This window comes from Pelecanus crispus, chromosome 7 (assembly GCF_030463565.1).
Source record: "Pelecanus crispus isolate bPelCri1 chromosome 7, bPelCri1.pri, whole genome shotgun sequence".
Lineage (NCBI taxonomy): Eukaryota > Metazoa > Chordata > Aves > Pelecaniformes > Pelecanidae > Pelecanus > Pelecanus crispus.
In genome coordinates this window covers 27927027-27999115 of record NC_134649.1, presented here as the reverse complement: position 1 = coordinate 27999115, position 72089 = coordinate 27927027, and positions in this window count along the sequence as shown.

Genomic DNA, 72089 nt, shown 5'->3' with positions numbered 1-72089 from the left:
ATTTTTAATTCTGCAAGTGAATGTCCTGACTTCCCCCACCTTTTTTTAAAGACATAAAATAGAATGTCTTTAGATGTAAAGTCCTGACAATCCCCAAAACAAGCTGCAGGGTATTATGGTGAACCCACAGCCAATATTTTGGACCTTGTTATCATTCATCAATGGTAACACTCCTTGAGAATCAAGGTATCTGCTTAATTGTAATGGTCTAATGAATGTGGAACACATTCAGATTCAAGTATGTAATTTTAAAGTTTCAGTCCTGTTTAGAGCTCTTTTACAAGCTCTACAAGTTTGACTCAGCCACATTTTCAAAGAGGTAGGTTTAAAAAATACCCTGGAGGTAACAATACTAAATTAATAAGTTAAAAGTAAAGTATCTGATAATTACATTAAATTCTCTACATTATCCGAATCTTTCATGTGCATAATGAGTATTGCAATAATGAGCCAATAAGGGTCTCACTGTCAAGTAAAGAATAGGAGACTACTAAGAAAGCCGGAACAACTACATGGACTTCTCCCCAAAACAGATGTTGCCCCCAAAAACTGACAGGCAGCTGGCTCACAGCTTTGCCAATACGAATGACCATTTAGTATGCATTTTGATTGAAAACACTGGAAACTACCTATAAATAATTTTTTGCAAGTCTCAAACCTAATATATGAGTCTTAAACCATATTGGAGATAATGTGACATTTCCTGAACAATTCTATTACTGAACTTATCCAAGGTAGAAGATCCTTTATTTAAAATACAACTGGCATGCTAAATAGAACCAATAGAAAACACACTTTTAAAAAAATCTGTTTCTATTTAATGCTTTTAAAAGAGTTAAGCTTTTTAAATGAAGTATTTTCTTAGAATACAGACATCAAGACAGAAAGAATACATTGTACACATACCTGATGCTTCTTGAACTTTCACCTTCAGACCTGTAAAGTAATACACAAATAGTTAGGACATAATTACTGTTAGCATTTATAAGCCAGACAGCCTAAAAATGGTAGACCTTCTCACGCATTCTCTCCTTTTGTATTTCAGTTAGTTTTTCTAAGGCTTCTTGTACTTCCCCTACTAATGAGACATTTAAAAAAGAAACCAGTCTACTTAAGTTTAGAATAAATCTACTAGAAGTTAAAAAACAGTTAACAGTTTAAGTCAATAATTGCAATACTAAAACATACGCTGACAGTCTCTGAACCCTCAAAAAAGACCTTCTGTAAACATGCAATAACAAAGATTTATGTTCCATATTTGCAAGTGAAAAGCACTGGCCTCTGACATTATTCTAGAAGCAGATTAGCTTGTACATTTATTTTTAGCCTTTCTTCACTCTTTAGTTGAAAAGGTCATAGGCAAATACATTTAGGAATCTAATCCTCAGGCTTATTAATCTAAAACTTAATCTAACCCCAGACCTCTAAGGGCTAAGGCTTGCAAATAAAAGTAATTTAAAATACATAAACACTCACACTTGCCTGAATTTCATAATTGTACAAGAATGAGGAATAAGATATACTAAGTTACAGAGCTCTTAAAGGGTATATTTTTCTCAAGGTGAGATAATTTTGTCAAAACTAAATCAAAGCCTTTCCCCCCCTCCCCCAACATTTTTTAAGTAAACAAATTTAATGTCATTCATACCGAAAAGGTTTCCTCCCCTGAAGAAAAACAGAAACATAATACTCCCAGCATTTCATGAACAAACACAAAATCCAGAAGAAAACATACAATGATTTGTCTAATTCTTTTCCTTCCTCACTCCGAAACAATCCAGACTCAGTGCTACAGAAACCTTAAATACATCAGTATGCTCTGCAAAACCAGGAACCAAACATACAAAGCAAAGCAGGAGATATCAGAACAAAACAAAGCCTCAAAACACCCTTTCTGTGTCATAATCTTACCAGGGACCCAAACAAAAAGGTGATCAATATGAACTTGCAAACTCTAGCACTTAAGTGATGATAAGCTAGCACCAAAGTTGCCTCATCAAAATCAATGACAAGGGTATTTCTTTAGGAACTAAAGAATCTTCCCTAGTTTGACTAAAAAAAAAAAGACCAATTTCTTATTAGAATGACTTCCAATGACAACTTGCATATTATGCTAGAGGCAGTAAAAAAGGTATGGCTAGTAAAAGTTTCATAAATCTAATGCCAGAAAACAAACAGTACTAATATCTAATTTTCCTAATCTATTGTAGAAACAGGTACCAAAAATTGACATTTTTTCTCCCCCCTTCCTTACATGCTCTAACATTACCTTTATTATCTTCAAGCTCAAATAAGCGTGGATGATTTTAAAAGCACAAGCTGAGAGGAAGAAGGAAAAAGGAACTTAGTCTCTTGTCCCACGAGATACTTGGGCAGTGGGAAGGGTGCTGTAATTCAGCAGACTGAGTGTAGGGTACAGAAAGGTGGCCAGGTATACCTACAAGTAGGAGTACCAGTTGATATTCTTGACAGCTAACTTCATAGAATACTTTAAAACAGAAGAGAAATTAGCACAGTGGAAAATTCTGTTGCACAGAGCAAAGTGAATCAACTTCTGCCTGGAAAGAAGAATACACTAAGCAGCTGTACTGCACAATCTCTCAATCTGGAACACCCAGCAGACATGAAAACTCACAAGGTTTGCTGTAGAACTTAACTGTGTTTCAAAAACACTTTTCTGAAATTGTTGCAATTGTCTTTTTACTTGAGGTGATGAAGAATCTTCACTGCCCTTCATTTAAGGAAGGACGATTTTCATTTAACAGTCTCTCTCACCACTATGAAAACTTACTGTAGCACTTTGTGTACCCAGTGCAGTATCTACCCATACAAAGAACACTCTTGACCTTTGTAAGAGCTCTGAGAATTTGGGTGTTACTGCCATCATTATCTGTTATCACAAGATTTATTTTACTGCATATTAAAAAGATTTTATAAAACAACATAGAATGGAAAAACAATCCCACAAACCCACAGCCAGAAGAGCTCTTAAATAAATATTTAAGAGATAACACTTTGTCAGTCCTTGTTAATCGAGACAGGATCTGATATCAGATGCCTTTACTTCCAGCTGTGTTACTTTATTTTATTCGAAACATTTTAATATATAAGCATGCGCAAGACTTCAGAAGTGGCCTGCGCTTCCTCCTGGCACCCTGTCCTAATAACACCAGCAGTCTGACATCCATCTTCACACATACCTTCTAACACATACAAGACAGACCAGAACTGAGGTGAGGAAAGGACTGGCACAGGGCTAAATTCTAGCATCAGGTTGGAGCTTCATGAATTCAAAGCTGACACAGTGTTAATCCATGAGTCTCTTGTGCTTCCCTTCTCACTTTTTAAAGCCTGTCTGGTCACTTTAAGTTGTTAGGCTTTTAGATACACTTACATATTCTGATAGACAAAAGGTAACTTTAAAGCAGCTTTTTCTACATGATTACCTTATCCCTGAAAGTTACGTGAACACAAGGGAAGGAAATGAACTCACCTATGCATCCCCATGAATCATGAAAAAAATGAAAAAAAAACCCAATGAATCAAGTGTTTAACTGACACCTTTCCACACTCAGTTTTCAGCAAATTACATCTTGCAGAACATAAGCCTTACAATTGAAAAAGATGTTACATGTAATTGCTCGTACTATCAAGTTTTCAAATATAGTGGAGACAGCTGGATTTTTAATGCCTTAATTTTCTTCCTTTCCTCTTGACTACAGTAACAAAACCATCTGAACCATCTAAACAGGGAAAATGTCTTTGAGTGCCCAAAGCATTCTGGGGTCACTAGAAGCAGCAACCAGCCATCCTAGACCACCTTTCCATCAACTCACTATTCCTCTCACTAAAACTCAAGAAATATTTCAAATAAGGCAAGGAAAAGTTGCAAGGTAAATGCTGGGCCTCTGCAAGGTGCTCTTTGCTGACTTATGCCCAGCTGCACCAAGGCTGGAACCAACTGCTCTCCCAGGCAGAATGCCTTCCAACTCAGTGCAGCTAACAAGGGGGGAAGATGGACCATCATCCCTTCTTTATTTTTAGGATCCTCAAACATAAAAAAGCTTCTTAATTTTGCAACTGCTAAATTTGCATTTTCAAGGCTAAGATTTACTCAAGTAAATTTCAAAGGGTTATTCAGAGATGGTCAATTTTACTTGGGGAATGAGTAATTGGTTTCCAAGGCTGAATGAACACACTGCTGAAAAAAAAACCCAAAACCACCTAGTTGTAGTTTAAATTAAAGCATTAGGTTTTCTTTAAGCATTCTTTAAAAGGCAGGGTTTTGAATCAATATTTAATTTTTCTGCTTACACTGTAACCACGTGCTGGGCTCTGTATTAGTTTTTTCTTTTTGATCCAGGCAAAAGAAATGATACTGTCACTGCTGAAACAAGGAGAAAGGTGGAAAAAAATTCAGGCAATATATTGCACTATTTCTTTTAAGGTAGAAAAAGCTACAATATATATCACATATTCTATGCTACAGCACTTTATTTTAAACAGAATATATTCCATTTCTATATTTAATTTATATCAGTGATGTGATAAATGTCATGCAGCTTTCTCCAAGATTTCTCCTCTTATCTCTAGCTGGTTTCCAATATTTCATTTTTAGTAGAACTATGTATTAGCCCGCATGCCCCACTGAAGTACAAGTTTGTCTTCTTCCTGACCTCAGGAACTGCATTCTCAGTAGGAAATATGGCAAAACACATACTCTTTAAGATTGTTACAGTCAATAGAAGCAGAAATTACTTTGCTAATAGCAGTATTTACTGTAATTCCATTGCAAGCAGAGGCCAGGAGGAACAGGTACCTTCATAACAAACCTTGAACCAAAAACCAAAGGCAAAGAAAAACAAAAACCCCAGTATTTAAGACTTACAGGGGGCAGCAAACCAAAGTGACTATTAAAATCCTGAATGATATTTGTTTAAGTTTAAATTAAGAACTACCACAACCCTCCATCTGTCAGTCCACATCTGTGAAAACTGAAGATTTCAGAAAACATCTCCATTCATGTCACCAAAATGACTTATTGTCTTTTGCTTTGCATACCCAAGAGGCAGTCACCACTATCCTCCTATAAATACACCAAGCAGAAAAGTTACAAAGTATCTTGGCTTCCAGTTGCTGAGTTGGTTGGCAATTTTTCAGAAAAACGTTCTTGGTGGGATGTTGTCAGCTCAAAAATTGAAAGCCATTTACAGAAATATCACGATTTTGAAGAAATCTTTAAGAAAAGCACAAGACAGAAGAGCCACTCAAATTGGGAATGTGAGAGGTTCCCATTCCCAGTCAGCAAGTCTCTTGTTCATGTAGGTGAGAGTAGGGTCTTAAATCTCAGAAGCAGCGCAGCTTCAGAGGCAGAGCTCATTCAATGGCTTTTCCTCACTCAAAGGATTTTAGCAAGTCTTTGGCTCACCCCACCAGGTAACAGTCAATTCTCTCCATTATTCCCCCCTCCTAAAGTAATAATAAACAAACTGAAAGTCTTATGTCATCTGATTTGTTGTTTACACTTAAAGCTATACTTAGAAGTGAAGCAGCACAATGTAAAGCTGCTTCCAAAAGCAGCTTCCAGACCAGCTTTCAGTCTGACTCATTAAAGCAATCATTTTCAAAATAAAATATTGTTCATAACCATTAAGGTACATTATATAGACTGATGTACACAACCACCTGGGCAACAAGTTCAAGCTTAGCAGAGACTTTATTTGGGCAATGAGTAGAGTTATGGCAACGTTCTATAAAAATAGATTATACAGAAAGTAGAAACAACAGTTTTAAAACTCTATTTGTCTAAGATTCATGTTCAGGATGCAAAATTTTGCTTTACATGGCAGGGTGGAAAAACACCCAAAAGCAGAACTGAAATCTTACTGTGTAACCCCACAAGTGGACAGGACTTTAATATAGTTTCACAGCCCCACACCCACTCTTCCATTACTTACATCACGAGTAGGCATTAGCATGTTTCAGTATAAGTTTCTATGAGTACATGTTTTAAGCAGCAATTCAAAAAGAGGTAGATGTTGCCAGGAAACTTCCAGCCCCATCTAAAGGCTGTTATTGCTCTCTAGGATTTTTATTTTAGTCTTCCGTATCTGAATTATGTAACGTGTCCCTATGGATCATGACAGATGTGCAAAACTCTTATTCCAGGAGTCTGAGAAGGGTGGCCTTGCTTGCTGCACATATAGTCATATCAGATACCTAAAACCTCACTGAGCTCAGAGGCAAGCATGCTTGCTGACATGCCCTTGCCCTCCTGCTAAGTAGGTCGAGGTCAGCATCAGTGCATTGCCAGCAATGCACAAAACAATATGTCCAGTAATGCAGACGTATGGAATGGAGATTTTCCTTTCCAAAAATTGGTTAGTTTACAAAACTTTGTATATTAGACAGGGACAGAAAAATTCTACTGGGCCGAAGACTCTTAAAAGAAGTGATAAAATATTTAGTATAGTAATACCTGTCCAGTCAGTAGCATTTTAACAAGGTAAGTTTCAGGATGAAAAAAATCATTCATTTCACCACTAATTATAGCCCTTTCAGCAGGATTCTGTTATTACGCATAACAGAATGAAGGAATGAGCACTCAGTGCAAAAACATGCTCTTGGGCCTGCCCATCACAGTGGTAATAGAAAGAATAAATCAATTACAGAAGTAATTACTGCATTTCATTTTGATTTAATACTGAGATAAAAAACTATCTTGCACAGTAGGCAAACCACTGTTTTCATGGATTATTCGAGAACAGTAATATCCTAATAGTCCTTTTGTTCTTTTCCAAATAATATGAGAGAGTTTAATGGCCACATTGAATATAGCACTTCCATTTGATCCAGCACCCTACTGGACAGGATCTCTAACAGCTTTCTACAGAACAAGAAGTTTATTTCGGAAGGTTACATTTGACAAGTCACACATGATGCTCATTAGGGTTAGGAACAGACAAGATGCTGCTAGTAACAATCAATCTTTGGAAGGAGATGTGTGAAGTGAGAATAAACGTAAGCTCAAAGAAGTCAAAAGAAAAAACAGTGTAAACTGAGCTTCCCTATTGCAATGCCAGTCAAGGTTTTTTCACTACTTCACTCTTCAGAGTTATGCTTATTAATTCAAGTCACCTGCCCACTGAAAACAGGAAAGACCATACAGAAGTTTTTCCTTGAAAAGAAGCGTGATAACAGAGACCCACATGTTACTGATGTGATATTTTAACTTTTTTTTTTTAAACTTAAACTGCTAAAAGTGTTCCAGTATCACAAACCAGAACAAGTGTTCACCTAATAGAATAGAAAGATGTTAAGTTTGATTTTACTGAACATAAAGCATCTGACTAGCGATATTCAGCAAACTTAAGGACTGGAATATAACAAACAGCCTTCAAACCTGGCACCACATCTTTGCCATCATTACTTCACCTCCCAAATAACGACTAGCCATATTGCCAGGGAAATCTCTTAATACAAAACAACAGAAATTGTAATAGCATCTCTGCAACCATCTCTTCCACCCTAAAGCCTATAGGAATTGATCAGGAGATGGATAGCAGTAATTATCACTATCCAAAAACCAGCACAAAGTCTGCAATACCATCATGAGTAGCAATGCTCTGAAACCACTAATATCACAGCTGCTTCAATACCACAGAAATGATGGGACCAGTAATCCTTGTAATGTTTTTATTGCATACATTTGGAAATACAACACTATCTCAACAGCAGTAGTCTGCACAGCACCCCTTGTTTCAGACGTCTCTGCCTATTGCAGTAGCTCCTTGAAGCATATAGAGAGCTTACAGTGAGAGAGTTGTACCTCTTACAAGGAGGACCATGTCCATTGGGGAGTTCAGATAGGGAAATACATGAAGATAATCCAGAAATTCTTGCACACTCCAACTTCCTCAAGCCCACAAACCCAAACCGGTCATTCTAAAGAAGCAGCTGAAGTCACCGATTCAAAACTGACTCAGACCTGTAATGACAGGAATCAGCATTTATTCATCTCTGCCCTGCAGTCTGTGTGAAAGGAAATACTAGTTTGCATGCTCACCCTGTTCACAAGAGGCTATCAGCCACCAGCTCCCAGATAGTTCACGTGCTCTGGAAGTTCTAGGGAGGCTGTGTACTAACCAGCCTGGATCACACCTGACTGGCAAGGAAACTATCACCTCAAGCAGTTTGGATGGGGTCTGTAATTAAGAGACTCCCCCAGCCTAGCCCGCCAAGTCAGTTTGAAAGATGGCACAGGGTCAACATTTATGAGATATTTTACTTTTTTCAATTATAGGAGGACTAAGACCTGTAACACTTCCCCTCAAGCATTCTGGATAGTCTTTATAATTGCTGCCCAAAATCCTTCAGACTAATACTGCTACCCCATTAACAAACATGTCTGATAAATCCTTTTAAGTGAAAGTAAAATGGGTGCACTACAGTAAAATGCAAGTCATTCACACAGTGGGTAGGTCTGAAGTCTGGCTCCCTCCATTTTTTGATAGTGGGATCACACAGCCTTCAAGGCAGGAAACACTCCCCGGTATGCTGTACTAGGACTAGCAGTCGCTTAGGTCCAGTTCTTCCACCGGAAAGTGAAAAACTGCATATGTGCGTGTCTTTCCAATGCAGTTAGTGAAAAATGTCATCATGGAACCCCCTAGAAAAGGCACACCTCACAGGTTCAGTGAAAGTCTTGGGAAAAACATTTGCCGCTAAGCCAGAAGATGCTCTTACCTAAAAGATGGGTGTGAGTGTTCCAGAGATATGTGTAACCCTGAAGCATTTTTTAACATACAAGTTTTGGTGTGTATAACCAAAAATAAAAATGAGTGCACTTCTCACATATTCTGCAGCAACACTATAATTAAAAGATCACTTGTTTCACTTTTCTATTCTTGCTCTTAACCAAAACTCAATACTTGGTAGAAGCAATTTTCCAAAATGCCCTTTCCAATTTCTAGTACCAGAAATCTGTATTTTCCACCATATCATCTGCATTATAATAAACAGACAGTCTCTAGTAAGGATGAATTCTTCTCTTACTCCATGTCAGATATGACTCTTGAATTCCTCTGTGCTAACAGCAGTAGGTGAATAATGCAGAACTGTACCTCTAATTACTAAACATCAGTTGTACTGGCTTAGAGTTATACCAGTCCAGTACTTATAGCAGGATAGTTTATTCTGTTACAGAAAAGAAACAACACAGAGGTATCAGTAAAAGCTGACATCCCCATATTGTTTGATGGAACTATAGCTCAGAAGTTTATAAATGCATTTATATTGGCACTTTAATTAGTGCCAGTTTATGTTTTACTTATGATATTACTAGATGTACAGCTTTATTTGTATTGTCTCTAGCAAGTGAGCAGCTCTTTTCCAATATAGTGCATTGGTATCTTATATTATTACAGCACTCCTACTGTCAAAAGTGACGAGACACATTTTCATCAACTTAATTAAACCAAACCCATCACAGAATGCATAGCCTTCCAAGAAATTCCACATGAGTTATAATAGTACCAACCTCATGCTAAGGCCTCAGGACTCTTGGTCACTTCAAGACACCAGGAAAAAAAAAAAAGTATTCTTTGATAGTATTCCCTGTTTTTAAATACTGGTTTCACATTACAATGAATGTATAGAAAGCTTTCTGTTTCATTATTCTTAATCCTTCATACACTTCAGTTTACTGTGCACCTTCCATTGCTCATACATACTGTGTATTCATATCCTCAAAAAAAGCTAAATACAATTTGACTGCAGAAAACCAGGAAGAGTTTAGATGTGATTTTCCATTACCAAAAGTGAAAAAGGAGTTTCAGTTGAAGTCCCAAACAGTATAAAGCTTAAAACTCATGAGAACTATATACAAACTAAATTTGGGCTAGTACTTAGACTAATGGATCTCACTGCAGATCATGCATGAAAGTACACCATCTCCCACACAAAATGGCATCATGAAGATAAGTTAATACAAGGGTAAACATATGAATCACTAGCTGCAAGATCCAGTGCAAGTTATATAAGAAGCATTTTTAGGTACCACTCTGAAATTAAAAAAAGAAAAGAAAAAAATGACAGCAGGTGCCCAATTCCCATTGTATACCAACAAAGTAGGTAATTGTCACTTATGCTGCTGGAACTGTTCCTCTATGACCAACCCAGGGTACTTACTTGTAAAACACAGAATTACTGGGTTATGGCAGTTTTCCCTAGGTACACTGATATAAAACAGTGCAATGAATTGTACTGTGCTAGCGAGGAAGGAGGTATAACAAGAAAGAGTTCTGTAATAAAGCATAACATACGACTGACTGCTTAAAAAGGACCTATTTGATAAGTTTACCAAATTGACTGGATATTAGACCTACAACCACCAATTAACAAAGTTCACTGAAGCAGCACACTGTTTCATCAAGAAGACAATGAATCACATTCTTTTTATCCTATATTTTCCCTAACTCCTATTGAAGAAAGTAACTTAGTTTTTAGCTATCTTAAGTAAGTGAGAGTATAATATTGCAGATGCCCATCTTTTTTATACAGATCTACTATGTGCAGTCTTCAAGTGTCTGCCTGCATGCACTCATACATACGGAGAAGACCTCCATCCTAAGAAGGATCCTTCCATTCCAGCTTTTGGAATGCATTGCTCATGTGGCAGTGACTACCAAAACCTCTGTAGTCCTTACAAAGGTGTTACACACACTTCTAGTAACCAAATTCTAAATGTGAGCCTGGACAGGAACACTGAAAACAGCCACTTCCTTAGATAGTAGATGCTGGTTTTGTCTTTTAAAGCTAAACTGTTAAACCCAAGCAGGCATGTCTCTCAATCCCTGAGAAGCAGCAAATATTTATCTCCCATAGATAACTCACTTTATCCTATGATAAATACCACGGAAGCGCAGCTACTGGCATGTGGTTTCCATAAAGAGCTTGTTATATCTATTCCTGGACTGTCAACAGCCACTACTGTACAAGAGATGTCTATTCCAAACTCTCAGCAATCTCTGATGAGAGATTCGTAAAAAGATCAGCTTGATTTCATTGCCCAGCCATTGATCTGTTGCGTATGCTACTGAGCTTCAGACTAGCTAACGCTTCGGCTGAATGTATCCCCTCCACACTCACCTTGTTCATCCAGGATGCATTTTTTAGTAACCCAGGTTATCTTTTAATGTCTGAAAATAGTTTGAAGCAATGGACAGGATACAAAGCCTCACATCAAAAACCAACCCCCTCCACAGTCTGTGTTGTGTGCTTTACATCAAGGTTATAGATACCATCTGTCCACTCAGTGAGGGGGAGAGGAACATGCTTCCTCCAGCATGCAAATAAAGACCCACACCGGGCAGATGCTACATCATACCACCACCTGGATAGCCTAGAACAGCCTTCAATACCTGGATATTTAACAAAAACAGTTAAATACACATAAAACTCAGCATACAGGTGTAACTACCTCAGGGCACTTCTAGCTAACTGGAGGAATATTGTTATCCTCTTCACACAATTGTCTGTGTTACCTGGGAGAAAGGAAGGGAGGTGCAATTTCTTTCTTTCAGGGACCACATTAATATAGCTGTTTGCAGACTGAAGTAACAGTGGTCTAAACACAAAGCAACTGAGAAATATTTTTATGTTTCTGTCCAAAGTGTTTGCTGTCCACCTCTGGAAGGGGAAGCAATTAAGCTGGAGGATAAGCTAAAAAGCACCCTCTCTCACATACCCCCTGAGAAGCCTGGCATACGTCACCAAACTGACACCATTTCTACACTCCTCACAGACAGGCTCATTCAGAATGCAATCTCCTTACATATACTACAGAGTAGGACAGAAAATGATCTGTGGAATAGAAAACACAGCCAAGCAGAACACAGAGGAAAAAAGCTTTGTTTACAAAGGTTTTCTATTATCCTTCCCCTGCAGCAGTAAGGGTTTCATGAAATTAATGCCTCCAGAACAATGCTTCACTGTGCTAAAAAAGGCTCTGCAATTTCCACTTGCTTTACGTGAAGTCCAGCGCCAATACCTGTCTCATGAGAGTAAGCAATTAGAATCCTCAGTGAAGCCAGTTCATGATCTAAGAAAGAATATTGCCAAAGAACCATATGGAAGGGAAATAAATATTTTGCTTTTATAAGGAGGGGATGCTCTTAAAGTCAGCATCAGAATAAAGACTTGAATGCGAAGAGATAAGTGATCAAAATATCTTGTCTATGATCTCTCAGAAACATTTTACCTGTTTTCACCCCCCCCTTACTGTTCAATTGTTTATAAACTGTAATTGCTTATAAGAAAACAATTAATATTACAAAAATTGAAATGTTGCATCTGCTTCAATTCTGTTTGAAAAACATATCATTCTTATTACATTAATCATTTTACAAATGAGTCAATTCCTCCCCCACCCCCAGCTGAAACTTTTCAAAACACTTAGTATTTCACCTCTGACCTACAGACTTGTCTGTCCCTACCAAAACTCAGGAACCAGTAACTTCAGAATCAAAACTCATTTAGATGTTTCTTTACAACTCAATTAATTGAGTGAGATTATTTTTTTTAATAGCTGAGGAAGTGAGAATGCAACTTAATCCCAGAATTAATGAAGAACTGCATAGTAAATTTTTAATATATAACTCCACATCAGAAATCTCTAAGCAAGTTAAATGATATTGTGACCACCTTTGCTTTACAAGCAAGTGGAAGACAAACTTTTCTTCAGAAGTACAAAGAGGTATTAGAAGCATTAGCATATGGCATTCCTCTGTGTTGAATATAACTACAGAAGGCATTATTCTAGCTTAAATTAAGAGTGATCATAAGTGGCAAACCACTAGACAAGATTATTTCTGATTGTCTTTCCATTTGCAGGTAAGGCCTTACGAAGAAAGAAAAATCTCTTCAAAACTGGAGTTTAACTAAGGAGTGCATCCTTTTATCTTACATTTAAAGTAAGAGTTAAGATGCAAGTATGGCTTTTCAACAGCCATGGGTCCAATTAAAATACTTGCTTATAGAGGTCCTTGCCTCTAATGCTAGTTAAATGCTTTTCAGAGTATGAAGATATCTACAGCAGAACACTTAATTGTCAATTTAGCCTCTAAACATGCAATCATCAGCCATAAACATTTAGAAAATGATCAAATCAAGCTTCATCTTTCATTTGTATCAAGTATTTGTATTTTACTTAATAAAATTATCTGTCTGCCAAGGGCTGTTGTCAAAACGTATTTTAGGTATACATGTGGATTAGTTGGAGTTAGAGCAAGCAGCCAAGCCGCCTTCAAGAAGAATGAGCAATTTTCTGCACATGGAATTTATGTCTTTAATCCTCCAGCTTTGGAGGCCACTACATCTCTACACTTATCTTTCATACAAGACAAGATCTCACTACGTTTATTCTATAAGGAAAAAGAACAAACAATAAAACTTACAGGGACATATTTGGTGTCAACCTTCCATCCCAGGAATTCATTCAGGCATCAATCCAATAATAATTACAAATCAAAATCCAGCATCTGAAACCTCCCTATGCAATTTATACCGAAGTACTTTATGGATAAAATTTTCAGTGTAAACTACACTTAAGTCTTATTTCAAAAGAGGCATCTGCACATGAAATTCCACACAGACATTATTAGAAGTCCAAGTGATTTGTCATTAGAATGGCACTTTTAGAGCACAAACTAGACTCCACACTAAGATGTCAGAAAAGTATTAAAGCCTTAACATACTTAACCTCTGGATTAACCTCATAGCCTACACTGGCAGTATTCGGGATGATGCCAAATATGAAGACAACCTGAAACATTTAGAGTCATAAAACTTGCTCCCAGTGGATTTGATATGGCTTTCACTGGGAAGAGACATGTCAACACTCAAGACAGAAGCTGTTTGACTTTCCAGATCATTTCTGGTAGATGTTTACGTCCCAATCATTCTTTGCTAACTAACCATGTTAATGTGCCCCTGAAGTCAAACTGATTTCAGTGGCTGCATGCCTATACCAATTGCAACCTGAGTTTTGTTGACATTGATATAACCCTTTTCTCCAGTTAAGACTGAATTAGCAAACTTGAAAAGATGAAAACAAAACCAAGTGTATATTCTAGTACTATAAATCATTAGACAAAAGGCATAAAGAATGGAATTTAAGTCTTAAACTTGTTTGATCTCATCTACTTAGTTAAATCTTTAGAAGCACTATAATTTGTAACTATTAAGTCTTTGCATTCAGAAATTTAAAAAAATGCCCTACTATAAGAGAAAATCCCATAGACAGGATTCTTGGCTTCTTTTTAGATGCCTGGAGGCCTCAGTTTCAATTATAAGAGCAGTACTTAGAGCTAGTGGTTTTCTTGTTATTAGTCAGACTCCATCTATCCTAAAACTTGCAGTGGTTATTCACTGAGCCATCCCCAATATAAAATGCCCTTCCTTAGATAATCTTGAGGTTACAATTTCCTGAAATTATTTTGGCACTGGATGGAGCAACATAGCCTAGTTCTTATCTTCTGAAAAACACCTTACAAGTTTTTGGTGGGGTTTTTTTGTTTGATTGATTTTGGGGTTTGGGGGTTTATTTTTGTTTTGTTGTGTTTTGGGAGATTTTTCTGTTTGTTTTTTTTTGTTGGCAGGCAGGGGGGGGCAGTGTTTGGCATAGTTTGTGGTTTGGGGGTTTGGTGGGGTTGTTTTTTTCTTTCCTTTCTTAAAATCAGTCCCCAAAATGCAAGCTTCAGTACAATTACAACTTTCAGGGAGAGTTTTAACAACTAATCCATTCAGCTTTTAGAAGCATTACTTCAAATACCTGTTACTTAAACACTCCCTGAGTGATCTCTGTACTATCAGCTTTACCTGGTTTCCCCTCAGTTCACTGGTATTTTCAATGGCCTCTTGATACTGATACATTTCTTTTTTTTTTTTTTTTTCCCTTTAGATCAAGCACTCTCCAACAACTAATACTGACCTAGACACAACCAATGAGTCTTTAGAGGTTTTGTTTTTGTTGGGGGTTTTTGGTTTTTTTTTTTTTGCTGTTCTTGTTTTTAAATCCTCACCACACTACAAAACTAAATCACATTTTGTGTCATTGTTCACAGTAATATATTTCAGACCTGATTTTTGGTAGCATACTACCTTAACTGAAAGCAGATCATGTATATATCCATTTGCCCACATTAATAGGACATTCACAGTTCCTTACCTTTGAGGTTGGTTCTTCCTGCTAAAAACCACTTTGTAACCTTTTGCACACACACTCCCCCCCCCCCCCCCCAAGAAAAAAGAAAAAAGTCGTCCTTTAAAGAATGGGGGGACACCAGGACTTCATGAAGTGTTATCTTACCAAGCTGATGCACATGGATATGGGTCCATCTGCCCCACTACAGCTACAACAATTTAGCTCAGACAATCCAAGCCCTAGCTCCCACTAGGACTGTGACTTGCATTCTTGTTTGCTCCTTTGGCATAGCAAACAGAGGGCAGGATTCAGAAGTAAATGCAGAGTCAGCTGCTAGCTTGTGCAATAGCTTTGCATCTTTTCTATATATTCCTTATATAGAAAGATACAGAAGCCCAGTTTATATGGCAAGTAAGACTATTCCCACAGTGACATTCTCAGTATTATTTTTCCTGCCAATGCATTTCATCTCAGCATTTTCCCTTTTTAAAAGAAGCATTCATTTCAGAGTTCTGCAGCTCCAGGACCTTTAAGCCTTAGTATCACACAACTGAAGATATCACAACAGACGTCATTTGTCCTCCTTGCTACCTTTCTTCACCTCCTTTTGCCCTTGCTTACTGCGCTGAAATAATGTGAAGATTCTCACTGCTCCCCTACTGCTGGAAAGTCCAGGTGACCTCTGGACCATTACTTAACTTTTCAAAGTTTACTGGAACAAAGCCTGACTGTGCCTGCATTCCAGCATACTCAACCTCCTTTCTTTTGACTTCTGGACATGCATTCAAGGCCTCTGCCCTGTATTTCCAGCCCCAAGTATTATCTTTAACAGTTCTTTTGCTGCCAAATTTTAGTCTCTTCTCTTTTTGCTCTGTAATGTGCACCATTAATGCAAAACAGGACCTGCTGTTTACTCAGCAAACTAACATGCTATATTTAGGTAAGAGCACACTGGTATGAAAAAAGTTTTCAAAGGAAACAAAATGGGGGTGGGAAGGGAAAAAGAGCAGGTGTGTAACCTATCTCAGCCATAAACCAGCAAGTTTTAGCCAAGTTCAAAAGACAGCGTTTATCTGGCTTTGTGTCTTCTGTTCAAAATATGATAATGTTTTATTTGGCTGTTGTCAAGTCTATAAACAAATGAATTTATTTTTAGCAGTGCTTGAGCTGCTAGCAAAATTTAAATAACACCCAATGGGTGGTACTGGCACAAGCAAATAAAATAATGATAATATTTATCTGGCATTCAATACATTAATTGCTTAACCAGGCTTTGCCTTCTAGGGGGTCAACACTCAAAATGTGTAAGAAATTTAATATCTTCAACTTTGTAAACCAAGACAAGTTTGTATGCAATAGGTGTAGAACTGGGGGAAGAGCATCCTTTCAGATGCTTATCCATCAGCAGCCCAATTTTATAGTGTTCTGACATTACAAAAGCAGTAACATTCCACTCATGGAGATAGCTAAGCTCAAAGATCAAACATTGATGATACTCCAGAGGCTTCTTTACATACATATTGAAATTTAAGATTCCTTTTCTTTTACAATAAATCAACTGTCCCCATTTGAATAGTCACTTTAGTTTATGAAATTATTTTGATGGATCACTGCTACCTGGCACAATGAGTTCCCAAACCAATCTCGCCTCATAAAAGGCAGCTCTTCTGGATAATGATTCCAGAGCCCTAGCCTAGTCTCCATTTATGGTTACCGCAGATGTGGTATTCAGTCACTGCTGAACAGAGGCCAAGGACAGCAGAGATACAATAGGGTAAGCACATTTTGCTTGAAAGCACATCTGTACATTTGCAAGCCATACAAAGTTTCGGCTCCACAGAATGGTTGTTTAGAGAGACCTTTACAATTTCAGATCAACTCAAGTGTCATGCAACTAAAATATTTTCAGTACAACTCCTTTTTTAGATAATCACCAGCTTTTCAGGTTTTAGCAAAGATTAGGCATCCATGCATTTGTATGGCAGCAATTTTGTCCGCAGAAGCAGAGAGGTGGGCAGAGGGCAGGAGATAGGATATTTTTGTGTATTGAAAGTCTGTCCTGCTCATTATATAGATATATAAGTTAGGTCACGATCAAGAGGTGTAATTCCTACACAACTACAGCAATATTAATAATATTATTAATTGATATTAAGTAATATCAATCTAACTAGTGTAAGAGACAATAGCAGCAAGGACATGGTGATTCCCATGGCAACATGAGCACAAGAGCTGCCAGTTCCACTAAAAACGCTTGGTCTTTCCTCGGGCAACTGAAGCCTTTTCTGCTGCATCTTCATTGTTACAAATATCTGAGCTACAATGAGGAGAAAGTTAGGAGGTATGCCCATTAGTGGTGGATTTTTTTTTTACCTGAAACAAAGAAGTATGTAAGTTTCTTCAAAAGAATGACAAATATTCATATACGAATAAACTTAATAGCATAATAAATCCCATAATATAGGATTTAGAGGACATCTCATCCTTGTTACTTCTGTACAGAAAAGTGTATGCTGTACAGATTTACACCTTATTAGGACCATCTTTCATCTTGTAAACACTGTTTACTTCTGGTGAGAAGGCTGAAGATAGGGAAATTGTATTCCTAATCCCTAGTTCAAAAGCAGCAGTTTGTTGAATTTGATACAGAGTTGGCTGTCTTATGCTGCATCAAGTCTACAAGCAAATATTTTCTGTGAATGTGCCTTGAACTGCAGAGATAGTTTTCCCTTTCTGCAAACATCACTTCAGCATTTGTTGTAACATGCTCCCTGGGAAGGCAAAAGGGATAGAGATATCTTCACTGCAATGTTTATTCTGCCGCACAGCAATTCCTCTGTAGAAGGAGCTGGGCTGCAGCTGTGAGCCAGCAGTCAAGTCATCCTGCCTGAGAAAAAATAAGCAATCCATATGATTTGTCACTGGCCTATTTTTGTTTCAGCTATTTGCACCAAACTTCACAGGGCTGAATGTCCTATGCGTTGTGCTCATTTGACTATTAAGTTACACTGACATTTCCGCCCCCCACCCCGCCCTGTAAGCCATATGGTACTTTTATCCTGCCTACAATTTTGGTTTCAATATCCTCAGGGTGAACTGCATAGTTAATATAACAATGCACTTGCAAATTCAGCATTAAGCTTGTCCAAAGACAATATTAATGCAACATAACTACAAATCATCCTATTCCACACTGTTGTCACCAAAACTTATTCTTTGAATTCTCCATGAAAACCCCTAAAAATGAGGAGTCATTACTGAAGGAACAGAATCTTCTGAATTCTATTGCTCCAAACATTGGTAAAGCATTAAGGTTTAGGAGTCCTTAAGTAAACTTCATTATGAAAGCTTGACTACTACAGGAGCTTTGTTATTTGATTATGTGAACCACACCAATTGTTTTTTTCGTAAGACAAGTTTAGTTCAGCCACTACACTATAGCAAGAAATACTAAATTCTCTACTTGTTCACAATACTACACAAGTTTTCAGAATGCAAAATCAGTACAGCCCAGGCCCTAAAACACTGACCTACTTATGTTAACCACATCATTCAAAGACACTCGTGGAAGAAGTCTAATCAACTTTAAAATTTTAAGTGAGAAAGTTAAATCTTTGGCAGTAATACCAAAATTAACCCTGAAGGTAAATTCCTATAAAAAGCCTTATTTTACTACCTCAAAATGCATGCTACCTATCAGTCCCAGCTAATTAGTTTTCCGTATCTCTCAACTGCAACACTATGTATTTCAGACTTCTTTCTTCTTGATGGTGAGAGGCCACAGTAAATTTAGATCTTTTTCCAGCAAGATGGAAGTCTTCCTACTTACATTAGTGTTCTACTTTACCTCAGCAGGCTCAAAAGCTTTAGACAGCAAATAAGGTTCCTGTCATTACTTAATATTTCACTGTACATAGAAAGCCCTGGAAAGAACTGAGGACGACTTTGGTTATAAACTTCAGGCATACAGACTTCAACTATAATGAATTTTATTTAGAAAATGTAATTAAGGTTTGACAAAATTTAATTAGATTATAGATACAAATTTTGACCCAAATTATTTTTTCCACTGTCAGGCATAGCTTTTATTTATCTGTCTTCAGTAGCTCTGTTTGTTTCTTTCTATCCACAGACCAGCTCAAACTGGTCTCTGTCCTTTCACAAAGAGCACTGCAGATTTAAGTTATGTCTAGGGTAGAGAGCAATTTTCATGCATTCACTCATTTTCACTCATTTCAATAGGACAGATACATTAGAAGCACAAAGAGCAAAAACGTTACAGTTAAACACCCAACAATTAACTGGTTCAGTTAAAACAAGTTAATACCACAAATTTTTGAAGTGAAAACCACATACTATGTGTTCTATCCCTTTCTAGGGATTGTTTACTTTCTGGGACATTATGCATGCAAATTTCCATATGGAAGTGTTGAACCTGTTTCACCTGATGTCTTAGTAATTAGTGGAAAGTTAAAAGACAATTACTGGACATAATTAGTCTCAGTTCCAGGTTCTAAGACAATACTCAATTTACAGAGAACCTTTAAACTGCAATATATTAGACATCATTACAGACAAATTCCTTTTCTCAAATCATACAGTTTTAGATAATTCAGACCAAGACACAAGAGGAGACTTCAGTAAGAATTTTAGGACTGAAGTAGTAATATGGTATAAACACATCAATAGTCCATAGATAGAGTGGGAAGATTTGTCTCCACCTTTTAAGTCACTTGAAAACTGATAGCCTGGAAGCATTCAGTATTCTAAAGTAAGGCACAATTAATAGGAAGAGTACTCAAATAAAGACCAGAACAGTTAGACCAGTTGTCTGTACCAGCAGGTATGCAACTACTTTTGCTTGTAGATGAATTGAAATAATACAGGCAATTTATCTTGATCTGTCCTAAATATATTTTCAAAAATTAAGTGAACATATAGGACAGTATGGCAAATGAGACATTCAAGCCAGCCAACACAGGTAAAGAAAAGTTTGTACAGTAAAAGCTGAAGTCAAGTGCATTTTCCTACAAGACATATCTTTGCTTCTTAGCATATTAGTTGTGTCTTACAGAAGGAGATACCTAAAGAAAAGAAAAATACCTACATAACACCATTCACATAGTGTGGTTCTTCAGCAGATCACCACAGACTTTTGGAAAGCATGACATCCTCTGTAAGCATTGCTCAGCTCTGTGGTAAGAGCCTTTGAGAAAGGTTATATATAATGCAGAAGACAATGTCAGATAATGTAAGCATGCTCACAACCAAACATTCTAAAACAAGGTTGGTTTTATAGTTTACTGAATATAACTATAAACTGGGAAAATTACACAAACATTACTACTAACTGCTTGAGAAAATTACACAAACACTGAAGCACTATAATATTTTGATCCTGTTTGTCAAACAACAACAGCAACTGGAAAAGCCAAGAAAAATAAAAAAGCAAACAAGTCACTTGCCTTCTCTTGTTCTATATCACCTATGGAAGGCTACAGAAGCAGCATCTATGGCACTGAAAACAAGTAGTACCAATAACCACAATCGAAAGCATATATTAATACTGTGTATTTTTATTTGTTTTCACTGGCCATTCTTACATCTGAGATAAACCATCTAAGGGAGCCTTGTTCTTTTGCTTATTGCTGCTTTCACTTGAGCAAATACTACAGTAAGATCTCATTACGGAAAAAAAAACCCAAGGTCTGCCTCATTCTCTGTGTCAGGTTTACCAGCCTAGCATATGCAGCTACCCAATTCAGCCATCAGGAGTAGCAGAAGAAACTTGCAAACATTTATTAGAACTGGGTTTTTAAAATGGACTGATAGAGCCTTGAGAAAGTGGTTACTGAGTCTGGGTTATGTTTCCTGAAGCTACTTCGGATTTGTATGAAGAGGTGAGAACATTTAAATAGATGCTTATGAAAAGGCACTGTTTCAAATATGTCTCAATAACTTCAACATATATATTCCATTCTTCAATTCCCCCCCTTTACAAAGTTTTACCATATAGCACTTAGAAAGCAATTCCAAGTCATTCCAACTCAAATTCGTTTCCAAGAATCTACAGCATGATTTTTTTCACCGGCTTCCACACTTGTTACAAGTATTTACAGCAAAAAGAAAGGAAAGGATGTGGTAGATTCCTATAGGCAGATGAAAAAACATGATGTACACTTTCTGTCACTTCCACAGAATGTGAATATAATAGTTTGAGTGCTTATTTTCTGTACTCTTTATCAAAGATAGTCTTGTGATACACACCTACAGTTTTTTATTAAGTTGGATGATTTCATTCCTGACATTTAAACTTCCTGCTTATAAAAGACTAGAAGCACTTTTGTTTGTTTCTAGTAAGTTAATTCATAGAATTGCATGCAAAGGCTAAGAATATATGAAAAGATGACTGCATGGTACTGCTTTCAGATCTTATGAATAAGATTATTCATAGGCAAATAACTCAATGAAATTAACACATACCACTAGTGACAAGGCATAATTTCATTAGTCAACCATGTCAAGGTTAGTACAGGTCATTACATTGATGTTTGCTGATCATTTCTGCTTTCAATTAAATGTGCATAAATGAATCTCAACATACACCAATGTCTTGTTAAATTCTAACATTTATAATAGTGCTTAATTGCTTTTACCCTAAAGAGAGAGCAGTAAAAGGATTGCATTCATCACGATTTCTCATGTAGTCATAATACTATAGAATTCATTTTTAAAAAAAGAGACAAGATATTGTATTAAGTGTTGATCTTGAATTCACAGTATTTAAAGATTCATTTTTGCATTCATGCAAGCAGTAATATGAACAAATTAATATCTAGCTAGTGGATTACATCCCTCTTATGCACCTTCTTGTATTTATCTTCTATTTGCTGTTCAGCTGCCATATTAAAAAATCTACAGACTGCTCGGAGGAAAAGAAAGCCACAAAAAGAATGTCCTAGAGACAGAGGAGCCTGCAGATTTCACTGTGACTACAAGCCCAAAACTAGGCTAGGTTGGCAAGGACTGCGTGTGGAAGGGGTTAAGTCATATTTCTGCCTGTCTGATCTCCAACTTCTAAATAAAAAGTCACAAATTCTATTTTTATTCTAAAAACATCTGACTGAGCTTGAATGTATATTTTCTCTGTGAAAATTAGTGTAAAGTGAATGTTGTCAAGACTGAGCCAGTACAAGCTGGCTGGATCTGGATCTCAACTCAGGATCCCATCAGTTTGCACAGACAACACAGAAAGAGTCAACTGTACTTTTTCAGCTAAGATACTTCCAAGAGATATCAAAAATAAGATTGTTGTTCAAGACGTTTCCAGAGATAACTCAGGCAATAGTGCTTTTATACAGATACATCTGCAAAAGTGAAAAGCTTGAAGAAGATACGTTAATACTTGGAGGGTAACTCAAATTACAGCATCAGGTAAAAACCAGCATTAGTAAAGACACTTGCATAAAAACCCATCACTTAGTAAGGGAAATACTTTCAATATCCATTTCTTAACCTTCCACCTCTAAATTTTTCACCTAATTGCCACTGCAGCATATTTTAATGGAAAGATGTAAACAGTTTCTGTAAACATAGAATATTCATAATGCTAAGAATAAGAACAAAAAACATCACTTGGTTCAGTGAAAACAAATCTCAAACACACGGCCATCCCAGCTGTTGCTAAAGTCCATAAGTCATGTGAGATCCCATACGCGTGCCTCTATAAAGCAAACTTCCAGTTCCAGTTACACTTTGCTGATCCTTAGTTCTTGTTCTGAAGACTAAATGAAAGACCTGAAGTGCTTCAGAGTTATAGCATATGCCTTTTGAGGTCAGTGCATTCGAGGTTTCATACAAGAGTAAAATGAACTTGATCAAGACTGTTCTTTTGGTGAGGCGTTATTTTTGGAGGGGAAGTTAAAATCCCAAAGCTATTCCCCTTTCTCATACATCTTTTGATCTGGCCAGCAAGTCTTTATTCCAAGCATTATGTGTTCTGGATGGCTGAATGAGTTCCAGAAAAAGATGTCTTCTGACTAGCGTTAGAAGTTTCAAAACATTTACTTTGACTGGCTTTGCAATACCATTATCACAAGAGCAAATGCATAAGCTCAGAAGGACCCTAGCAAATATCAGTCCTAAAATAGCTTCTCTGTACAGAGACATCCCAGCTCTAAAGCTGGGATACTGTTTTCAAAAATATTAGAAAGTGAATATAGTCACAATGGAAAAATCATCATTTATAGCTCTGCAACAAAACCTCTGAAGTTCAGTCTGGATGCTTTTCTACTCAAATAAGTTCTTAGTAGCTTGGGATAAAATTTTGTCAATCCTGTGCCCCAAAAGATGTACAAGAGCAAAAAATGCCTAATTTTACTTCTGTGGCAGACTGATTTATATTTTATCATTTCCGATATGTTAATCCATGGACAAATTGGTACTATTACATAAACACCAATTAATAATAGCTACAGACTGATTAAAAATAAGCTGAGTGTTTAAGTCCACAATTATGAGTAGCACTTTCATATTACCTCATTATGGAAGTACTCTAGACAACCACAAACGCTAGCACACATCTGCTCAGAAATATATTTTCACGCTCTCAGAATTATACTGCATGAAAGCAGCACTGATTGGTGGGAGGATAACAGCAGTGCCTTTAAAATGTGGAAACAGAAGTTTATACACCCAGTTGCATTTTTCAACAGGGAACTAGAAGGAAACTGTAATATTCCTCAGTTCTTCAGATTCACATTTAATTTGGCTACTCATACATCAGTCGTGATTTCCACAGGCCATGTATGTTGTAATTGTCATGATAAAAATCTGAACAAATCCAGAAGTTGTTTGGGGCAAAATCTTTTTCCCACAAAAAAATTACATTTGAAAATGGTTCCATGAAGCAGGTGTTCTGTTACGTGTTTCTGTATCATAGCACTGCTGTGACTTCTCTATGGACAGGCAGAAGTAACTAAAAATCAAAGTACTAGTCTTTTCAACTGTAAAGTGGTATTAATAATGACCAGAAAGTATGTGAAATGTAAGAGCATTTTTATATGCACAGTGAAGCCACAGCAGTTCAGGTTCTAAAGGTGTTGCTTATCTTTAATACTTGGATTTTTGCCATACAGAAATCTTAGTATAACTATTTTTCCCTACGTGAACTACTTCATTCAATCGTGCAAACTACTCACCTACCCAGGAACTAACCAGTCACTTTCTGTTGTTTGGCTCCAGTATATTTACTGTGTTTTTTCATTTTTGTATATAGGCTATTTATTTGCAGACATTATAATGAATCTGCTTTTCAACTTTTCTTGCTATAGTAGTGATTTTATACGAGTTATGTAAGTTACACTGAAGCACCACTTTTTCATTCACCCATGCAAAAAGCTTACTCTCGTGCAATACGTTATAACTTATACACATAGTTCAGCTGCTTTATAAGAGCAATGTAGGTCAAAGGACAGCAAAAATCTGTTCAGTCTCATTACCCTATATGTTACAGAAATGACATCCTGAAACACTATAGCAAGTACTATCTTGTAAACTCATTTCTACTCCTTTCTCACTGGGTTTACTTTTTCCACTCACAGGAATTGCAGATACATGATCTGCTGTGCAATTTTGAAACAGATTTAGAAGCCAGCCAGTTAAATCTCATTCTTTAAATGCTAGTTTGAGACTAATCTTTACACTGTTGACAAACCATCATGACCATTTCATCATATGTATTTTTGCTCCTGCATCTGTTTGAATGGCAGCAGACCAGGGCAGTAAACCAGAGAAAAATTCTACAAACTGTTCACTAAAAACCTGACACAAAAGGCTTGATAAATACTGCAAAAGATTTCCTGCTCAACATATGCCTCAAGTCAATTGCCTAAAGAACAACATGGCAAGTGTCACATCTATAACTTATGCAAGTTTTCTGTGTATTCTGTGAATAACTGTGTTCTGAAAACAGTTAACAGAAAAAAGTACATCTTATGCCACCCAGTTATGTTGTACACCATCATGGTATATGTATGCTTCAGATGTGCTCTGTGAGACAGTAGATACTGCTCACATGGACTGACATTGTTCTTTTTATGGAAAGAAAGAGTTATTTACTCAAATGTTCTAGCTCAGTAAAATAATAGGGCAGTAAAATAATTTTAGATTTTAATCAGGTATTATTCTACAGAGCAAAACACATCCAACTCAAATAAAACAGAAGCTAAGGAATTTCTGTGTAACAGGACTATCACTTCTGCCAGCACAGAGTTAATGAAAGCCTTTTCTTTCACGAGGAAAAGGAAACCTATTCTTCTGGGCACTTATAGCTAAAATCACCACCTGAAAAAGAACTCAGCATATATTTGAATGTATTACCATTGCCTTCCTCAAGGAAGCTTATTTTAAGAGGACATCTCAGATCATAACCTTAATTTTTATAGTTTTAGACAAGTTTCCTAATATTCCAATATACTTTATCAGAACTACACTGAAAGAAAACAGTACTTGCATTCAACTGTCATCGTATATGAGCCAAAAGCACACTAAAAACAAGCATTCAGACTCAAATTTTCAAGTTCAGGAAAGGTCAGGGCCTGGGTTTGTTCCCAGTCCACCTCTAGCTCGAATCTTAGTTAAAAGGATTTAGAATAACCCTTATAAAAATGCCACTTAAGTCACTCTGGGACCACTTTCACTGAAATAGCATAATCAACACTTCTGCAGTAATGCCAAAGAAAGATTTAGGGTAAGGTTTTCAGAAACACTGTTGAATGTCTGCTTTTTCAGAAGTGTAACTAAGTCTGATTTCACATAGGCAAAACAACCTAAATTATAAAGGGGTCAGCAGCTGCCTGGGGCTCAGTACCTCTGACAAAGTTGACTCAGAACAGTACCAAGTATACAAAATGCTTCTCACTCCACTTTTGTACTGACCTAGAATATATTGCTATAATTAAGCAGCACCAGGTTTGAAATAGCAAAGGTCTTTCGCTATGTTACCACCACCACTATGGAAGCATAGACAGGTATGATCAGAATTGACAGCTGCAGCTGTGCATAAGAGCTATTAGGAATTCCAAGGTCTTTGCTTCACACAGCACTTCTCTAGCATGCTTTCTTACTACAGGTCATGGTGTGCTCACAAGCTTGTAGAATGCTCACCGAGCATCATTCCAGCACGGGCAGTGTGCTACTGGTTATGGGTGATAACATTAGCTATCAACCGATCACATCCAACCATCAACATCCCAGTTGGGGTAACTTCAAATCCATGAATTGGAAATTATCAGTTGTCAGTCCCTAAGTCACACAGGAGTCCTTTTTCCTGAGTACAGACGTTAGTTTTCCTTTTTCAATTCACCAACATATGGGGAGTTTATATAAAGGTTATATTATATTTCAGTGTGATAGTCTTGCCACTTTGTGACAAGAAGTGCTCTCTGTTCTGCAGCTTACTTCCTAAGCAAGTGCCAAGAGCAGCAGAGACAGATAAAGGCTAGTAAGCAGCAGAAGCAGTAAAATAATGAGAAGGTACTCTAAATCCTTGTTTATTCTACCAGCTCTTATATTCAAATACACTTATTTTGAAATATTTAATTTTAAATTGAGGGGAGTCAGAGCTACAGGACAAAAGTGATCTTGATAACAGAAGTGAATATACAGAAACACCATTAAAGATACAATGCACTATACTATACACTATATATACAATATACCAAGTTAAGGTAAATATTAATATCTCATTTCCCAAATGTTAATGACATTTAACACCTAAGCCCACTGAATCCACAGGGTCCCTGGGCAAAGTTGGCCAAATGCAACTGAAATTAAGACAACAATTTAATAAACCTGAATACCTACACAGTGGTGATACTAGCAGGCAGGAATAACAACTTCATTTGCCTAAATACACATTTATTAAGGTTACATTTATACCTGTACAACATACAGTATTAAGGACAGCCAACAGGAAAGTTGCTAATAAAATTATCATTACCAAAACAGTGAATTATGAAAGAAAAAGAGAGAAAACAAGCGTGAGATTTAATTTCTTGGTGCCTGTGCATTCATAACATTTCAACAAATATTAATCTGTCATTAAAAGCCATTCATACACTAGCGCTAACTGCTAAGCAGCTTCTTAAGCTATAGAGAACTTTTTCAGATTACTGGATTTTCAGATTCCATATCCTAAAACTTGTTTACAAAGTAATCTTTAGTTCAGTCCACTGATAAATATAAGTAGAAGCTTCCCAAGATGTTCTTATTAACCAAGGTTTAAACAAAGTTTGCTTTGAGAACATTTTTGGAACCTTACAAACATATAAGGTTCATCTTCACACGCAAACAGGCTTTTGTCCATCTGGGATACTTGGCGGTGGGTAGCCATGGTTTCTACGCAACCCAGCTAAAGGCAGGTGCACCAGCTGCCAGGCCCAGGCTTGGCATCACATTTTGTTGTGAACTGGCCTCCTTTGCAGCTGCTGCTGCCTTAAATGTTTAAATTGTGATTTTAAACAATCACACATTGCCTAAAGAATGCACAACTAGAGCTACTCATGATAAAAAACACAAGAAGATATTCTAGACTGGTGTGTCTAATTAGCAGAAACTCCGTTTACAGTTAAAAAACTGTCCTAATGAAAAAGCCAATCCAGACAGTCAAAATCCTTAGCTACTGCGAGTTATAAATTATCTCTACTGAAATTAAACTGAGAAATATTATGTTTGCACCAGCCAGGGGCTGGCACTACTGATACGAAGAACACACGCCTAAGGCAGATGCATCAACATGTGAAAGTGAGTGCTTAGAGAATCCTGTAGCTACACACCAAACACGTTAATGGCAAGATACAGTAACTACAGAAGCAAAAAGGCTTCTAAGCAAGTGTCACTGAGCAGCATAGCAAGCTCATAATACGGCTAGCTGAAGCAGCTCAGTACTTACAGGTTTTCTGAAAGAGCTAGAAATTTTCATACGATTAGTTTTGCACTCCAATTAGTGCCATGTTTAAGACAAGTTTTGCTGGACTCCAACCTAAGCCTAGAGTGAACAGACTGCCTGCTTAGATTGCCCATCTACTGAGTTTGTATCCTACCACCACAGCTTTGCTTTACAGCCAAGAAAATACATTCCCTGTCAGGAATATGATTTAATAAAAGTTGTTAGAACTGTTTCAGAGAATCTAGAAGAATTTTCAACAGTAAGCTTTGCAATCAGTCACAAGGTATCCTTGAATTTATTATTTTCTAAAGCAATTATTTGTTTTTCCCCTCATTGTCTACTACTTCTTAAATCAAACAGAAATCAAGAGGAAATTGTTCTATTTCTTGCCCTTAGTCCTTAAAATATTTCTTCTTATTTGTGAACTCCCAAGAGCCTTCTGAGAGCTGTCACCTGAGAGGTATGCAAATAACATTTTCTATATTTTGTACCAATGTTCAATAGATTGTATTGGTCCCTGTCATTTCCACAAGGAAAATCAGCTCTTGGGACATCTCAGTTCTGTAAAAAGTACTGTGTATATATAAAGTTTATTGGATTTTTTCACACAGTACTTAAAAATTTTTAAGAGTCAGGTGATGCATAGATAGTTCTTCATAACCCGGAGCTGTTCAATGCAGGTAGGAGTCAAAATATATTCTGTATTCAGAAGGTAGTTGCTTTAAGATAATTAACTTGTGGAAAGTTAGGTATGTGAAGAAGGTTACCCTATCTAGAACAAATTTCTATGTAGCAAATCCTCAGGCAATTTGAACTGCAAGAGAAATTTTTCTTTAGTGCACTTTTCCTAAAGAATTCCCAGTGTACTGGAAAAGAAGTATTTCCAACACACTGTAAATTTTTAATATATATCCAAACTTATATCTTTTAACAACCATGCTGGGATATATAATCTTAAATGTTGTCTGTGACAAGAGAGCTTTTGTGTACTTTGGTCAAACAGTTTCATGCATCACTTACATAGCAAATGTTCCCAGCGATGAGATATTCTACAGTCTCCAACATTTGGAAGGAGTTTATGCTACAACTACAGCAGTAATTGTTGTGGCCACTGGAGTGCAAAAGAGTCTATTGTGTTTTTCAGGAGTATTCATATCAAATTCATATGCAAAGCCTCATCTTCTGTTATCTAGTGATGTCAAATAATGACTAGTTTAACATCAGAAAAATTGAGCCATGTATTTTAGAAAACTGTTGCTGCAGTCGTTAATACCTGAAATACACATAATGCTCCCTACCTGGCCATTGTCTAATTAATGGAAGAGATATAACAGAAGTAGATCAGAATAAGAAACTGATGAGGAAAGGAGACTTAAAGAGACTTCCATATGTCCATCACAGGAAAGGGAGTATTAAAAAAATCTTGCAGTGATGTTAATAGGCATCTGTTTCACAGGGGCCTCTCACTGGCCTATTTACTCTTCATAGTGGAGAAAGATGACTGGATCTATAGAAGCTGAAAAGTGCCAGACACTTCCACCTGCCAAAAAGAAACTGTCTTTCATAACACATTCATTGCATTGCATCAATTAACTCATAGTTTGATTACACAGGGTTAACATTGATACTCAATGCTTCTATGTACATGCCAGCTAGAGTAACTCTTTTTTTGGGGGGTGCCAATTAGTGAGAACATTGAATTGAAGCCTTGAGAAGATGAAGCCTTTAAAAATTAGCAAAATTAATACATCGGCTGAGTAATGTATAGTGCATACACATATTGACTTAGCTGCCAATTTGAATACTATAGAACTGTTACAGGCAAAACAATTTGAATAGGCTACATGCTGGAGAAGTAAAATGTAGTATTGGTGTTTAGAATATTCTATGACTCTTTTAGGCAATTTAGTTCAAGACTGGAGTAAGAGGCAGGATATATATATATACACTTCCAAAATCAGGGGTGCTAATTTTATATTTTATTTGAATAGGTAAAAAACACAGTATGTACTACTGAAATAGATCTCTAAGAAGGGAGTAACACAGCTCCAGGGCTTAAACACTGCACTCCAATAGTTATTTAAACTAAGTTCCTCTGCTTCAGCCTAAATCTAATACTTCTACTGTGATTTCCACAATATAAAGAAAGCATCTTCTGCTTCCAGCAGCTCTCCTTGGAAAACTATGAGCACCTCTCCTCAGTGTTAGATCAATCTTCAATTTCTTTAGCCTTTCTAGGGGCTCATTTTTCCCCCATCTTAGTCTGTGTTCCTCTGCAGCTTAAAAAATTGCAACACATCACTTCAAATAGACTCAGGATTAAAACAAATAAAGGAAAAAAAACCCCACCCAGAACACTAGCCCTCTTCTGCATACAGGTTTATGGTCAGAAAAAGCAGTCTCTCTCCAAAGATTGGAGCCCAGGTGGCCAAGAAGGCCAACAGCATCCTGGCTTGTATCAGGAATAGTGTGGCCAGCAGGAGCAGGGAAGTGATTGTTCCCCTGTACTCAGCACTGGTGAGGCCGCACCTCAAATACTGTGCCCAGTTTTGGGCCCCTCAAAACAGGAAGGACATTGAGGTGCTGGAGCGTGTCCAGAGAAGGGCAGCAAAGCTGGTGAAGGGTCTGGAGCACAGGCCTTATGAGGAGTGGCTGAGGGAGCTGGGACTGTTTAGCCTGGAGAAGAGGAGGCTGAGGGGAGACCTTATTGCTCTCTACAACTGCCTGAAAGGAGGTTGTAGTGAGGTGGGTGTTGGTCTCTTCTCCCAAGTAGCTAGCGATAGGACGAGAGGAAATGGTGGCTCACTGCATCAGGGGAGGTTTAGATTGGATATTAGGAGAAATTTCTTCATGGAAAGGGTGGTCAAGCATTGGAACAGGCTGCCCAGAGAGGTGGTGGAGTCACCACCCGTGGAAGAGTTCAAAAAACAGGTAGACGTGGCACTTTGAGACATGGTTTAGTGGACATGGGGGTGTTGGGTTGATGGTTGGACTGATGATCTTAGAGGTCCTTTCCAACCTTAATAATTCCTAGTTTTTATTTTCATTAAAAAATAATCCAGCCACCAAGCCAGGAAACATGAAATTGCTACTCTGCCCTTGATTGGGCAGGATTTTTTTTTAGTGGTGGACTTGGTGGTGTTGGATTGATGGTTGGACTGGATGATCTTGGGGGTCTTTTCCAACCTAAACAATTCTATGATTCTGTGATTGATTTTTTTTTTTTTTGGAACTTGTTTCTAAAACCCCAAATTGAGTATTAAAGGCAACGAAATAATGGTCAGCAGCATGCACCTCATAGGTTTCTGACTAACTTACAGTCAATTTTATAGCATTCAAGGTTATGTAAGGGTGAATACATCTCTCTACCTGGAAGGTGGACTGCTTGAGCTGCTAAAAAAAAAAAAAAACAACCCAAACAAAAACCACCCCAAACAAAAACGAAAATACCAAAACAAAAGAACAACAGACAGCATGGGAAGCTTCAGAGTTGCCAAACAAGAGATCTTTAAAAGAAAAAGGCTACTTCTCCCAGGAAAGGGAACTCTCCAGGCCTTTAACTTAATAGCTACTACCCAAAATACTAAGACATTTAAGAATACTTTCTTACGCTTTGACCTTCAGCTAACACAAATGGAAAACACACTGAGTACTACAGTGTGTTTTGTTTTTCCACATTAAGAAATTTAAGGAAGTCAACTGAACCCACTAATATGCAAGCCTGACAAGAATGTTCCACATGAACAGGCTTCCTAAAGCAGCTAGCCAGAGTCCTTGCCAGAAAGTTATTAATAAGTCCCCTACTGAAAGAGAAATTAAGAACACTATAGAAATTTCCCATCGTGCAGTTTCATCTTTTCCTTCTTTGTGCTCCTGTCATTATGTTTCCCCCAAAAGTGCAGGCATCAGCCCTTGACAGCTTTCCTCCTCAGATTCCTTCTCATTCAAGCTGCCAGAAACATTTTTGTCTCAGCAGGAATTGGATGAATTTATGACAGTTGCTAGCATGGGATGCTTGTATCTTCCATGATAAGTCTTTGCTTATCAATAATGCAAAGCTGGGAAAATATGTTGCAAGGCCAGTTGCTTAGTCAAGGTAACACTTTTATCACCAGCAGTGTCTCCTTACCTTGGTGCCTCATATACAGCATTAAGTGCTTTGAAAGCCACAGAGACAAGCACACTGCATGTGCTCAGCTTTTGTTTTGATTTTGTTTTTTTTTAATCCAATGAAATATGTTCAAGTGTGCTTCCTAAACTACAGTCATGTTAAGCAGAGGACCTATATCAAAGTAGTGTGTTGATGGAGAAAGATAACCATTATAACCAAAACCATTTCTGTTAGAGTAGTGGTGAACACAGGATCCAGCATTTCTTTAGCTGGTTGCTAACAACAAGCACCAGACTGTAAATTTTCTGTACAGTAATTGGTGGCTGAGTTGAAAATGCCTGGTTCAGGTGACTAACTACTGTTGTAATCAGCCAAGAGCACAGAAGGACAGGAAAATAAGCAGCAATTATCTCTGGGTATTTTGAAGAGTGATGCTAGATACCACTGCTACAGACCATATTACATATTGGAGCCATTATAGAAGGCCAATGCTACTGCTGAATACAGGGATTTTAAATGCAATCAAGATCACCTAGAATCACAGATGATTTTCTGTTGAGTATTTGTATAAATACTTGTCATGCTTCAAGTTAGAGAAGGATTCTTACCAAAGTCTAGCAGAGCTCAGCTCACTAGCTATTAAGTTTTACTATTGTGGTAGGGAAAGAAGTGAGGTGAAGCTGAAGAACTGAAGTTTTGTTCCAAGTGGTCTCCCCTACAAACAGGGGTTCTGAACATCAGAAACTGCCTTTCCCTACACATACTTACATGGCTTACTGAGACCTTTGTTTAGGTCTATGGGATAAAAAATGGTGCACAAAAGTTTAAGCAATAATTTAAGTGACAGCACTGCCAGAACTTAATCAGTTTATGTCAAATACACAAGTATTTCTCTATCTCACAATAAACTTCCACTCAAGTGAAAAAATTGAGTCATGATTTTGTAAACTTGCAGAAAAGAAAACAAAACCAAAACTCACTGCCCCCAGTAATTCTATCTTAATCATTGATTTGATATTCAAGCACAGCAAAGTACAGTATTATTCCCCCCTACAGTCTTCCTTGTTTGAAGAGCAATTTACCCTCCAGGCCACTGCATGGAGCCGAGATACAGTGCTGCACAGATCTAACTACAGTGGCATTCCTTCCAGCTGAACATCTTACATGACTGAAGTTGCAGACAGATACTTAAGTACCTCACTGAATCAGATCCTACACGTTCTTCTCCCATCACCAAAGGAAGTTTACCCACTAGCAAAGACTAAGAAAATTCTGGTACAGAGAAAGCTAGTGCGACTGTTTCTTGCAGTAGGATTTATTACAGGTCTTAATATTTCCCAAGATGAGTCACAGACTGAAACACCATAGCCAAATTTTCCATTTGCTTTAAGTAATACATCAGGAAAATTATCTTATTTTTGAACATTTATGACAGGTTTCACACAAAATGCTATTGCATTGGTGGTTTTAGAACTAACTAGTCTTCATGAGGGGCTAAAAACCTTGCAACGTTTGAAAACAAAGTGTATGTATTTGTATTTGAAAGTAGCTCTTCAGCAGGAGTAGCACCTGTTCCAGCAGCATTATACCCACAACTGCCTTTTATACTAAAAAAATTGCACTGCAGCTGCTCAACAGCAGAAAGGTACACTCTTGAAGTAAGTAACTGACAGAGTAACAGATAAACTGAAGGGAGAAAAGACTTTCAGCCTTGTGATAAAGGTTCAGGGAAGGGTGTGAGGGCTGCATATTGCACATTGCCCAGCTCCTCCAGTACTGCAGCTTTGGTGGACAGCCTGTTTCTAAGTTCTTAACTCAAAAACCAAACGGAACTAACAAGAAGCTCTAGTGGAGAGTAGTGAACCAGGCAGTCTGAACAGGGACCTTATATAAGGAATGCACCTTTGTAGGCTTCAGTTTCTATAACAGTGTTATGTATCACTTTGTGAAAGTTATTGCAATTGGTCTATCAAATTAATTCTATGACACTAACCAATACTTTACAAATGTGATAGCTGAATTACGTACAGTATATCCTTCCACAATAGTTTATGCTTAGTAATTTTATGTGACAAAAATAATTCCATTTGAAATAGAGTAGATAGGGACAACTAAGAAAGGTTAATAAGAACTAAGTTGGGTAGCTCGTAGTAACGGACATTAAGTGTTTAGTGTATTTGTTAATAATTTCACAATCAGTGGAAAACCCAGTGTTCATAGCCCACATATATGCCAGTGGCATTGAATGAGAAGTAACCTGCATCTTTCATTTCAGTGCTGATCGTACTATATTCTGTGCAGCATAAAATCCTCATTCACCTCACATTAATACTTAAACCAGTCAGTAGCAATATTGTTGATGGAGATCATTAGTCAGTTACGTGATCAAGAGTTCATCATCTATAAATCGAAGTGCTTCCCACCCCCTACAGCAAGTAGAGTTATTGTCCCTTTTGCAGCTAGGTTTCTTGGGGAAAGGAGGTGCAGGAAGTTGTCCAGAACCAGTAGACAGATTGTATTGCAGCACCAAGAAAATAACCATGTCATTCATCACATCTCTTTAGCCAAGATGTCAACTGAAGCAACAGGAAGATGTCAAGTCTGAAGAAGTTTCATGAATCTTTCCTATTCTTATTCTGTGCACAGAAAAGGTTTGGGGTTGGGTTTTAAATTATTTTTATTTAAAACATGTTTTAATATAAAAGACATCAAGGATGCTTGCTTAGATGGACAGAAAAGAAAGACAAGTCAACCCACACAGTTAATCTTGAGGTCCTACAAGTTGAACCAAGCCAGATGTTCCCTTCAGTCTCATTCTCCAAAATTATTGTAAAACACTCTCTGCTGGGAGCTTTACATATGAATGAAGTGTTTCTCTCCAAAACAGTGTGAAAGAACCATGCACAACATGTTCTGGGCAACATAAAATTCAAGAAGTTCTCTTTGAACATAAAATACTCCAGGCCTGTTCCATTTTACAGACCTAGAAGGTGAAGTGGTAGGACATGGCACTACCATGCCCCCATCTAGTCCACCAGCCAAAAGTAACTGATAAAAAGTTAAGTTACAATAGCTTCCTTCACACCCACAAAAAGGGCAGTTTCAATCAAAGTAAAGTTTTAATCTGACTGGCAAAACACAGGAGAAAGCCTTCCAGTTAGGTCACAGGACCAAAACTAACACAATTAAAAATAAACTCTTTCCAAACAACCATGTACATCTGCCACTATAAGACTTTTGTGTTTCAAAGCATGAACAAGAACAGTTATTTTTGTTGATGCTGGAGTTCAGTCAAGATACTAAATGCAAACAAGAAGCACTCCTAGTTTCATGCAAAGTTAAAAAATGGAAGCATTGTTTCCCCCTCCAAATAGGAAGCAAGAATAGTGTTCCACATATGCTACAAAAATATTTTTACTCCTTCATGATCTCTTTCATTAGAAATGATTGACATTAATGTTCCAAAGATCTTATGACCTCCTGTGGTGGTACATCCTCCCCCGCTCTGTTTTTCTGTTCTGTTTTTCCCCTTCACTCCGGCCGCTTTACAATCTCAGGAATTCCAGGCCGCAGCTTTTGTGTAGCGAGTTGGTCAGTTAAGTGCCCCTTAATGGTACCAGAAACTCCTACATGGCTGGAGCAGAGAGCAGCCCTGTCCATATCAAGATCTTCATATTATGGCTAATGAGGGGAACGAGAACAAACAGCTACTCCAGACAGCCTTGAAACAGAGTGGTATCATCGCTGCTAGAATTCCAGCAACAAGCCAACCCGAATTGTGGCTCGGATGGAAATTTACTGGTGATTAAAGTCAATCATCTCACAATCCTATAAACGGCAGTCCTAAGTGAGGCCCTTTGAGCTCTCCTGGACTGCTGCAGGCCGCACCAGCATCTCCCTCTGATCGAAATGTCTCTCAGAGTCAGTGAAAACTAGCAGATTCTGGAAGTCTGCTGCCACCAGAACTCCATTGCCGAAGATCAACAACGGAGCCTGGGCTGCTGAAATTCTTCACTCCTCGAGGCTCTACTCTCACCCGTTGAGAAATGCCAAGGCATTAGACGTGAGTATTTCACTAAACTTGAGGAGAATTTTTAGCAGGTATACTATTTTCATATATGCATTCATATTTGTGAGTGTGCATGAGTGAATCAATTTAAGTAGTCTGTAGATGTATGATTTAATTTCAAAGGGAGTTTCATACTGCTGCATTATTCTTATAGCATTACTCTCATAAACCGTTGACCGAGTCTGAGACTAAGAGTGGGCCCAGCCGCACCTAGGCTCCTCTCTGAGAAGCAGTTTAGAAAGCAAGGGGGTCCATTCTGAACCTCGTGACTCAATGGGAGGATCCCCCTTATTCCATATATACGCAATCCCTTTATGAATCATTCTAACTCAGTGTGATTTAATTTTCTCTTATGTGCTTCCATGTAGTAATAGAGTGAACCTTGCCATCTTCAAATCTGTAACCAAGTCACTGTTTTGATCACTTGTCTAATCACTTTATTAACCATTGATGATTGAGTGCTATTAAAAATACTATAATCAAATTCTTCAATTTGCTACAAGTAAATTCTAACTGTTACTAAGTCAAACTGTGTAAAGTCACTCATTCATAGTGAATTGACATAATCAGCAGGATTCACAGACCTGCATTCGTGACACCTCCTAGCATCCATCTGACCCTGTAATAGGCCTCACACACACAAACAGAAAAGCTTTTCATTCTGCACAGTTTAGCACAGCCATTTAGTGTATTATAGTTGAATTGAATACCAGATGCATTGGATAACACTGAAGTTTATACGAAGAGTTCATTTAAGTTCTAGACTAGCAAGTCTAGAACTAGAGAGCTACAATGATGAGATGAACCTTCTTGCTAACTTCTCTCCATTTTTATTTTACATTCTATTTCTTTCTATTCTACATTTCAAAAGTGCATTTCACAGAGCAAGTCTGTTACCAAACCTTTGGGGAAATTGTTCTGTTCATAGTAGGGTCTTATCAGCTATCAGTTTCCATTAACCTGTAACAGGGACACTCTCTGTCATCTGACAATGCATGTGTGCTATTACTACACACAAAGATGATCAGTTATATAATATCATATATGGTGTGTATATGCATATACACCCAGAGAGCAACTTCTCATATTGAGACATAACATCATACCAAAAGGTCAAACAGCAAACTTCTACCTGAAGTTGCAAGCAAAGTATTTCCACATCTGACTGCTCAAACCTCTAATTTAATCACCCACCTATATTAACTGTGAAAAAAAGCCTTAGAATAAAGTCACTATGTAGCATAGTAAGTAAACAAAATCCATCTGTTGGGGAGAAGAAGAAAAAAAAAATTTTTAAAAGTCTTTCACTGGACATTTTGTCTTTTAATCCTGTATAATTTGATGTGATTAAAAAATAAAATACAGCACCTTCAGGCTGATTCACTTCTTACTGAAACAGACTGTGCACAGAGTCATTATTTCCAAGGCATTAGTATCTTTGCATATGATTTTTCACCTGTAATCTGTGTGTCCTGTCTACATAATTCACTCAACATTTCCAGTGGTCTAGATCCAGAACAATTCAAGGTCGGTGGCTATTTCACATAAGTACTTTTGGAGAGTTTTGCTACAACTCTGAGTAATGTTCTCTCAACTTCTACAGCAGACCAGTTTTCTGTTTTGTTTTATCTCAGTATCATAACTAAACCCAGCAATAAAGAAGTAGTAGAGAAATTATTTATAATAGCATAGAACACTTCAAATAAAACATCAGTTTAGATTTATGCTCAAAGTTTAAACAATTTTCATTTGAAATGCCAAAAGGGATTTTTTTTTTTAGAGAGATAATTCAGTTTTATTATTTTTTCATGTTTCTCCAGCAGCAGAGAACTGTAAAACAAGTTTTCTCACCAGAGCACACCAGAGAGAAGAGGGATCTTTAGATGGTGAGTAACAGAGGAGATTGACCAATAGCCAAAACATGCTGCACATTCTGCTCACCTGACAGAGGATCTGTACAGAATCACATTATCAAAGCAAGCTGCAAGAGAATTTCATTATCTTTTGCCAAGGTACTTCCCAGCACTGCATCCCCAATACCTGGCTACCTTTTTGAATTCTCCCCTCCCCACATTCTTTCAAACATTTGATGGCAAGACAGTATTTGTGTGGCTGTAGTGAAAGGGGAAGCTGGTAAGTGCAATACGTGTATACAAACACCACTTGTTAGTATTGAAATGGACATTTTAAAATGAGTATCTAAATCATCCTATGTTTCTAAAAATACCTATATAGTTCTAAGTACAAACTGATTGCATAAAATTAAAGTCTGATTTATCCAACAGTATTACCACAGTCAGCACATCTACTCAATTAAAAATTCAGCTCATACATACATCAGTGTCAATAATATGAACTTCCTCTGTAACTTAAACAGTTCATTAATTACTATCACAGAAAATGATCATTACATATAAGGCACAGACTTATGGTAACCATTGACCCCATCAAGACTTCTCATTTTGTTTTTCAAATGCTTCAGATTACAAAAGCAGTACTTGTCCTATCATGAAGTATTAATCACTCTGATCCATTAAAAAGAGATTAGCTTTCTATCAAGCAAATTTAACACAATATGGGCAGTAAATAGGCCTTATATTGTTTATCTACAAAATTAGTACTTAGTACAATAAAGGTGTATCCTGATTTGCATCCCAGTTATGCAGTCTGACTGGGTTATCACTAAACATTGTTCCTACAGAATGTTTTCTATGAAATACTAAAAGTTATACCTCATATCTTTGTAGAGCAAGACTAAAGACATCCAGTTCTCATACTCTTGTTACCCATCTTTCTAATATATTCCTAGGGCAAAAAGGAAAGACTAAGCCTTTCTTCAAGAGATGCACTGGCTACAGCATACCTTCAAATTAATGGTAACTTAGACAAAGAACAAGCGGATAACCACAGGGTATTTAGAATAGCATGCTGACTGTGTAACAGATTTTCAGGAGGAATAAATAAATACATATTATAATCTCCCCATTTAGCACTCAAATTACTCCTCAGCTAAACACAGGTCTGAACTGGATACAAGAGCACCAAGGCCCCACCAGCCCCAGAAGGCCAACGATCCTGGCTCTGTGGGAGTACCACCTATTCAAAGGGGTCACCTTGCTCTGCCTGGCTCTTCAAATGGCGGCTTCTGTGGCAGCTCTCCCTACCTATCAGCATTATGAATTCACTTCATGCAAGGAAGCAACCATGAATCCGAATTTTCTCCTCTTCAGCCAGGCCACTGTCTGGTGTACTGTCAATGAGATGCAAAACAGCACCCCACAAGAGCTCCTCTCAGTCATTTGCTAAAGAGATTCTGTTCTTAAGTCTCACATGGTTTATTATACTGTACTGGGTTACAAGAAAATCTAGTATCCCTCAGAAGCAGAATAAACAATCACAAAAGCATAAGCAAAAAGACAGCAGTTTTCTTCTGAAAATTGTCAAATTGAGTCAACATTCTTTTTTCCTAAACAGTGTTGCGATACTTGAAGCTAAGTATTTCTGGTAAGTATTGCAGAGATACTAAGTTGCCAAGCCTTTGGGTAGTAGCACTGGAAGGAAAAATATGAACAGGTGCCCAATCCAGATGGATATCCACAGCTGGCAGGCACTCTCAAGAAGCAGAGAATGAGATGGCAAAGTTAATGAGTAGCAATATCCATCACAACACAAGCAGAAAACCTGGAGTCACTATCCTGTGCACCGTGAAAAAGCTGTATTAAACAAAACCAGCTATAAATAGTAAGCAGTTTCCCACACCTTAGTCACCACAGCAATGATTTATCAGTGGGCAGGCAACAACAACTGATATGACAGAAAGATGGAAGCTAAACTGAAGCTTTTAGAAATATGCAGAACAGAGCCTGATCCAGCTTCCAGTACTTCAGTTTAACAGTCTCAGGAGCCCTTAGCTCTGGGATAATACTAGACTGCTTGGCACATCACTAAGGGGACAAATCTGTATTTCAGATGTGAAAGAAAAATGCAGTACCATTTTAGATTTTGAGTTTCTATATAGAATGTGTGTTTTGCTTTCCCAGCAAAACAGAAAAACTTTAAAAATTATCTTTTGAATTCCCAGATTTTTTTAAAAATATATTTTAATTACTCCAAGTCTCTATTGTCCATTTTAAAACAGGACCAGGTAAAAAAGCCAAATATTCCTCTACAGTCCAAAGCAGAGTTTCAAAGAGTTATTTTGTTATTTCATCAGGAACCTGTTTTGCTTGGAAAATTGTACAACAAAGCTTCCTTTCTTGCTGCTCGATAAAGGTGGAAAAAAACATTCCCTTATTATTTCCCCATTAATACAGTGAATTAACCTGATAAAGAGATATTATTTTAAATGAGCAGTAAACTAATTTCTAGCAGACAATGAATACTATGATATTTAATTTCAAAATTCATTATCCATGCTTTCATCTACTACTTTAAAACCGAGGAAAAAAGTATACCTGTGAGAAAATAGATCAGGGCACAGGAGCTACACCAGTATTTCTAGAGAAAACGTAGTCTCTGATCTGGTGGAAAAGAATGATTACCATATACCCTAGTCCTTTGTCAAGGACACAGCCCTATGAATGACAGTAATCTGTAGAGGCAATGAGGTAACTTAACATCAAGAACAAGAACTAAAACTGTTCCCCTGTCACATCAGAAGTGCTACTGAATGGCCTTTTTGTGATTTAGTTAGCCATCCAGCATGTGTGCTCATAAATTGTTCCATCCAAGACAGACATGCAACAAAGTCATGTATATGATATAAAAATAAGAATATTGAATTAACATCTGTTTATTCCAAATGTGCCATCTCCTCCTAGCAAAAACTCAAGAGAAATGTATTTCAGGAATGATTTAACAGAAGTCTGTTTCAGTTATGAAATTATTTTTGGAGAATATGGCACATGGATCAAAAGCGCCTATTGCTAAAAAGTTATAGAATAGATTAAGAAAAGTTTTCCACCCAGTACTGAACATGACAGATTTCAGCCATGGGGCCAGGAAGCCTATTTCTCTCCCAGATAATACTACCTTCATGTTTCCAAGTGACATTATTAGCAGGTTGACCAAGCTTAAATCAAGCTATAGAAGACTATCAGCACTGAGATTCCTCAGACCCTACATATGCAGCATACAAGATGCTGCATTGAAAGAAAGATTAATATTTACCCAGCAGTGACAGATCAATGCCACAGGCACTGAATATCTGGAAAAAGTTTTCTCAGAAAAAAAAAAACAAACCACTTTCCAGTGTTCTCATCTCTGACACTACTAAGATCATTTTCTCTCCCCTTCTCTTCATCTTTATTGTGACAGTTACATTATAGTAATACATGAAAGTACCAGAAGTTCTGTAACACCCAGTACATATTTTTAGCTAGAATTTTCAACAAAAAAAATCCTGACCACAACGAGGACAATCACTGTCAACACTCAGATATCTGTCCTATGGGAGAACTCCTAGCAAATCATAGATAAATAGATATAGCTAGCCATGAGGCATCAGTGAAACCCATCACAGAGCCCAAATAGTCTACTTTAAGTACTCAAATACTCTAAACCCCCCAAACCACATCCTTTACTTCTAGCAACAGACATCATTAGGTAAATTCCTTTAAGGACCACATACCAGCTACAAAAAGCCCTAACAGTCCAATTTTCATGTTATGAAAACCTAGAGTCTGGGTCTCTAAAGCATATTCTAGATGTGGTTTGGCAGAATTTTATGAGTGGCTGACACCACTAAACACTCAACTGCTTGTTTTCAAAGCTTGGGACATACTTAGATTGCAATCTACAGAGAGAAGGATTTTGCTGTTACTTTGTAAAGCACTATGCTCCCTAAAAGCCTAAAAAGGAACAGGCTTCTCAAGTCAGACTTTCAGTATCTCATCTACTTAACATACAGAAAGTATGTGTGACAGAACTCCTGTTACATAGTAAGATACTGGCCAACTCAACATTGAATCAAAGGAAACACTCAAAAAGCCATTCCAGTGCACCCACTTGCCAAGGGAACTCAGCTTTGTACCAGTATGGCATAGTCCCATTAAAGACCATGAATCTTTGAAAGCATCGGGTAGAAGGACAAACTGCAGATGGAGAAGGTACAGGACAGAATAAAACATATTCCTTAATCTACCAGTGGCATACTGCTCTTGGACAAGCTGCTGCAATTTGCTAGACCCTATTTCACCATTGTAATCAAAGCTTACATACAGCAGCTGACTGAGGCTCAAAGGAGTTGTTAGGAACACTGAGATTCTCTGAAGGAAGTTTTTTTTATGAAATATTTTCACTTACTGGCAATCTAGAAGGCTACTTTACTTGCTAGAACACTCTTCTGTATGACTTCATTACCTTGGGGTAGGGGCGAATCCTACAGAAGCAATCCGACATTTAAAATAATACCCACGTTTATACATGGCAATTGGACTTTATCTGCTAGTTCTGAGACTCAGAACAGTTAAAGGCTAAAATGTAGTTATGCTAATCAATATCATAATGCATGGTTTTTAAAGACTTAATTCCCCAGTCTATTTGTTTGACCCTTCCCCTCTCAATTTATTCAGGATTCATGGAACATCATGGCATTCCCTACTGGTGAGAACTCTTACTTCAGCCTGGTTTATTGAAGTATCTTGAAAAGGTAAAAACAAATAAGATATTATGGATTCATTCATTAACTTAATTTTTACTGTGCCAACTAAGAGTTACATATAGCATTCAACGAAGTCTTATTTTTAAAGTCCTTCTTAAAATACCTTGGCAAAACTGTTGTTTCATTATTTCTTTCACAAGTTGTCTAACTTGGATTTCCATTAAATTGTTTTTGGTATTCTTGACTGCCTATCTGTGAATCTGAACTGCAATTATGTCAAAGACCATGTCATTCAGTGCTCTCAACTTTTACAGAACAGTTTAATAGTGATTTTTGTGTCATTGTTCAATTCACTTTTCAAAAATTTTTCAGTCAGATTATTATTCAAGCTGTCCTGGTTTTGGCTGGGATAGAGTTAATTTTCTTCCTAGTAGCTGTGTTTTGGATTTAGGATGAGAAAAATGCTGATAACACACTGATGGTTTTAGTTGTTGCTGAGTACTGCTTATGCTAGTCAAGGACTTTTCAGCTTCCCATGCTCTGCCAGGTGCACAAGAAACTGGGAGGGGGCACAGCCAGAATAGTTGATCCAAACTGACCAAAGGGCTATTCCATACCATATGACATCATGCTCAGTATATAAACTGGGGGGGGGGGGGGGGGGGGGGGGTTGGCCGGGGAGCAGCGATTGCTGCTCGGGAACTGTCTGGGTATCGGTCGGCGGGTGGTGAGCAATTGCATTGTGCATCACTTGCTTTGTATATTATTATTACTATTATCATTATTATATTGTTATTATTATCATTACTGTTTTACTTTATTTCAATTATTAAACTGTTCTTATCTCAACCCAGGAGTGTTTCTCACTCTTACTCCTCTGATTCTCTCCCCCATCCCATCGGGGGTAGGGGGAGTGAGCGAGTGGCTGCATGGTGCTTAGTTGCTGGCTGGGGCTAAACCACGACACAAGCAAACTGACACAGCAGATTAAATAGTACATACAGTATTAACAGTTTGATGCTGCAATCATAAATATCTAAAACTTGCTGAGTTTGAGACATTTTATAGACACTTGCTAAATTACTACAGGGATCCTGTTATTGCTTATTAATGGAACATGCATGCATTAATTTAATAGCCCTCTGAAGTGTGGGGTTTTTTTTTTTTGTTTGATTTGTTTTTAATTTGACACATCTTTAATCATCACAATTAAAACAAGAACAAATAATTCATACCAGGGAGTTCAAATACAAATACCTCAAACTGCTGATGTTTAGGGTAGGTAAACAAGTGAGGCTAAAGGAACAAGACTTTCCAAAAATTAGCCAGAAATCCCAAGTTCTTGCATGTCTGTCGTGCATTTACATAGTCAGACTTCAGACATCATCTACCAATTCCTAAAGGATAATTCTGTGGAATTATGTTTACAGTGTTTATTATCAGTGTGTAATTAAGCATCTAATTTTTACCCTCTGAATTTCATATTAACATTTATATTAATTACACATTTTTACTAATTATACAAATTATTATATAAATTATATATAATTTACTACTATAGTATAAATTAGTACCAATTATATGAAATAGTATTTATCTCCATAAGTCACTGACATCAGGTTGCTGCCCCCAGATGGATGATTCAGGAAGTAATTGTTTGAGACTTGCTATTTCAGTTTTACCAATGGCTAAATTAAGTGTCACAAGTTAGCAATTATGATTAAAACACAGACCTATTTTCCTTCTACCTCCAGCAGTTTTAAAATGCTCTTTAATAGTCCCTTTACTAGCTCTGCACTTATGTTGCCTTCCTATTCCCCTTCCTCCAAGTTACTGTTGTTTTATCAATAAAGATCAACGAACAAAAGTTGCTTTCTTATTAACCGAATACATACACACAAAGAACACACACCATCAGAAGCAAAGATGCTCCACAGAAGTGTGGTCTGGGAATATTTGCCAGCAGCTCAGCAGACACTTCGAAAATATGAAATGCAAGCTCATCCAGTCAAACTAAGATAGCAAGTCTTCAATTATACACCCTCGGCTTACTTAGTATGTAACATCTATCTTCCTCATGAAGACAGAGCAGCTCTAGATGTGGTACCAAACCTGGAAGTGTCTGCAGTTGCTCTATTTCAACTGACTGATGAACCATGCAGATACCTTAAGGATACCTCCTATAAGACCTCCCCTAGCTTAAGAAAAGGGTAGCTTAAGAACCAGGAACAACCACTCAGTTGAGAATCCAAAAGTTGAAGATGTGTGTAGGATTCAGATAAACTGCAGAATTTGTTTACTTTTCCCTAGCCTTATACATTCAAACTGGCTAAAACCGGTATTTGCAATATCTGAGAGCTCAGCCTCAAGTGAACAAATTTTTTGTGTTCTACTGCTTAAGATACAGTGCAATTGCCATAAACGTGTAATTGAATAAACCGTTTCAAAGACTACAAGTTCTTATTGTAACTTGTATGCAACAATGTGTACACTGAGAAGTTAAAACAGGCCAGGAGCTAAGAGTTAGTTCAATATTAACAATGAATTGACGTTATCTTGCTTCTCACATGACAGTGTCACTGAATTTCAGTTACCAATGTCAGTTCTGTTGACACATTTCTCAAAGATGAACAAGGTCAGATAAAGGATTAGGGAAATAGAGTCAATGGATAAGTGGTATGAGAATAGCTATAAGGCAGTGAATCCCCTCTACAGAGACTGTTCTTACCCTGACAAGGAGCAGCATTTGCTAAAAAAAAAAAAAAAAACTTGGAACTGAAAGAGTGAACACCATCTGCTGCTCTTTAGCAAAAGACTAGTACATAAAACACAGCTTCATCTGAGAATGAATTTCTTCTTGGCTTTAAAAAAAAGTGGACTTTTAAATTAATTTCTAAAGAGTTGAAATTTTGAAAGTCAAAGGACAGGAATCTATCTATTTTTAAATCGTTTAGGTTGGAAAAGACCTTTAAGATCATCCAGTCCAACCATTAACCTACACTACCAAGTCCACACTAAACCAATCAAGGGTGGACTAGACTAAACCATGTCCCAAAGTGCCACATCCACCCGTTTTTTGAACTCTTCCAGGGATGGGGACTCCACCACCTCTCTGGGCAGCCTGTTCCAATTCTTGACCACTGTTTCTGTGAAGAAATTTCTCCTAATTTCCAACCTAAACCTCCCCTGGTGCAGCTTAAGCCCATTTCCTCTCGTCCTATCGCTAACTACTTGGGAGAAGAGACCAACACCCACCTCACTACAACCTCCTTTCAGGCAGTTGTAGAGAGCAATAAGGTCTCCCCTCAGCCTCCTCTTCTCCAGGCTAAACAATCCCAGTTCCCTCAGCTGCTCCTCATAAGGCCTGTGCTCCAGACCCTTCACCAGCTTCATTGCCCTTCTCTGGACACGCTCCAGCACCTCAAGGTCTTTCTTGTATTGAGGAGCCCAAGACTGAACACAGTATTCCAGGTGCGTCCTCACCAGTGCCGAGTACAGGGGAACAATCACCTCCCTGCTCCTGCTGGCCACACTATTCCTGATACAGGCCAGGATGCTGTTGGCCTTCTTGGCCACCTGGGCACACTGCTGGCTCATGTTCAGCTGGCTGTCAACCAACACCCCCAGGTCCTTTTCGGCCAGGCAGCTTTCCAGCCACTCTTCCCCAAGCCTGTAGCATTGCATGGAGTTGTTGTGACCCAAGTGCAGGACCCGGCACTTGGCCTTGTTGAACCTCATACAGTTGGCCTCGGCCCAGCGATCAAGTCTGTCCAGGTCCCTCTACAGAGCCATCCTACCCTCCAGCAGATCAACACTCCCACCCAGTTTGGTGTCGTCTGCAAACTTACTGAGGGTGCACTCAATCCCCTCATCCAGATCATCGATAAAGATATTAAACAAGGCTGTCCCCAAAATGGAGCCCTGGGGAACACCGCTCGTGACCGGCTGCCAACTGGACTTAACTCCATTCACCACTACTCTCTGCGCTTGGCCATCCAACCAGTTTTTTACCCAGCGAAGACTACGCCTGTCCAAGCCATGAGCTGCCACCTTCCCAAGGAGAATATTACGGTGTCAAAAGCTTTGCTAAAGTCCATGTAAATGACATCCACAGACTTTCCATCATCTACCAGGCGGGTCACCAGGTCATAAAAGGAGATCAGGTTGGTCAAGCAGGACCTGCCTTTCATGAACCCATGCTGGCTGGGCCTGATGCCCTGGCTGACCTGCACTTGCCTGTTGAAACTGCACTTGCCTGTTGAATATAGTCAACACTCAAGCTTTGAAAGCTTATAGGAGGAAGACTGCAAAACATAGCAAGTTGATCAACACCCTCCAAAAGGAGACACAACACTAAGTGATCTTAATAAAGCTTCTCAACAGAAGGTATAAAAGCCACACATGCACAAATGTTGTACAGTTAGTTTTACAATTGTTTGCGTTTTACTCAGGACCAATGGTCCATCTCTCCACATGCTGTACAGACATTTCCCTGCATGCCTTTATTCATGCAACCACCTACAGTGCTTAAACACTTGCTACAAGTTAACTACCTTCTTTAAAAGAATGGGAAGAACAGTTTAAGTTTCTTCAGTCTTGTCAATGCATGATGTGGATTCTCTTATTAAAAAGAGATCCAATGAATTTCAGCCACCAAGTAGGGTTGAAAAATTTAAGTATTGTTTAACCTTGCTTAAAGTCATGAAGCTTTCCAGCTTCAGACAGGTAGAAAAATGTAGGAGCAACCACTTCTTTTTGCAATGTCTCTCAAGTCAGAAAATGAAAACTTGATGGAAGCAGAGAACAACACATAAGGAAGAAATAAAAACCCTCAGAAAAAACTAACCAGAAAAACTCCATGACTATAACAGAAGGTTTTATTGGATTAAATTCAACATGAAAATAAGATTGCTGGCTTAACATATCTATCCCTTTATGTAAAGGTAGGAGAGAATTCCTCTTCCATTCCCATCACTCCTGACAGCACAGAGGAGAGGTTCAATTCGCTTGGTGCTGACAACCAAACTTGGTGCTAAAGATGAGACATGCAAGTACTTGAAGTGCTTTAAGCTAAAATTTAGGTGATACTGCACACAGTAGTTCTGACCAATGCTTAAAGAAGTTCTTTGCTTAAAGAAGTTGCAGTAACAATTCTTAAAAATTGATTTTTATTGTTAGAATTTTTGCTTTCTCATAGATATAAAAAGTCAAAAAGAAGCACAGCAAAACACTGTCCATGTTTTCAAAATGTTTTATATCAGACACTTTCTGTAATAGAAGCCTTTTATTTTTTTCCCCACAGTCACTCCGTCTGCCAGATACATAACTGAAAGAGTAGCTCAAGTTTGCAGTGACTTACAGCAAATATCTCTTCCAGCAGACATCAGGGTGTTTCAATAGCACTTGTCTCAACAAGTCACTAGCTACTCCAAGTCACATTAACTGAAAATATACATTTAGGAGTAGTTCCTCCTTCATCATGGTATTCCTATTTGCTCACTGCTAGAAGCTGTAAAGGATCTGCTCTAGAGTAATTAGGTTCTTAACCAGCACAGAAGAACAAGGACTTTCCAACCCACTAACAGTAACATTTGTTTTATTTTCAAATGTGTAGCCAATGCATATTTTCACACCATTGCTGAGAAGGATAGTGGCTGAACTGTTACAAACTGCATTTCTACAGATCAGGACATTGTAAATTACATCTAGGTAGGAATATCCAGTTTAATTCTGCCCAAAAGATTAACTACACCTCCTGTAAATACTAAGTGTGCTTTACATGCTCTTAAACACCTCTGCTGTTCGTCATGTTACCAAAAGCAGTCTTATATAGCAATTCCACTTCTAGTCCGACAAGAATCGGGCCTTCAAAACAGCAAAGCAGCAGTATTCAGACTACAGTTACACATTTATATTTTTGATAGCACAGTTAACTCTCAATTTGGTTCTCTAGTTTATTTCTCTATAGCTTTTTTAAGTAAAAGCCAGACCTCTAAAGTGTAAATTGCTAGTTAATCACATTCACAGATTATACTATAAACCTAGTAAGAAACTGTAAACAACATTTGGATAAGAAAAAGTGACTACCTATGCAAACTACTTATACACTGTTACTACTCAGCAGTCCTGGTTAACAGGGGAGGTCCCTGATGACTGGAGGCTTGCCAATGTGATGCCCATCTACAAGAAGGGCCGGAAGGAGGACCTGGGGAACTACAGGCCTGTCAGCCTGACCTCTGTGCCAGGGAAGATTATGGAGCAGTTCATCTTGAGTGCGCTCAACAGGCAAGTGCAGGTCAACCAGGGGATCGGGCCCAGCCAGCATGGGTTCATGAAAGGCAGGTCCTGCTTGACCAACCTGATCTCCTTCTATGACCTGGTGACCCACCTGTTGGATGAAGGAAAGGCTGTGGACATCATCTATCTGGACTTCAGTAGAGCCTTTGACACCATCTCCCATAGCATTTTCCTAAAGGAAGCCGGCAGCTCATGGCTTGGACGGGCATAGTCTTTGTTGGGTAAAAAACTGGTTGGGTGGCCGAGCCCAGAGAGTTGTGGTGAATGGAGTTAAGTCCAGTTGGTGGCCAGTCACGAGCGGTGTTCCCCAGGGCTCAGTTTTGGGGACAGCCTTGTTTAATATCTTTATCGATGATCTGGATGAGGGGATTGAGTGCACCCTCAGTAAGTTTGCAGATGACACCAAACTGGGTGGGAGCGTCGATCTGCTGGAGGGTAGGATGGCTCTGTAGAGGGACCTGGACAGGCTGGATCGATGGGCCGAGGCCAACTGTATGAGGTTCAACAAGGCCAAGTGCCGGGTCCTGCACTTGGGTCACAACAACCCCATGCAATGCTACAGGCTTGGGGAAGAGTGGCTGGAAAGCTGCCTTGGCTGAAAAGGACCTGGGGGTGTTGGTTGACAGCCGGCTGAACATGAGCCAGCAGTGTGCCTAGGTGGCCAAGAAGGCCAACACCATCCTGGCTTGTATCAGGAATAGTGAGACCAGCAGGAGCAGGGAGGTGATTGTTCCCCTGTACTCAGCGCTGGTGAGGACGCACCTCGAATACTGTGTTCAGTTTTCAGCCCCTCAATACAGGAAGGACATTGAGGTGCTGGAGCATGTCCAGAGAAGGGCAACAAAGCTGGTGAAGGGTCTGGAGCACAGGCCTTATGAGGAGCAGCTGAGGGAACTGGGATTGTTTAGCCTGGAGAAGAGGAGGCTGAGGGGAGACCTTATCAGTCTCTACAACTGCCTGAAAGGAGGTTGTAGTGAGATGGGTGTTGGTTTCTTCTCCCTAGTAGCTAGCGATAGGACGAGAGGAAATGGCCTCACACTGCATCAGGGGAGGTTTAGATTGGATATTAGGAGAAATTTCTTCATGGAAAGAGTGGTCAAGCATTGGAACAGGTTGCCCAGAGAGGTGGTGGAGTCACCACCCGTGGAAGAGTTCAAAAAACAGGTAGACGTGGCACTTTGAGACATGGTTTAGTGGACATGGGGGTGTTGGGTTGATGGTTGGACTGATGATCTTAGAGGTCCTTTCCAACCTTACTGATTCCTAGTTTTTACTTTCATTAAAAAATAATCCAGCCACCAAGCCAGGAAACATGAAATTAATTATTACTCTACCCTTAATTGATTTAGTGGTGGACTTGGTAGTGTTAATGGTTGGACTAGATGATCTTAAAGGCGTTTTCCAACCTGAAAGATTCTATGATTCTGTTCTATTCTTCTGGCAAAAGCACTAAGTGTAATACTGCTTAAAAAGAGCTCAAGTTTGTATTTCCACAGATAATCAACAGAAGAACTACTACTGAAAAGCTGCCACAGTGTCTAAAAAGCCAAGTTAGTCTTGCTTTATCACTTTGGAATAAAAGGAGAAAGAGTCAACAAGCTGCATTTGAGAAAGTTAATAGCCCTTCCTACTACATGTCAGTAAGACCAGATCTGGAACAGCCTGCTCAGCTCCAGAAACTATTGAACTTCACCTAATCAATACCAGAGATCACTAATGACCAGCTATACAAAAGGTGCTATTACAAATGCCAAAGTGTAATAGAAGGACTGCAGAAAAAAAGATTAATTCAAGCTACTCATAATCATCCAAATGATGAAATATTAAGACATAAATGTGTCTCAAATGCAACCTTAGAAGCCTGGGGAAAAGTATTTAGAAGCAGAAGAATTTCTTGTAGTATTTAATTTTAATATAATCAGATTTAAAACCTCATTTGCCATGCATTATGCTCTAATACTGCTGAAGAAATTCCACCTATTCAAAGTGTACAGTAGCATTGTGCTCTATTGTTTAGCCAGTTCTCTGCAAGACTCCACAGAGAAGGCAGTACAGATTAGTTTTCATATGCCCTCCCTTTGGAATACATGATTCAGTAGAGGAAAAAGTGGTTTTGCTTTTGATGGCTTGCAAGCTATTTTTAGAAGTTTGAAGTTAATCCAGCTCTGAGCTGCTCTAGCAGTGATATATCCTCTCAGCCTCAGCACAGGCATTCTGGCCAGTCTACTGTAGCAAAAATTCTATGTAGGTATTAAGAAAATAAAACTAATGTTTTTAACAAGTGAGACTGCTTAATTACTTATGTTCCTACCCAGGTATTAATGTGGACAAATGCCTGCTCACTGGGAGTATACTACCCTCCCCTCACCAGGAAAGAGTTTTCAATTCAAGATGGACATCTTATGTATCACAAGTCTTGCAATTTTTCTCACCTAAATTCCACTCTCAGTAAAGAGCACTGTTTTAGAGCCACATATCCTTCAGTTTGACACCGATATTTATGCACCAAACAAAACTATCTGGACAAGTAGTATAAGGGGTTAGCTAAAGGCACAAAGACAGTGTACACCGCTAAAGATACAGGCAAGCCTTTCAAAAAAGAATATAGTAAAGCAAACGGATTGTTTCATGCCTCATCTACAGAGAATTTGCAAAATGACCTGGCGTAGCAGTAAGCTACGCTGATGCATAGTAGCTGATGCTAGCATCAGCTGGCAAATAAAGATTCCTCAAAGAAGGGATGAGTCAAGTTAAATATTCCTCTGATTTTAAGGAGAATGAAGATATGAAGGATCAACAGATAGCCTCAAGTACCACATAAAAAGGCAGGATTTTTAGAATGGGATTTTTAAGTAAAAGCCTATTCTGAGACAGCCAGTTCAGTTCATGTTCTGTTCATCCCATGAGCACAAGACAACAGGCAAGAGGGAGAGGGAAAGTGAACCCTGAGTCAATGTCTAAACTCAAGTTAAACAGGATGCTAACATACTTTTTTTTGTGCTAAACAAGTATACACATATGATTTTCCATGAGTTTCATAACCATAATCCTACATACATTTCATTTCCTACTTCAGGATAAAACATAGAACTTTTGGAAGTACTGCCAAAGGAGAATGGATCTAACTTTGCACATCACTCAAGACACACACATCATCATTAGATATGATGGTCCTTACCTATGTAGGACATCAAAACTGAAAACTCTCAGGTATGCAAAACTCATCCATGACCAGAGTCCTTGCTTATAAATCCAAAAATGTCAAAATTGACATGAAGATGCAGTTTTAGATCTATATGCTGAAAAGGTAGCGATGCTGCCCACCTCTTCCCACAGCTCAGAATGAAGAACTAGTAGGGATTGTTCCAAACAGCTTGTATTCTCAGAAGTACTGTGCAAGCACTAAATTAATTTTGCAGACTGGGGTTTCCTCAGCCACCCAGTACGAGAAAACGGGGGAGAGGGAGCACAACTGCTTTTATTGATAAAAGCGAACAAAATACTTAGCTTCACCCAAAACACACAGGCTGATTTCTGTAAGTATGCTCATTCATCAGACAAGTTCAGGAGTTTCGCAGTGTAACTTCTGTTCTCTTACAGTAAACTACAGTCAGAGCTAGAGAAGGATCCTAACATCACGGCAGGCACGTTAAACCCCACCCTGTTCTGCAGGACAAGTGCTCACACACAGTAGCCACATCACAGCCATTGAGCTGTCACCCAAAGAACTGTGCCCAGTGAACACAACAGACTGTTTTCAAACCAACTGAACTGAGACACAAAATTCACTTGAGAAGAATAAAAACGAGCCACAGAACCAGCACCTTTTAGAAATTAACACTCAACTCTTATCTTTAGCTGTCTTCTGAATTATTTTTTCCACGCCTCCTGCCACACAGACATTTATTCACACGCAATGAAACACAAACAAGTCAAGGTATTTCTCCCACACACTAAGGCAGAAAAGAAATTGCTGTAAAATGCCTCTTTCTTACAGAAAAATATTCCAACAGCACTCTGTTCCTATGGTGATGGGGTCCTACCTAGATGAGAAAAACCACTGCCTGAGAGACTAACACACAGGATCAAGACTGAAAAGAATATAAGCACATTCTGGATCCAGAGCTTTTCTATTTGTTTATATATGATGCCTCAGTGAGGATATTTTTTCCTACTATAAAGGTCTAAAGGAGTTACAGTACCTACTGTTATTTCAAGTGCCATTTTATCTCCACTAGCCATTTAAACTATACCTGTATTAATATAATTAGATTACATTACGAAAATTTAAATTGCTTCCAAATGCCACCAATGTTAAGTTCAAAAATCAAATCCTAGTTTATACAATAAGTTAGGCTATAATTATACAAGGAACAGAGAATATAATAGAAAATATAACAGAAAATAGAAAAACAACAGTAATTTAAAAGCACAAAAATAGTTTTTTCTTCCCTCCCCCACATCAGCTTAAAAATCCATATTGTGAGTTAATTTTGCTTGGTTTAACAAGAAGGTTGCATCTGTTGGAAATACCAGTATTTATTATGGAACAGTTGAATAAACTATGTAAGAAGACAGCACTGCTAATTTGGTACTAACAAGGATCACTTACAAATAGAGACAATTTATGTATGGGTTTAAAGTTTAAACAGAACTTTATATTGAGAGTGTTCTGGGTTATGTGTGTGTGGGGCAGGTATTTGTTTTATTTTAGTAAGTGGGGAAAAAAAAAAAAGAATAAGAATGTAGCACACAACTGAAACATCACTCCACTCCAGAGGCAAGGTCAAGTATTCTGCCCCTCTACTCTGCTCTGGTGAGACCTCACCTGGAGTCCTGCGTCCAGCTCTGGAGTCCTCAGCACAAGGACATGGACCTGTTGGAGCGGGTCCAGAGGAGGGCCCCAAAAATGATCTGAGGGCTGGAGCAGCTCTCCTATGAGGCCAGGCTGAGAGAGTTGGGGTTGTTCAGCCTGGAGAAGAGAAGGCTCCAGGGAGACCTTATTGCAGCCTTTCAGTACTTGAAGGGGGCCTATAGGAAGGATGGGGAGAATCTTTTTATAGCAAGGCCTGTTGTGAAAGGACAAGGAATAATGGATTTAAACTAAAGAAGAATACATTTAGACTAGATGTAAGACAGAAATTTTTTACAATGAGGGTGGTGAAGCACTGGAACAGGTTGCCCAGAGAGGTGCTAGAGGCCCCATCCCTGGCAACATTCAAGGTCAGGTTGGATGGGGCTCTGAGCAACCTGATGTAGTTAAAGCTGTCCCTGCTCACTGCAGGGGGGCTGGGCTAGATGATCTCTAATGGTCCCTTCCAACCCAAAACATTCTGTGATTCTATCCTATAGTACTGCAAGAGTCCCAGGGCCACACAGTTCATGTAATCTTTAACTCAGAAGGTTCTTCCTAATATTTCCTAGACTTTGGACAGGTTAAGATTACAAACACACCCAAAGCCACCGTTTTCATGAGGACAAGTGAAAAACTGACACAACTCATCTGCAAGCTTAGAAATGAGAATCAAGTTTAATGCAGGAAAGCAATTGCTTCTCAAAGTTTGCCAGTTTTGCTTTTAGTTTTCCCTCTCTTTAGTTTCTCTATTCTCCCACTCCCACAAAAAAAAACCAAAAAATACCCCTTAAGTTCCTGGAAAAAGAGGGTAAATATGGCATCCAGTAGACCAGCTACAGGGAGCTAACTGTCCCATGCTTTCAAGGCTCCATTAGTGTTCAAAACTTCAGCAGGTATGAAGTGCTTTACTGCCTTAACCCTCACATTGTACACACATAAATGTACAAATACAGGTGAGCCATTTCATGAAGCAAAGGAAGCAGCCTTCAGACATGGACCCTGATCTTGAACAAATGAGATAGTCACACTTAGTATAGACATAACTCTGTGACAAAGTAAGTGATATGAGTATTTGTACACACACGCGTACACTTCAAAGTGTAATTACAATATTAATGCCCAAAGCGTCATTAGGTTCACTATTAACAACAATCCTATTAATTTAAATTGCCCTGGTTTTACCTGAATCAAAGTTATATCAATTTAATTATTCTCACCTGATGAGAAGCATTTACTCAGAGTTTTGCACAAGTTTAAATAAAATAATTTTAAATAACTTTACACTTAGTGCCCTGAGTCTTGCTGGTAAGCTAAATGGAGAACATTAGAAATGGGTCACACTGGTGACATAACAGAAGTACCTTATCATCTGGGAGTGCTAAGAAACATTGATTTATGTAACCTGGATAATGCTTAGTTTATAAACTGCTTGGAGATTCTTGAACACCAGGGCACTCCAGGTCTGCTCCAAAGCTTACTAAGTTTTAATGTATGCTTTACATGTGGGGGTGGGGGAGAAGGGGTGTTGAGGAGAGAGACAAAAGGAAAAGAAACTACAAACTAAACATTTGCATCTGATAAAGAACAGTAGCTGATTATTTAATAAAATTCCATCACATTCAGTTGTAAAGGCTGTTGTTGCTTCTGCTGCCACTAAAGATTTACTGATTTTTAAAAACTGACCACAAGGCTTCTACAGAAGATATATATTTTGCCTAAATCTAAAAAGCACTATCTGTTTAAACCCAAAGCTTGCAGTGAGGAAATCAGTAGCTTCCCTACAGTTTGATTACACTGAGCCCCCTTTCTCACACTCCTGGCCTTAAAGTGTCAGGTTTTTAGCAAAGACTTCAGCAAAATATTCTCCTTCGCAAATAAAAATGTGGGCCAGTCTATCACTTCTGGCACTTTACTGCAAGCCAAACATTTTCCCCATAGAGCATTAAAAGTTAGTATGTGCCATAGTGAAATATATCAAAAAAGACAGCTTAAAAATATCATAATCTCTTTAAATAAAAACTGGAATTCCAAAACATGACTGTAGCAGGTGGGAGTTCAAATACTGAATATTGTGAGATTTGACAAAGATTACCCCCTCTTACATAACAGCACTTTTTTACACCGTACTCAGCCTCAATCCTTAACCTGTACTTTGGAAGGTGACTGAATTCCCCAGCTTCCTATATGACTATATTACAGATTTTTTTTCTATTACTTTTTTTCCCCCTCTTTTCTTTAAATCAATGATGTACTGAAATGACAAGTACAGCTAGGAAAACCTGTGAGAGCTTTTACTGAATGTTCCCCACACAATTATTTTAAAACACTTCATTCAGCTGCCAGCTTCTCCTCTTGACAGCTGGCTTTGGCTTCCCTCCTGGCCACTGACTGGCTTCTCTCCACAGCTCCAAAGTTTCAGCCAGAGGCTGGAAAAAGATTCATTTGGAACAGAATGGAGATATTTGAAGCTCTTTACAATTTTTTAAATTCTTTTCCCCTCAGTGCTACGTGCATGCTTTTGGGTGACACCAGCATGCTTCACGTATGCTGAATGCTCTACATAGGAAGGAAAATAATGGCACAGAGGAGTCTTCACATAAACCTTCAGGCACACAGATGGACAGTGACAGTACTAGCATTTCTTAGTTATCCCCAGAAAACACATATCCTAACTCAGCAGAATCCTTAAAAGCATTCCTACGAGTAGTTCCACTAACTTCATTAACTACTTGTGTGCTTCAAGTTAACACATTTTTGAAGGATTAGCAAAGGTTTGTCCTGCTTGATGCTAAGCTTCAACTGAATTTGATGAAACTGAACACCACCAAGAATCAAACTGTTAAAGTAACTGCACAGAAGCATTTATTCCTAACAACCCGCACTTGAACTTACAGCCTGTAATTCATAAGTCTCAGCTCCTTTAAAGCCAAAATAAGTTTTACTCAGTTTTAAAACAAATACAGAAGAGTTGCAAGGTCATCCCCACCTTTTGACCATCTTATTCCATGTGAAGCCATCTCCAGTAGAGTAGAACAGCCCTCAATTATCCATATCAGTGTGCATTAAACTATTCAGACACCACCCCAATTTAAAAGACAAAGTGGGTTCCTAAATACATTTCATATACAAATGTTAATACTGGATTATTTTTAACATCTGTTGTGAGATTCTAGCACAGCTACACGTACTTCTACATCAAAGATAAATGCCGGCTGTATTATTAACAAACAGCTCTGCAGTCCCCCATCTGCAGTTCTTGCTGTAAGTTACGAAGTAGTAAACCACAACACTACTCCCAAAATTTGCCTGCAAGCAAAAATATGCATTGCTGGTTTGCATTAAGAACATACTACTGCTGAGCTCCAAGATGTCCTTATCATGCCTCTGAACCCCCAAATAACTACTTTTATGCTGCTAACATTCAGCCTGTTAATCTATCCAGAAAATTCAAATAATGCACTAATTACCTTAAACATCAATTACAAGTTTAATAAAACCATTTGCAAGGGGTGATGGTTAGAAGCTTGCCAGGACTTTATGTCATTTAGTATTATTAAATTTGAAATCTATTATCATTCTGTGTTGTGCAAGCTGAACTACAGTTAAGCTGATTTACCAAGGCAGGTTACACTGCATGGCCCTGAAACACATGATCTGGAAACAGGAAGCTTATCTATAAAAAGGCACATAAAAGCATGAGTTCATAACCTACTGGAATACACAGAAGACAACAAAAGAATCATTAGTTCAATATCCAAACCGTATGTCAAATTTACTGAGGTAAACTGTAATCTCTTTCAAATAAAACCCAGTCAACATGTATACAAATATACGCTACTACATTTATTCTACAATTACCGATATAGGTGTTACAGATGTATCATTTTTATTAGTAATTGTATAAATCCAGCAAAATTATGCTAACACATGCATCAAAATGACTGCAAAATATCAGACTAAGTCACCCATATAATGGATGATTAAAGGGATGAGTAAAAACATGAACAAGGACACTACAGCTATTCCACTATATCTAATTTCTACACAGTGATAATCTACTATACCTGTTTTTTACAATATGTTACACCTTTAAAAGCACAACCAAACCTGACAGAATGCATCAATGTACGACAATCTCAAAAAGGTTAAGGAAAAATTATACAAAAAATGTGATAGTAACCTTTTAAAACCAAGTTATCAGTTCACATTCAATACTGTCAAAAGGAATCCAAAATTGGACCAAAAGAGCTTCACTATTTGGTTTGACAAACAGATGTTATTTGTCCCAGTACTTGTATTAGAGTAACCAAGTGTCTATAAAACAAGACCAAAATTTCAACAGAAAGGTGATTACTTCATAACAGCTAGAAATAACCGTACCTGCTTGCATCCCTAAGGTTTCGAGTGAAGGCATATCAAAGAAAACAAGAGTTGAAGAACATTGGTTAATTATTGTCATTTAAAGCCATCAGTTAGCTGAAGACAGAGTTGCCTAGTATCTTTACAGCTTCATGCCCTGTTACATCAAAAGCATTTAAACAGGTAGCTTATTTTATTTGCTCTTAATGCAAAATGAAACCAAATACAAGAGGGCTCTATACTAAGAGTGGTAAGGGGCAGGAATATAGAACTTGCACTTGCTCTATCGACTTAGACAAAGAAGTTTAAAATTCATGCTTGCCAGCTTGTCACTGTTAATAACCATTTAATTCTTCTATACATTTGTGTATATACCCAATTTCCTTTTTGCCTGAAATCATACTTGGCTAAATTCTGTTAATTTGATTGCAATTGGTAGAAGTAACAAATGAGCAGAGAAAGTTTAGAGACAGGTAAACTGGAAGTGTTGGGAAAAGGATTACCCCTGGAGAAAACAAATCACAGGGCTCAGTTTTGGGGACAGCCTTGTTTAATATCTTTATCGATGATCTGGATGAGGGGATTGAGTGCACCCTCAGTAAGTTTGCAGATGACACCAAACTGGGTGGGAGCGTCGATCTGCTGGAGGGTAGGATGGCCCTGCAGAGGGACCTGGACAGGCTGGATCGATGGGCCGAGGCCAACTGTATGAGGTTTAACAAGGCCAAGTGCCGGGTCCTGCACTTGGGTCACAACAACCCCATGCAACACTACAGGCTTGGGGAAGAGTGGCTGGAAAGCTGCCTTGGCTGAAAAGGACCTGGGGGTGTTGGTTGACAGCCAGCTGAACATGAGCCAGCAGTGTGCCCAGGTGGCCAAGAAGGCCAACACCATCCTGGCTTGTATCAGGAATAGTGTGGCCAGCAGGAGCAGGGAGGTGATTGTTCCCCTGTACTCGGCGCTGGTGAGGACGCACCTCGAATACAGTGTTCAGTTTTCAGCCCCTCAATACAGGAAGGACATTGAGGTGCTGGAGCATGTCCAGAGAAGGTCAACAAGGCTGGTGAAGGGTCTGGAGCACAGGCCTTATGAGGAGCAGCTGAGGGAACTGGGATTGTTTAGCTTAGAGAAGAGGAGGCTGAGGGGAGACCTTATCAGTCTCTACAACTACCTGAAAGGAGGTTGTAGTGAGGTGGGTGTTGGTCTCTTCTCCCAAGTAGTTAGCAATAGGACGAGAGGAAATGGGCTTAAGCTGCACTAGGGGAGGTTTAGGTTGGAAATTAGGAGAAATTTCTTCACAGAAACAGTGGTCAAGAATTGGAACAGGTTGCCCAGAGAGGTGGTGGAGTCCCCATCCCTGGAAGTGTTCAAAAAACGGGTGGATGTGGCACTTTGGGACATGGTTTAGTCTAGTCCACCCTTGATTGGTTTAGTGTGGACTTGGTAGTGTAGGTTAATGGTTGGACTGGATGATCTTAAAGGTCTTTTCCAAGCTAAATGATTCTATGATTCTAGACAGACCATCTGATCTTCAGATCCTCTTCCTGAAACACACTTTTCAGTATTGACAACAGGAACAAAGTAGTAATTTCTGACTTTGGATTAAAAATATCAGTGAATGTTTTCTAAGCAAGATGAGACATTTAGTCAGACACCTTTGAATTGCATTTCATGCAGCAGGTTCTCCGAATTCCTTTTCTGGAGTGAGGGAGGAGAGGAAAGAGGGGGATATCTTATGTTTTCTAGGCTGACTGTTCTGGGAGTATTTTCTTTCCTTTCTTACATAAAGAAGTTTTTCATTAATGCCAAAGATCCAACACCAGATGGTTTCACTAAAAAGCACTAGCACTATAACTCTGTTTTCTACACCTACTTTATGAAACTTGGATTTTGCCAGCACTCGACACATAAATGGCAAATCTCCATCTGAAACTGCGTCAAAGATCCTACTAGCTGTATTTACACACATTAATGATTTAATCCCTTATCACCTGATACTTGGATCTCCACCACACACACTTAAAAACGGTGGTGTAAAAAAGAGGGTACAGCACAGAAAGCAGTAAGTCAAATAAGCCTGTTGTTGGATGCCATTTTTGGCTACTCAGTAATCCACTTCTACTGGCAGCTCAAGCAATAAACAAAATATAGACCCAACGATTTTAAGTAATATACTGTTGCTTTGTCAGCAGTACAAGCTACTCGGAGTCCTAGGGTAAAACTGCCACTTATTAGCACTTCTGGTTGATCCATTTACTTAATTATAAACAAAATATCAGACAGCAAATCATTTTGCTTTGGAAGTAGGGCTTTGTTTTTGTTTTGGGGGGGTTTTGATGCTTTTTTTTTTTTTAATGATTAAGTCCAAGTAACAGCAAACTTCTTACTATGCCCTCTTCTACTGCGATACCATGATTTCTTCTGCCCTTTTCTACTACAGTGCTAGGATTTCTTTAGAATAATCTTGCTGTGGATTAAGTTCATCATGTGCTTAAAGTGTTGTACAGTAGCAAAACACTTCTGAACTAGGACATTGTTTCATGGTTACCCACATCTGCAAGTAGCTTCAACTCAAGAAAATCTGCCCACTTGTTGTTTCTTACCAGATCTAAAAAAAAAAAAAATTCCCCCCCAAAACAAACAAACCAAGAAAACCCAATTCTCAGAACACATACTAGAATGCCAGTGTACCTGAAATCATTATAAATACCAGTTGTAGAAAAGTGTTCTCCAAGAAAGCAGTGAAAAAAGCCGCCTTCAACTTTAAATACTTTAAAGTCCAAAACCAGAAGAAAATCCAACTTAAAGAGGATCTGGGTACCATACAAGAGGACCATTTGAGGTGAATATTCACCTCACCTTTCTGTGGTGAAACTGTATTTGGATGTTTCATGCATTAGTAGCACAACCACTGGAAAGAAAAACAAGGTACTATGGATTGCTTAGGCAAATACACTGTAGATATTACATTAAAAGATCTCACTGTGCCTCATTTTCACTGCCTCCAGTTATAAGTTGTACCATACCACCCTCATTTGTAAAGCTCTAAAAATATATTTTCAAGGAGGGAAAATTACTGCCATTTCAAACAGCAGACAGGAAAGTCAGTCTCTCTCCACCCCCTACGGCTGCTACACTTGGCAACAGCTATGCGATCACTGCTTAGCAAGTCAGGCTACGTTTCATAGCACAAGACGACTTGACATCTTTTTCTTCTGCATAGTGAAAAAAATCAAAAATTAGTATAATGATGCATTCTAGGCTCATTCTAAGATGCAATAAAAAGACTAAGACTCATTTCTCAACATCTTAGCCACCCAACAGTTTCCTTGAATGAGCTTCTTCCCAGGAAGCAGATAGGTTAAGTCAGCAATAAGCACACAGAGTGATAAGATGGGAAAAAGTAATGCTATCTGAAAACAGGGAGGAAGGAGAGGTGTTTAACAGAGAGATACCTTATTTCTGCCTTCAGTACTATCTCTGCTATATTTAGTACTCACTCCAGCTGTGCAACAATCACAGAATATTTTGTTGGATGAGGAAGGACAAAAGGATATCAGCAGCTGTTTTGCTATGTTTGCCTGACTAAGGTAAAATAAAGCACATGTTTTGAAATCCACTGGAATCAGAAAGAGGTTTGGTTTCATTTGTTTTTAAAGAAAAACTAGCAGGTAAATGGAAAGGCAGTTTTCTGAAGTATAAGTTATTGTCCACATTACTTTTATGGAGGGAAACATGATTTTTTTTTTCTTGCTATCTGTCATGGTTTAGCCCCAGCCAGCAACTAAGCACCATGCAGCCGCTTGCTCACTCCCCCTACCCCGATGGGATGGGGGAGAGAATCGGAGGAGTAAGAGTGAGAAACACTCCTGGGTTGAGATAAGAACAGTTTAATAACTGAAGTAAAATAGTAATGATAATAATAACAACAACATAATAATAATAATAATAATAATATACAAAACAAAGGCTGCACAATGCAATTGCTCACCACCCACCGACCAATACCCAGACAGTTCCCAAGCAGCGATTGCTGCTCCCCCGGCCAACCCCCCCCAGTTTATACACTGAGCTTGACGTCATATGGTATGGAATAGCCCTTTGGTCAGTTTGGATCAACTCTTCTGGCTGTGCCCTCTCCCAGTTTCTTGTGCACCTGGCAGAGCATGGGAAGCTGAAAAGTCCTTGACTAGCATAAGCAGTACTTAGCGACAACTAAAACAGTGTGTTATCAACATTCTTCTCATCCTAAATGCAAAACACAGCACTATACCAGCTACTAGGAAGAAAATTAACTCTATCCCAGCCACAACCAGGACACTATCAAAGCAAGTTAGTGAGCAGAGCTAGGTTTTTCAGTCTGCCTTCTTACTGCAGTGATGTATTAATGGAGACTTTGAGCTGAATTATGAAGAATGACATTGTCAGAAGTGTAGAAGATAACCCAGCCACCTCAGTAACACCCCTTTTCTCAGAGCTACTGAAGGAGCAAATCCAAAAGCAACTACTGTGTACAGAAATAACATAATTAATAATTAATAAGTTTGGGCTCTGTAGCTACCTTTTGATGTTTATAATCCTGTTTTACCAACAGGAAGTCTTCAACACTGACTTTTGATGCTTGCCAGTGGATTACTGGTCACATCCAAATAAAAATATCTGCAGCTCTGTGGGTAGTACATCATCAAAGAATTAGATATTGGTGTTAAGTTTGAAAATAAATCCAAACAACTCACATCCACATGAAGGAACTGAGAAGAAACAAGGCCATGTAAAATTGTCATGTGAGACCAAGATAACAGATGGACCCCAAATATAGACTCCTGGGAGTTTAGGAGAGCTAAGCAAATGCAGAAAGTTAAATTTGAGAGGGGATATCTGTAGTGCTTTTAGCTCTTCTAGCTAAGCAGATTAAGCACAGAAGTAAGCTTCCTAGAAGCACTGCTTTCCAACTACAACATAACATCAAAAATGAGCTCTCCTCTTGAATGAGGAAACATACCTCAGAAAAGCACCAGGATTTACAGAAAGAGCATTCACCTTTCAAACAGAGAAAGGGATTGTCTAGTAGAAAAAAAAATGCAAAACAAGAATAAAGTCACTTGCTGTCTAAATATAGCAGTCACAGGAGAGATCATAAATTAAGCTGATAAATAATTTAGTCTTCTACCTGCACTTCTACCTTGACCTGAAGTCAAGAGCTATTTATTTTAGTAGAGTCAGTGAAACCCTTCAATGCTGCATCTACTTGATACTCCTGTACTCGGATCAGAATTTCTATCAACAGTACATCAAAGTGATTCTTCTAGTTTTAATCCTCTGGTATTTCACCTCCTTCTCTTTTGTTGGTTTCAAACCCACTCCATGAAGTCTCCCTGCCTGCCTGCTGTATACTAACCAGGATCTCAGCCCACACTGACAAGAGATCATCCTGCTACCATGTTTCCCAGTTTGAGAAAAGGACGTTGTTTTTCAGATACACTTAGTCTGGACTAGGAGCCAGGACCTCTGACATTAAACATGTCCTTGCAAAGACACTTAAGCTCAATTCACCCATCTGTGTCTGGAAAATAACAATGGAATTTATCAACTTGACAAGAAGATTTTCAATTCAAAGAACAATTATCATATAGGAGGTCTCAAACTGCAAAGCTGCAGCTAATGCGTTCAACCACTCTTCATTCACTACATTTTCTCAAGTGTATTGTGGAGAGAGATAGTACCTCTGAACATTATATTAAACACAAAATTAGCCAAGAGAGAAGAGAATAACTTATCTGCTTTGACAGCATCACAAGCTTCACAATCCTCAAGGTATTGCAGTTTATTTTGGCTGTTATCACTGCATCCCAGGCATTACTACTTATTACAACTTAGCTTTTTATTTCAACTAAGTCAGACTTCTAATTAGATATTTAAGTTTTTCCATCTCCCAGGAATCTACCTAATACATGTAGATCAAGGTACCCTATGCTGTCATTACTCCTTGGAAACAAAAAGCAACCTGCTCACGGGAAAGGAAAAAACAACCCAACACACGCCTTTGTTGCTGACAAAGAATTAATATTCAACTAAAATCACTATCTGATAAGTTTAAAGAAAGCCACAGGCAACACTTGAGTCTTTTCTGTTACTTTCTCTTTCTTAAAAGAAAGGATTTTAATTGGTGAAGATAACATAAGATATTGGATATCAATTATCAAGACAGACTTCTTGAAAGAATCCCATTATTTGGAAAAGGAGCAGATCTATAACAGTTAAGAGATCACTATTAGCAATCATTTCTGCCCAAATGAGAATTTTGCCCAGTTAACTCTCCACCAATAGAAACATCCATTCAGCTGAGCACAAGGAGTAAAGTGAAAATCCTGTGCTTAGTTGAGCAGGTGACATAGATTTGAGACATTTTGTTGGTAGCTGAAATCAGCTACCAAGGAGCATGATGACTTATAAATAGGCTATTTGTCTCTAATTGGTCTTTTTAGTTCCTTTCATAAAACAGTTTTAAAAGAAAAGCCACTTTCACATTTTGCACTCAGCATGGCAACCAGATCTATCAAAACAGGAGTGAACATTTCACAAAGTTTTCTAGATTCTAAATTAAATGATAAACCAAACAATCTAGAAGTATATTTCTAGGGCTTGGTTCAAAAAGTATTTAGTATTAAGCTGGTTACAGTTCACAACTGTTCCTCAGAGGAAACGGACAAGAGAACCTGCCCTTCAGTTGTGATTACTGGCCAGTCTCCTATGGATCCTAGATTCCCCCCGAAAATGACAAAGCATATCAGACCAGTTTTAGATAAGATTTATTGTTACAATAGCATGCTGCTAAACAGTCACTTTTACACAAGGTATTTGTTTAGCCAGAATACCAGAGCATACATGAACATAATGCATCAAGACTGACAAAATTACAAACCTGGACAAGCTATATTATTGAACAAAGCTCCGGTGACCTTCGTCAAAGTCAGTTACCTTTGTAAAGTTAGTTAAATGTGTTGGTAATATGAAGGTTTATTGCATAGTTCATCATAAGCAAAATATATTCTCAATTAAATAACATTACCTAAAAGGGACTCTTCCTCTAGTTTAAAGAGGTTTAATAATTCCCTTCACTCACAGCAAGATGACTCATGAAACAGCTTAAGAGGGTCACACCATGCCACATTTACAAAAAATCGCTTCTGATCATTCCTTAAAAATCTGGGAAGCACCTCCTTTTTAAAGATGTTCACATAGCAAAGGGTTGCTTAAAACAATGACACTCTCTTAGGAGTAAAGATAGGAGACTCAGACCATGCACTACTCAGTAGACAAACCAAATTGGTACATAATTTACTAGCAGTTTTCCTTACTCTAGAGTAAAATACTCAAACAAGTTTCTAAGACTGCACATAGCCCTTAGAAGTAAGTAAGGTCAAGGAAATAATGTTTTTTGTGAGCAACTAGAGGTGAAGATCACAGCTTATGTCAGGAAGTTTTGGGGATATATCACATTACATAAATGTAAAAAGTAAAGCTCAGTGATAGAAAGCACCTTCCTGAAGAAAAGTTACTTAACTCTCCAATGTGTTTAAAAAAATTTATACTTTCTTGCTTTCAGAGGGAGCAGGCAAGGGGACAGACAACTCTCAGTCTCCTGGTTAGGAGCTACTCTTACCAGATACATTTGGATAGAGGCAAGATTGCTGTAGGAAGTCATAAGATGGTTGAAAAAGTGCAGGTGGGGAAAGTCACTACGCAGCACATAAAACCCCATGACATGAAAGTCTGATATCTATTTTTGAGCACCAATATGAGCACAGTTTCTCACCGATAAGTTCCGAGACAGGCAAATTTATACAATCTTAAAGTTGTCACTATATTGAGAAAGAGCGCAGAGAGAGGGGAAAAGAAGGCATGAAATTTTTTCTGCTTTTATAAGGTTTCTTAGTTTCCTTCAAGGTGTGAGGTCCAACCAAAGCACTGAAGATACTTAGCTGTCATTTAGCCTCTTAGACAGTCTACTGCCTAGATCAGATTTCAACACAACAAATCCCACTAAGAAAATTATGTGTTCACACACATTTGGACTGCTATCTGACATATATACAGTCTAAGTCTCAACTCTCAGTGGACAATATTTCTGCCCTAGGTGTAAGGGGAAAATGCAGAGTACTGTAGGATATCAATGTAGAGTACAGCTTATAATTATTAATTGTTTCATGTTAGCATTAGATTTCATCTATTACCCAAGTTAATACTAGACAGAAGACTGTACTGCTTGAACACTTGTGCACAACCAAAACCCCCTTTAATCATATTTCTATGAAGAGATTTCAGCATGGAAATCACCTTTTTACAATCAAAACCAGCCAGTGCTGCTTAACAGAGAATGCAGATTCAAGCCCAACTATTCCTTTTTTAAAGCAGCAAAGACCAGGAAACTTACAGGATGTAACATCAGCAATTAGGGAAAGCAGGAACAGCAATTATTTCCTTGCCTCCCATTCTTCAGATATCAGAGTTTACAGCTGCCTGCACATAACCCTCTGATTAAATATTGAGCAAGCACACTGAGGTGTGCTCCATCTAAAGCTACAGTGGAAGAGATTTTCACAGGAGTCTAGCACTGTTTCACATCACTAGAATTAAAGCAAAGGTCACTAGTTATTGCTCATATTTAAGAAGTCTCACATAGAATCATAGAATGCTTTGGGTTGGAAGGGACCTTGAGAGATCATACCTAGTGTGAGGCAGTTCTTACTACCCTTTTAGATTTTTCTTCGAAATGCAAGCCAGGAGTAGCTATTGAATTACTCCTGCAGTCTCAGAAGAGTCTCAAATCACTGCCTTGAAAGTTTTCTTCCCAAGCTGTTTGGGAAAAAGTTCACAGATAACAAGTTTTTGCATTCGGATTATCATTCTGTGGTACTAACTCTCCTCCCTTCCCCCATTGGCAATAACATCTCCAAATACTTGATTAGCACAGCTGCTAATCCCACAAATACAAGCACACAAGGCAGTGTGAGCATTCCACATCAGTGTTAACACTGTAGTAGCACTAGTGTTACAACCTTAGTCAAACTAGAAAAAAAAAAGTTAGTTTTCTCCTCTTCTGCAAGACAAAGTCATTTTCTCAATACATGAAAGCCTCAAGCACTCAAGAAGTGGTGGACTCAATTAAAAGCTTAAAATAGAATCAAGCCTGAAAGCTGAATATAGATTTTACCTTATTCAAATTTAGCTAGTTCATTTGCATTAGATCACAGTCCTACCCCCCCTGCATATAAATACCTCACTCTTCAGGTCTCTAAATAGGGGAGATAAACACAAAAAAAAGACTACACTATATGAAGACAGAAATCCTCCCAACTATTGACTTCATAAAGGTAGATATGCCAGCAAGAGGAAGGGTCAGACGTAACCATTTTATTTTTCTGTAGCTAGAGCCTGATAACTTCTGTCACACTATACAGCTAAGTTATGTGCATGAATTAAGACACAAGGTGATACAGGCCATTTTTGTCTTTTTAAACATCAAGACAAACATCAGAAGTATTTGGTTTTAGCAGTAAATTTTACTAACAAAGGTACACTTACAGTTTACAAATCACCATCCACAGTCCGGCCTAGGTCAAGCAGAAAGCTAAGCAGAAAGAACAGATTAAAGCTTATGTTCTTTGAAGTGTACACACTTTTCCCCAGCTTGAAAACAAGATTAATCAAACACTTCTGCTATGGGTCTATATATAAAGACGGAATACAAGAAAAAAAAAAAGTCAAAATACACCTATTTTCCACAACAAGGAACGATTAATCATAACTCCTAGTAGCGAGTAAAAAAAACTCAAAGGGATATTCCTACTACTTTGAATTCTTGCTTTACTGTCACCATTAGGACCTTTAACCTAAATAGCCTTATCTACTCATGAACAAAGAACACCACTGCCTAATCTAAAGAAAGCCAGTCTAAAACGCAGTGCATACATTCAGCACACCACATACATGCACCTTGGGGTCCATGATGCCAGTGGATCCTGACACTCAGACCAAAAATTTAAAATTACAATATATCAAGATGTTTTAGATTTGAATAACAATGCTTAAATTTCATTTCTGGAGGAATACATGTCTGCCTCGCTAAGGAAACTATTAAGGGAACAAAAGACTATCAAGCAGAATGTAGTCTGAACCAGCTTCTACTTTGAAATCATGGGTGAAAGGAAGGTGAAGTGAATGTAGCAAGGTAAGGAGCAAGAACGAAGAATGATAGCTCGGCCCTCTGCAATTCCTCCACTGCAACCATCGTGACCAGAATTGCTAAGAAGTCCCTCTGAATTTAGCACAATTACAACATCCCAGCTGCATTGCAGGGTGGGAGATTAATGCCTGTTTGCAACCTTCCCTGGACACAGGATGCATGGCAACTGTACATGACCTGAAGCAGTCACAAGCACCAGAGACTCAGACCTTTTACTTCAAGGTATATGCATAGAGCACAAGCAGCAACTACACAGTTTAGCTGTTAACACCATATCAAAGAGTGTGTCCACAGAACAGACATACTAGTTACCTCCAACAAGCTTGAGTGCACATGAAATTCCCAGAAGCCCTTAAGGTTCAATGCTATATGTGTCTATCCTACCAAGAAACCATGTTAAAAGAATACTGTTACATATTACAATACATTAGAAGTGATTTTACCTGTTTTTGGTTTGTGAAAAATTCTTCATTCTTGTGGTGTGTAAGTTTCTAAACTCAGAAAAGCCATACTAAGAGATCAAAATTGCAGAATGATGTGACATGCTTGAACCTAAACTGGAAGACAGTCATTTATCTAAAATGTCTCGCAGACATCCTTGACATTTGCTGTATTTCCAGGATCATTAATAGTGTGCAGAAGACAACCAAACAGAAGATTTTATATTCCCCAAGCATGAGCAGAGAACCATTACATCTGTAGAAAGACAATGAAAAAATGTTGCTGCAGTGCACCTCTGAAATAGAGGCAACTTAGACTAGTCAAGTGGACAGAGGTCACATTCACCTCATCTTATTAAAATATCCCATTTCCTATCTGTAACCAGCCCCAATTAGATATTGGGGTTTACTGATCCAAGACTCCAGTCCACTGCTAAAAACTGTCACGCTCCAGTATTTCTCCTAAGCAGGAGGATCACACCTGGCAGTGGGCAAGGATTCCCCTTCAGCTTCTCCCTGTGACTGCTGGGGACCATGGTGACAGGAGAATTGCAGACATTCAGGCTGATACTCTCCCTTTACACCTTCATAAAGAAGTTACTATTCCAGTATGCTTTGTCTTATTATTTCAATAATAATGAATCACTGCTCTCCTAATTTAAATGCAGTCAGAACTTCACTTCAAAGACATTTTTCTTTGGTTACAATAGTGTTTCCTAGGCATGACAAATAATTATCTCTGAGTAACTCTAACCTGGAGACACTCCATTTTCACTGTAGCAGAAGCCAAGCTCCAAAACAACTCAGTGTTATTATACAGGGATCCTTATAGTATTCATTAAAGGCTAATTAAATTTGCTTGCTGTCAGTTCTAAAGACTATTTCAACAGTAAGTTGACAGAGGCAATAACCTTAAGGACTAAAAAAGTCTTCTATAATATGTAGGAGACCCAAGCTGAATTCCTCCTCCTGCTTTCCCAACCGTTAGAGAGCACAGAAGCGCCACTGAAGCCTTTGAGGAAAGGCAGCATGTTGGGTCCCTCAAGTCACCAGCTGATTAGACAAAAGCAGTAGACACTGTTCAATTCTCTAATTCAACTTTGAACCCATTGAGCAACTGCCGAACTAAGTGTCATCTGTAATTAACTTCATAAAACAGCTTTCGCACACCCTGGACCCTACAGTCATCTCCATGGCACTCTGTAACACACCCAACTGTACACAGAGCACTTCAGATTGTGCCCCTCAGGCTCCTCTTTTGGCAGGCATTCCCTTCAGAGCCACACTGCAGAATGGTACAGGCAAAATACTCTCTCACTGTTCAGATCTTTCTGTTCACTACTCCACAATGGAAAAATACAGGAGAAAACAAAAGTCCTCCCAGGAGTTGGAATTTGATCATAAGGTAGCAGAGGTCTGAATGCAGCAAAATGAAAGATCTGTTTCACAGAACTCAAACTGCTTGAAGATCAGAGGTGGGAGAAATTAACAGAGGGTGGCACAAATAGTTTTAGCATCATTCTCAATAAACAGAAAGGATATTAAAAACAACTCTGCCAGTAATTCAAACTTCTTCAAATATACAGCATGGTGCATATTGGTTCAACACTGGAAGCCTGGAACTTTGGTAGGGATTTGTTTACTATGGCAGCATTTCTAACAATCACCAACCAGTTCTAAAGAAGTGCTACACAACTCCATCCACTCAGCAAAAATAGTGCAGCAAATTCCAAACAGAGGCCGCCAACATCAAAATATGGTATTTTCTCTAAAATGATCATAGTCGCCAAATACAATCCTGAAAGGATTGTTTTAAGTGCCAGTGCAAATGCACATTAGTACAAAGTTCAAGTAGGTCATTATCTCACCTTGATCAACAGCCATTTCAACACATATAGACCTTATGCTACTCAAGTTTAAGCCTAAATTTTAGCTATACCAAACAAAAAGAATGCAAAAAGAGGCACAGCTGTAGAAACCAAGTTGCAGAACTAATAAGCCATCTTCACAGCAGAGAAAATGGTTGTTCACCCGGACAGAAAAGTGGTAGAGGAGGCTATGTAAAACAAAAAAACCCCACATTAAACAGTCAAGTTCTTCTCTTCCTTGAGAACACACTTGTGAAACTATGTCCACAAGACAGTGGTTCACATTATGTAGCAAAGGGGAGAGGCTTCGTTAGCCTGAAGTTTTTCATAGGTCTTCCAGGCCAAGACCCTCCAGAACCTGTCCCTTCTAACATGATTATGAAGTACCATTTGACAGTTCAACTTGTCAGTTAAAAAACTCTCAGGGCTGAAATCAGTGTGCAGAGATGGGCACAACTAACTCCCACAGCTTGGGAAAAGTGCTTACTGTTCAGCAAGCTTGGCTTGTTAACAAGACTTCAGTCTGTTCACCCTATAGCCACATGTTCCAATGCCCAAAAAGAGTAATTAAAAGCTCCTAACTATGACTGGTCACACCACCTGCAGTTATTTTCAGCTAGTAGAAATCCAGCAAAGATGGGGAAACCCTGACAAACACCAAATCCCAAGCTGCATCTTAAAATTTTGAAAAAGGACAGGAGGATTTTTTCCCCACGATCCTTCCTCTGCTTTATAAAGCGCTATTTACACTTAGTAAATCTGAATTACTGTGGTGCAGTAAAAGATGCATTACATGTATGTCTTTGTCTCTACTCATGTTTGTCAGGGAAGTCTGACTAGAAATCTTATTAACATGCAAATAACATATACTATGTTTCAATCAATTGCTATAGAGAGCTACTCAGTAACACTATTTTTCTTATCTAGCACAGCAGTAAGACTCATTCAGTCTATACAGATGGCTTACAGCAGAGTAATTTCTTTTCTGTGTATATTTTAAAATGGTACTATTTGAAGGAAAGTTTACCTCTGCACTTTAAGACACTAGAAGAAAAAAAAGCTTAACTCATGAGAAATCTTCAGCTACATTCA